General features: G+C 35.6%; 5 protein-coding genes and 1 long non-coding RNA gene across 7 annotated transcripts in view; 3 read left to right on the top strand and 3 right to left on the bottom strand.

The window, feature by feature from the left end:
- The window catches only part of LOC107829922 (uncharacterized), a 4,278-nt gene extending 1,017 nt beyond the window's left edge, over positions 1-3,261 (top strand). Inside the window, exon 2 of the long non-coding RNA XR_012694490.1 lies at positions 2,880-3,261. This is a non-coding gene — a long non-coding RNA (uncharacterized LOC107829922). The remainder of the gene's footprint in view (positions 1-2,879) is intronic.
- Positions 3,262-27,329: 24,068 nt separating this feature from the next.
- On the bottom strand, positions 27,330-29,029 carry LOC107766073 (uncharacterized). Its single transcript, XM_016584786.1, has 5 exons — positions 28,954-29,029; positions 28,669-28,836; positions 28,286-28,470; positions 27,869-28,225; positions 27,330-27,554 (listed from the first exon to the last, which is right to left on the bottom strand). Exons 1-5 carry the CDS (start codon positions 29,027-29,029, stop codon positions 27,330-27,332), a joined length of 1,011 nt encoding a protein of 336 aa, XP_016440272.1.
- Positions 29,030-29,424: 395 nt separating this feature from the next.
- On the bottom strand, positions 29,425-30,408 carry LOC142162967 (uncharacterized). The gene is made up of 2 exons (XM_075220198.1): positions 29,700-30,408; positions 29,425-29,561 (listed from the first exon to the last, which is right to left on the bottom strand). Exons 1-2 carry the CDS (start codon positions 30,406-30,408, stop codon positions 29,425-29,427), a joined length of 846 nt encoding a protein of 281 aa, XP_075076299.1.
- An 11,569-nt stretch (positions 30,409-41,977) lies between these two features.
- LOC107766075 (uncharacterized) lies at positions 41,978-42,621 on the top strand. The gene is made up of 2 exons (XM_016584788.2): positions 41,978-42,058; positions 42,187-42,621. Exons 1-2 carry the CDS (start codon positions 41,978-41,980, stop codon positions 42,619-42,621), a joined length of 516 nt encoding a protein of 171 aa, XP_016440274.1.
- A 317-nt stretch (positions 42,622-42,938) lies between these two features.
- LOC142162966 (uncharacterized) lies at positions 42,939-47,014 on the bottom strand. The gene is made up of 12 exons (XM_075220197.1): positions 46,760-47,014; positions 45,948-46,413; positions 45,749-45,855; positions 45,305-45,625; positions 45,095-45,196; positions 44,875-45,007; positions 44,634-44,776; positions 44,434-44,489; positions 44,216-44,342; positions 43,475-44,004; positions 43,301-43,396; positions 42,939-42,993 (listed from the first exon to the last, which is right to left on the bottom strand). The coding sequence occupies exons 1-12, from the start codon at positions 47,012-47,014 to the stop codon at positions 42,939-42,941; spliced, it is 2,391 nt and encodes a 796-aa protein (XP_075076298.1).
- Positions 47,015-53,376: 6,362 nt separating this feature from the next.
- On the top strand, positions 53,377-65,282 carry LOC107766072 (4-coumarate--CoA ligase 2-like). Of its 2 annotated transcripts, NM_001324897.1 has the most exon segments (8): positions 53,447-54,003; positions 54,228-54,695; positions 55,439-55,637; positions 62,510-62,696; positions 62,698-62,702; positions 62,705-62,723; positions 63,307-63,409; positions 64,934-65,281. In NM_001324897.1, coding segments are annotated over 8 exon segments (1,626 nt in total). In that variant the 5' UTR covers positions 53,447-53,478; the 3' UTR covers positions 65,054-65,281.
- The last annotated feature ends 6,807 nt before the right edge of the window (positions 65,283-72,089 follow it).

Raw genomic sequence — 72,089 nt, 5'->3', positions numbered from 1 at the left:
GAAAAAAAACTACAAGCCATCCTGCCTTTTTCTTGCATGTTGGTTTTAAAATCTTACTAAATCCATCTATTTTTATCACGAGAAGGCACAAAACTATGAGGGGCAAAATTCACAAATAGACACAATTTAGTAATTGTAATTGAAAAATAATCATTGTCCTGGAGTTTTAAATTTCATAAGTGAAACTCTACGCCATTATTCAAGAGTTTCACTTGTCGAATTTGAAACTCCAAGATAGTGGCTACTTTTCAAAGACAGTGCCGAAAAGTGACCAATGAGTGTTATTTCTAAAAAAGGATCTTTACACAAATAGTCAGTCATATTCAGTGTTCAAATTTTCTAACCATATATATAGATTATACGTTAATTATATACAATTATATACATATAATACATAAATTATATATATGTTATACCTTCACTAGTTATTTTTAGTTTAAGCAGTTGGGCGGGTGGCTATTTGGGATAATTCTTTCATATGGGGCCTAGCGGTAATGGGCCATTCTGAAAACAGGAAATGACCATTTCGATTTGAAGTAATAATGACATCGAGTTAACATTGAAAAAATTGGAGGATATAATTGGCATTTCAGACTAAGAAGCATTACTCAAGAAAGAATTTGGACCAACTGCCTAGCCAATATCCCTTCTAATGGGAAATATTCTTGACTTGAAGGTGATTTTTTGATAATCTAAGCTGAAGTCTGAGTCAATTTGATTGATATATTTTGAAGCAGTGAGAATCTAAATCAAGAAGCTAATCTAACAAATATTTTTTTTTTTTTTGGGCAATATCACATATACAAGTCTTCAAATAAGTGATAATGCGAGTGAGATTTCACGATGTAATGTGAAACCAAAAATATTCTGTCCAACCCCATCAAACTCAATCTTGATGCAAACATGTCACTCTCTTTTTAGTTTGAAAAAAATGGCAATAGAATTTAATTGCCCTTTCACTCACTCTCTAGATCTGACTTGCTTCTTATCTTTAATTATCTAACTCTATGATTGCTAAAGTTTAATATGTAGCACCTTCTCTAGAATTTAAAGCAATTAATGTTTCACTCACAACATTACACTTTTGCCATAGAAAGAAAAGATACACTGAAATGATCAGTTACTATCTTTAGAGGAAAAAACCAACACATACACAAAAATTTAGATGTGGCAATCTAAGCCAAATCCATTCAACCCATCTATGGTTGCGTTGTTCATTGACCCGCCCATTGTTGAACTCAATCATCTTGACCTAGTCCATCTCAGTCCATCTAAAGTTAGGCTAATTTTTAGCCCAAATTAGTATATGAGCAACTTAGATTAAATATCTTTTTAAAAAAACTTGCTTGATTATTATATATGACCATTAAAAAAATCCTATTTGGTAATTAAATAATTCATAAGAAAACAACATATATTAATTAAAGTTTGGTAAGAGTTGGGCGGGTTGAGCTATAAATTATTTTAGAGATTTTACATGCCTAATCCTTTATTTAATATTATTTTCATTAATAATATTATTCTTCATTTATTCCATAAATGGCAATTTCTTTTACAATTCTAGCACATTTTAAAAATAAGCTGACCCTTAGATTAAGGAGTTAGTTTTATTCTAATAATATTGATTTCATTTCTCTCTCATCATTATAGTAAAACTTTTCTTTTTTCACTCTTTTGTAACAGCACTCCCCCCTCTTTCTTTATTGTTGCTACCTTCTATCTCCATTCTTGCATATAAAAATCAAATTTAAATATTTTTACTTATTTTTATACAATATATATATATATATATATATATATATAATTTAAATTGTTCATAATGTATATACGACAAATATACCTTATATATTTTTAACTAAACATGCATACATTTTTTTGCTTATATTTTGTATATTAATAATGTGATTAGCTGGAAGGTATGTATAAGATATAACATAATTTATACTAGAAATATACTATAAATATGAAAATCTTCAAGGAAAAACCTATGCATATACTAGTATATTTGTAGAATTTTTATTGTATAAAACTTAATTACTCTAAATATACACTATATATATTTAACATATTTGTAAAATATTTACAATGTCAATTAATATACATTTTATATATCATTAAGATTTAAATCTACAAACATGAAAGAATCAAAAATCAAATAATATAAAATTAGTCAAATTATTGTTCAACGTTAATTTAGGAAGTTAAGGAAAAGAATCGGAACTGCTTTGGATTTCTTTTTTTTGGAATTGAATGGTTTAGATTTTTTAAATCGTGATTCTGGGTCCATATTTATAGCTTCATACTAAAAATATAATTATTTAGGTGCCTTTTTTGTAGAATACCTACTACTGCTAGGTAACTGAAATATCTTCTTAAATATGGCCTACTTATGTTTTTTCAGCTAAATTTTAGTTCATCTTAATCCAGTCCGTTTCAGCCTAAGTAACTTTTGGATGGGTGATTGACTCATCCATTTATTGACTCGACTCATTTTGACCCTTCCAAAATTAGTCCAACCCACATATTTGACACCCCTATACATCATTAATAATGCCTTAAATTAAGAACGCTTTTAACGATACAGGTTATGGAATTAGCTTGGAATTATAATTATAGCATCTAGCAAGGGTGCCATAATCCCACTATATAATCGACCGACAAAGCGATAAGGGGATTTAAGTGTAATGAGAATACAAAAAACACCAGGCATATGAGATATTTGAATCAAATAATGCTTCAACAATTTCCTTTATCAACAGGAAAATGAAGATAATCAGCAAATCAAGTTACTGAATTACAGTATTATTTTGAAGTTCACTACATATAACAATCTTTAAACATAAAAATGAATAACACCATTCTTTCTGTATTGTACACAGGCCAATCCTGCGCAAAGCCTATCACAGAAAAAGTACTTCCCCAGACATGATTAGTGATACAGTTAAACTTAATGCTGAGGAAGTGAAGAGCAAAGGTACAGTCATGAAAAATCATAGTAATAATGATGATAATTGGTGGGTTCCTGATGATCGGACTGGAATATTTTACCCAAAGGGACAAGAGAAAGTGATAGAAGATGTTCCCTCTGCTGCAGGAAAGGCTACTTATGGAGACATTAATTGGTTTTCTAACCATGAAGATTGTCTATAATTATTCCTATTGATAATGTAAACTAATTTGGTTGTTTAAAATGTCATTCTCGAATATGTATCCACCCATTGTTGAAGTTGCTTTGTTTTATAAAGAATTGTCTTTTTTTTTTTTTTTACCCCACTTCATAGTCTCACCTCAAGAAATTAGAAAGCAAGATTATATAATAATGAAGCTATTTTATTGAACTAAGTTGCAATTAAAAGTTGAAACGAATCCCGAATTTAGAATTAGTTAGTTCGAGTACGATCTTATTATACGTATATTTTTTTTTGTAAAAGAAGAATTAATTCAAATAAACGCCCACCTAATCTCTTAAACCAAAAATAACCAACAAATGTATAATATATATATATATATATAATACCCTTATTGCAACACTTAGAAGCAAGCTACCTTAACTATCTTCCGAAGTTCTAAATAATTTACTGATCAAAGGCGGTAAGGGCGGAATGCTCTACAGTCAGCTGGAATTCAAACTTAGGGCTGAACGACGCCTTCACCAAAGAACTTAAAAATAAATATTGAATCTGACTGGCTATTTTCGTAAATAATCCTTTTTTAATTCATGCATATAATTTGAGTTGAAAGTAATAGATTCAATTAAATCCATAAAATTCCTTCCAAATCCATCTCAGATTAGAGATTCAAGACGTCCAAATTCTACAAGATCGCTAGTGGTGGTATATTTGAGGAATTATATCGTCTCCTAGAGATGAGGCTTAGCTGTACGCCTGCTACTCTATCAAACATATGGTGGGTAGTGGAACAGGGTCGGAGCCAAAGTGTGGGATGCGAGTTTAATCGAACTCAGTAGCTTTATTGAAAAAATATTTTTGTCTTAAAAAATTCATTAAATATATATAAATTATTAATTTAGAACCCAATAACTTTAAAAAATTTCAAATCCTAACCTCTGATCAGTAGAGCTGCAACATTCTTTTGATTACCTTAGCTAAGATAGAAGACCCAAGTATAGTGAAGTGAGCCCAATTTTCTTCACTGTTTGAAGTGGTCAACAGCCTTTGTATTAAACAAACTCATCTAAAATCTAGGTCCACTGTATTTGACACACGTTTTCGCCTTATCTCAATGCATATGTACAATTTAGGTCCGCCGCTGTTTTTGACACACATTTTGGTTTTCTTTCCGCATGTACAATCTGTCAATGAAAGGAATTAATGGGAATAACCTTATTGCAAGATCAAACAAAGAAATTTAAACCTAAGCCTAAATCCATAATCAATTTTTTATCCTTCTCGGGACAATCAATATCGATTCAGATGAGCACTTTATATAAGCATGGGGAAAGTCCACAGTTGAAAGTGCGTATAGTGTGGATTGAGGAGTCATTATCCAATTCCTGTAAGGTGGGTTTCTGATGTGGTTCAAAACAGAGGATTGTCTTTTGGCTAACATGTCGTTGGAGGGTCATCTAGATTGGATTAATGCTGTATTTTGTGGGCCTAAAGGGCCGGGCCTCGCGGTCTCGGGCTTCGTGGGCCTAATGGGTGGAACCGGCCCGTGACGGGCCTAAGCCCACATGGTCCTGTGCTTAACGGGCCGGGCTCGTGGCTTCGCAGGCCTAGCGGGTTTTTTTTTAGACAATTTCTTGTAGTATTATGGCTATATTAAAAATATATATGTAGTATATATGTATATCTAATTATTAAAGTGCTTGACGAAAAAGAAAATAACAAAACAATAGTTAAACACTAAATTGCCATGCATAAATATCACTTCTTGAAGTATATTATATTGTATCTTATGTATATATATTCTCTTATATATTTTCTTTTAGTATATGTATTGTATCTTATGTATATATATTCGCATAATAATATATTTTCTTGTAGTATATATATTGTATCTTATGTATATATGTTCGCATAATATATTTTCTTGTAGTATATATATTGTATATTATGTATATATTGTAGCATAATATATTTTCTTTTAGTATATTATATTGTATCTTATGTATATATATTCTCTTATATATTTTCTTATAGTATATATATTGTATCTTATGTATATATATTCACATAATATATTTTCTTGTAGTATATATATTGTATATTATGTATATATTGTAGCATAATATATTTTTTTGTAGTATATTATATTGTATCTTATGTATATATATTCTCTTATATATTTTCTTGTAGTATATATATTGTATCTTATGTATATATATTCTCTTATATATTTTCTTGTAGTATATATATTGTATCTTATGTATATATATTCGCATAATATATTTAAGAGCTTGGTATATATATTGTATATTATGTATATATATTCGCATAATATATTGTCTTGTAGTATATATATTGTATATTATGTATATATTTTCGCATAATATATTTTCTTGTAGTATATTATATTGTATCTTATGTATATATATTCTCTTATATATTTTCTTGTAGTATATATATTGTATATTATGTATATATTGTAGCTTATAAATAATTCTAAGTATAGACAAAGAAATATTGCGAAAAGAAGCTCATGGGTAGAAGCAATAAATTTACCTGTGTGACGCAAATTAATTATTCTATATGCAATTATGCGTTTTTGCATTATCCATTCCTCATCTATCCAATGACTTGTAACAGTTAGGTAATCACAATCATTACCACTTCTACCAATATCAGTAGTAATAGAAATCCGATTAGGTATATGAGTAAATAAATAACGCAAATATTGTTCATATTCATGTTTGAATTTATAAATATCACTCTTAACTGTTGTGCGAGGCCAACCTTTATAAGTAGGATTAAACACTCTTCTAATATAATGAACCCAATTAGGATTAGAAGCAAAAGTATAAGGTAAGCACATAACAGTAATCATCTTTGCTAATTCTTCACGATCTCTATTTGGATCGTAATATAAAATACCTCCAGTGACAGTGTTAATTCCTGGTTGAACTAGATTTGAACCTGTACTAGGGTTAATCGCAGAATCTACACTTGTCCCCTCTAGATGCGCTTTCATTTGAAAAAATCTAGCCTTATCTCTAGGGTGTGTTTTTATGTGCCTAGTCAAACTACCTGTGCCGCTACGGTCTCCTACATATTTATGCGACATTAATTTCCCACAAGTTTTACACTTAGCCTTATTTTTTTCTCTTACTTGAATAAAAAAATTCCAAACTAATGATGTTTCTAAGCGTTTAGCAAGTTCTCTATTAAAAGTAGGAGTTTCTACAGGTGGGTCGACCGGTGCATCACTTGGGTTATTAAGAGGACTAGTAGGTGTATCATCTAAATCTGGTGCTTGAGTTTCATCATCATCCTCATTTTCCTCATTATTTTCTAAGATGGTTTCATTAGGATAAAGAGCATTCATAATTTCATCATCTAATCTATCACCTGGTGCAACATTATGATAAAATTCACTATCGGTAAATTGAAAACAAGGGTGATCACTATCAAGAATTACGGAAGGAGGAGGACGTCTAGGTTGGCGACTACTTTCAACTTGCTTATCTTTTCTAGGTCGGGGAGCCGGGGGAAGGGTAGTTGGTTGGCCACTACTTTCACCGGTTTTATCTTTTCCTTTACCAAACATTTTTTTCAATCGTTGAACACTTGAAAACTTCAATTCAACAACTTCACAATTTTTCACGAAATTTCAACAATAAATTAAGTAATTGTAGTAGAGAGATTGAGAGAGATTGAGAGATATTGAGAGATATTGAGAGATATTGATGAATTGGTGAATAAAAATGAAAGAATGAGGGGGTATTTATAGTTGAGAAATGGGGAAAAGTGTAATTATATAAAGTTTGGGGTTAAAATAAAGTTTGGGGGCCAAATGGCCATTTTTTTAACTTAAAAAACGGTCATATTTTCAGCCCAAACGGCTAGATTTTAAATATGGCCGTTGGAGATTTTTTTTTTTTTTTTTGAAAAATAGCCGTTGGGCCCGCCAGGCCCGCCTGCCGGTCCCGGGCTAAACGGTCCCGGGCTCGTGGGCTCAACCATGGAGACCAGCCCGTGACGGGCTCAGGAGGCCCACCAAGACCGGCCCACCCAGGACCGGCCCACCAGGCCCGTTAGGACCGCGGGCCCGGTCCGGTCCGGTTCAGGCCCGGCCCACCGAGCAGCCCTAGATTGGATAAACAATAAGAGATGGGACATAATTCCATAGGCGCAAGTGCGCATTATTCAAATTTCGGAATTTTTCGAAAATTTGAAAAATTTCAAAATACTATTTTTCAAATTTTTCACTTTAAATCACTTACAAAAATTTAAAAATAACCCAAAATTGTATTTATGTCAAAAAATAAGTCTAACTTTCAAATACCATTTTCACTTAGAATTTTTTTTCCTTCACCTTTTATGAAATTTTACAATTCTTATGTTCAAACGCCCACCTAATATTAACAACAAATTTTCTAAATCAAATTTCATGGGATACATGTTAAGTAACTTGATAGTATGAAAATAAATTATTAATGCATAAAAGTTAAAAAATTTTGCTTATCTTTTAGAACTAATCATAAGTACCGTTCACGCTTCGCTAGCAGCTTCGACAACATGGAATTACATTCTTCTTCGGTGTCTCGTCAATTTGAATAAGTGAACGTATAGCCTAGCTTATTTTTGGCCAAAAATGTTTTTTTGTCAAAAGCACTTTTTACTAAAAATTGAGGTGTTGGCCTAGCTTCTGAAAGGAAAAAAAGTACTTGTGAGGAGAAGCAGTTTTGGAGAACCAGAAACTAATTAGCCAAACACAAACTGTTTTTCACCAAAAATATTTTTAAAAAAAGAACTTTTGAAAAAAATATTTCTCAAAATAAGCTGATTTTTGCAACTTACTATTAATTACATCGGTCCTCTTCTGAACGAAGACTTTTGAACAATAAGACTTTGACAAATAAACTTTTGACACTTGAAAAAATGAAATTCAATATTTGGTGGCCCCAAAGTGATTAACTTTCGGCCAGCTAGCTTGCTAGACTGCTATAGGAATAATTGTAGAGAGAATCACTGTAAATTAATTTGAAATTTAGTTTATAGTTACATTAAAAATGATAAACATCTATACATTGGAAAATAGATTTACGCATGGTATGAGGTCAAATTATGGCTCTGAATCGTTCAAAATTTAGGAAATGCAATTGAGATCACGTAATGGTTTGACACCCAAGAATAATTGCTGCAGACAAAATTAATATAAATAGAAAAATGCTACAAATGATAGGAAAAGAACATTTATGATTTGGTCCACAGTAAGTGATCTTTTAGAAGTTTTCACAAATATTAAGAAATTTACCATTTAACATTAATTAACAATGAAATTGACCATGTTAATATTTTTATCTCTTCACATAAATACTCCTAACACATATTCCAATGCTATTTATTGCAAGGGCAATATAGAAAAAAATAATTAATTAATTCTTAAAATTAAGAAAAATCAAATATTTTGGACCACGAAAAAAAAAACCAAAAATTCACTTATTATAGACTAAAGAGAGTAATATATAAAAACTTTATACTCAACCCCTTGGCAACATTGAGGATACGGTGGACAAGTTATTTTTTTATTTTATTTTTATTTTTTATAATTGGAAATCCCTAGTATAAATCTCTCTGACTCCTACTAAAATCAAAGTCATTCACGGTCGCTCATTTTATGAATTTTAATCTTATTTGTTGTGACACTTGTTAATTACTTCCTCCGATCATTTTTACTTGTCCACGGTTGACTTTGCACAGCTCTTAAGAAATAATAAATGAAGTGCATAATTTACCATATACTCATATTAATTGATGTATGGTCTTAATGAATTTTAAAAATGATTTGGAATAAGTAATTAATGTGTAGGCACATAAATTTTATTAAATTAAATCCATGCAATAATTTGGACTATATTTTAAATTCAAGATATATTGGTCCAAACAAATATATGGGCTAATATAATTGGATTAATTATATAAGTCCAATATATATGGATTAAATAAATAAGTCTTAATCCATTGGGCTAACTCATTTAATTGAGCTAAAGTGATGAGCTCACTTAATTAAGCCCAAGATGTTATCTTCCTAGAAGCCCAGTTTGGTGGCACATGTCAAATGACGTAGCGCGCCAAGTCAAACGAAAGAGCCAATAGGATCATGCCATGTGTTAAAATGACAAGGCATGCCCAGACACACTAAAAGGCCAATGAAATCGCGCCACGTGTGCAAGTGACATGTTCTGGCCAATCAAATGTGGTCATGTCACACTTCAATTTGATTGGTCGGAAAAGGGTTTGTTCTTATCACAACTCTTCTCTTCCACAACTATAAATAGAGGTCTTCATAACTCAGAAAAGATACCAGAAGTTATAACAAGAAGCAAGAAAGAGCTCGTGGATCAAACCCTGCAAATTCCTCCACAAGTTTCAAGCTTCAAGTTCAAGTTCAAGAAATCAAGTTCAAGCTCAAGAACGAAGAAGAAATCAAGTTCAAGTTCAAGAACGAAGAACAAATCAAGGTCAAGTTCAAGCAATCAAGCTCAAGCTCAAGAACATCGTTCTGAGGCAACAAATATATATTCAAGATCAAGCTCAAAAGCCCTTGAATTTATTTACTGCTGAAAAGAAGAATCAGAGAATTCATAGAGATTGTACACTCAAATATTAGAAATAAAATACTATGCTTGTTGCGATATTTTCGGTCTTGATTTTATTTTCTTGACGCAAATTTATTGTCTACAAATTCTGGCACGCCCAGTGAGATAGTCTCTACCTCTCATCTCAACTTTTCATTCACCAAATACCAAGAACAGAGAAATAGCTTCAAAGAAAATCAACTCTGGTTTAACTTCCACCAAGGCTGCTAACTCTAGGTTCTATGCTGATGTGGAAAGCATCCTCGATGTTACCTTTGGAAGCTTCGGACCAGTTATGAGGAGCAAAGCAACATATTTAGGACAACAAGCACCCCAAGTGTCGTCCGCGTCAACCCCTGTTTTCGGATCTTCATCCTCAAAAGGAGCAAGATCTTCCACAAACGCATCTGAAGGAGGAAGCGATGAAGCTGAAAAGATCAAGAAAACTCTTACTCTACTTGACCTCTCCGGATCCAAGCACTCTGCTATGAAGGAAGATGATGATGCTTCAAGTGATGGATCCTCCCCACTTACACCACATAACGTAAGCCGATCAAGGATCAATCTATGTAAAAATCCATGCTACTCTTCGTCGTCCACGACAATCATGCAAGCTATGGTGACAAATAATTCATCCGTAGAGGAGCAGTTGACAAACTTGACGGAAGCAATCGCTGGCTTGACCAAATGCATGCAAAATCAAGAGGCTAGAATTGATAAGCTAATAAACAGGGTTGGAATCTTAATGGAAGAAGAATCCACCCATGCACCCGGCAAGCTCCCAGAAGTTTTAGAGAGTGACTCTCCTCCAAGACAAGCAGTATCCACTAAGGCTATCCCTGTCTCATTTGAAGGGATGATTTCAATCGATCAACTGAAGGAGTTCATCGAAGGAACCATTAAGAACAAATATGAAGTTGCTACCAAATCTTCCCTTACATATGCAAAGCCGTACACTGCAAGGGTCGATATGTTGAAGATGTCTGCTGGCTATCAACCTCCGAAGTTTCAATAGTTTGATGGTAAAGGTAACCCAAAACAACATATTGCGCACTTCGTGGAGACGTGCAACAATGCTGGGACTTATGGAGCTTACCTCATCAAGAAGTTTGTCCGCTCGCTAAAAGGAAATGCTTTTGACTGGTACACGGACCTCGAGGCTGGATCTATCGACAGCTGGGATCAACTAGAGCAAGAGTTCCTCAATTGCTTTTATAGTACGAGACGTACTGTGAGTATGATCGAACTTACAAATACTCATCAACGAAAGGGGGAACCAGTTATCGACTTTATCAATCGATAGAGGAATTCAAGCCTCAACTGCAAAGAAAGGCTTAGTGAAGCTTCGGTCATAGAGATGTGCATCCAAGGCATTCATTGGGGATTGCGCTACATCTTGCAAGGTATCAAGCCTGGCACGTTTGAAGAACTTGCAACTTGTGCCCATGACATGGAATTGAGCATGGCCTCTGCTGGAAATGAAAGGTTGCCCATCTATGAACCTCGCAAAGAGAATGACAAGCAAGAAGTCAGGAAGTGGGGCAAGTTCGTACCCAAGTCTGAAAGCAAAGAGGCTATGAATGTCAATACGTCACTTGTGAAGTTCACGACGAAGGAGAGCAAGAAGCAGAGTATGAAATCCACTTCGTTTCAAGATAAGCCAAGTGGGAAGCTGACTCTAAAAGAAATGCAAGAGAAAGAGTACCCATTCCTGGATTCTGATGTGCCAGCCATTTTTGAAGAACTCCTCGAGTTAAATCTCATCGAGCTTCCGGAGATGAAGCGACTAAATGAAGCTGGGAAAACAAATGACCCAAACTACTGCAAATATCGCTGACTTGTAAGCCACCCTCTAGAGAAGTACTTTGTTTTCAAGGATAAAGTCATAGACTTGGCTCGCGAAAAGAAGACCGTGCTTGAAGATGAGAAAGCAAGCGCAAACCAAGTCTCTATCACCTTTGGCTCATTCAGTCCGGATGAATTATATGATTTTAAAGAAGGTAAAAATGAAGAATTACTGGAGAGCGACAAAGCTGAAGTCAACCAACCTGATGATGATGAAGGTTGGACATTGGTGACTCGTCGTAGGCACCACAAAAGGAGCCCACAAAAAGAATCAGTGGAACAACCAACAAGGAAGATGATGGTAAAAATACCAATAAAAAAGAATCCAGTTAGGCATTTGAAGAAAGAAAAAGTGGAGATGCACCACCCTCAAAAGCCACGAAATCCAGTGACCTTGGAGGAGTTTTTACCAAATTGGTTCCGCACGAAGATTTCCCATGAGGGCATTGATGCCTCTTGTTGCCATGCTGACAAAGGAGAAGAAAAGAGTGATGACCTACCGTTGGCACCATCTTCGGAAAAGCCCATTGAGTCCACTCCTCAAGAAGTTAATGCTTGTGACGAAAAGGTCACGTTCACAAATGACGATCTTTTGCTAGGTGACACTCCTCATAACCGCCCATTGTACCTGGTTGGCTATATGCGCGATGAAAGGGTAAATCGGATTTTGGTTGATGGAGGATCCTCAGTGAACATTTTGCCAATTCATACTGTGAAAGAACTTGGTATTCCCATGAACGAACTCTCAGAAAGTCGTATGATGATCCAAGGATTCAATCAAGGGGGGCAAAGAGCCATAGGCGCGATCAGGCTAGGAATCACTATTGAAGATATGCAATCAAGTGCATGGCAACATATGATCAATACAAAGACTTCATACAATGTTTTGCTTGGGAGGCCTTAGATACATGAGAATAAAGTTGTTCCATCTACCTACCATCAATGTTTAAAATACTACGAGGGTGAAGTCGAGAATACTGTAGTTGCTAATGATGAGCCATTCACTAAGGCTGAGTCACACTTTGCCTATGCAAAGTTATACTTGAAGAACCGCATTGTGAAGGAGATGAAAGTTGATGATGGTACGAAAAGCAAGAATGACGAACCCATAACTAAAAGAGCTGATGTGACTATTGGTAAAGCCAAAACTGTTACTGAGGAGGTAACTGCCAACGTGAGTAAATCTCATAAAGTGGGTATTGCGTCTTATGGAAAGAAAGTAAGTCCCGCGCTCCAATATGTCCCTAAAAGGAAGAAAGACGAGGGTGGATCACATAATCTCCAAACCAAGACGCTAAGGGAGTTAACTCTTCCGGTAAAACGAATTGAGGCAGTAAAGTTGTCCTCAAAGCCGCTTGCAGGGTTTGTAGCCCAAAATCGTTTGCAGAATGTGGCACTCCCTACAAAGTGAACAGATGAAGGTTTTGATCTTAATGCTTACAAGCTATTTGCAAAAGCTGGATACAATCCCAATGAGCCGTCAAAGTTAGGGAAGCTCCCATTAGAAGCTGCAACGAGGCAACCACGTGAAGGTCTGGGATACAAGCAATCGTCACCAGTGCGTATCTCAATAAGAAAGGCGAGTAGCAATTATATCAGTGTAGAAGACGAATATGTCGCTTCTAACAGGCCTTCTGTCTTTGATCGGCTTGGAAAATCAACTGTGAGAACTTCTGTATTTGAAAGTTTGGGTCCATTAAAGAAGGGGAATAAGTTCCAGAGAAATCATCGAAATACAAGAACACCCGCTTCACCTAAAATTCAGGAGATCTCTAAGGATTTCCAAAGTTTGGTTCCTTCCAGAATGAGGCGACAAACAAAACTGGTGGTTTTATGTGAAGAAGTACTGAAGGTAAAGCCATATATTGTGGTCTACACTAAGGAACGTGATGAAGATGAAGAAAGTGTAGGTTCTTCGTATCATGTCACTATACAAGGCGAGAATGGTATTTCGTTTTCGATGGAAGATAATGCGGAATTGGAGGATGTTTCGCCGTGTTATCACATATCCTTCAATGATGGGGACCCTCAAGAAGATGAAGATGCGAAAGATGTTCCACCTGAACTTGAAGAAGGAGTGAAGATGACAGTTGATGCCTTAAAAGAAGTTAACCTTGGCACCGATGAGGAACCAAGACCCACCTACCTAAGTGCTTTACTAGAAGCTGATGAAGAGAGCACTTATATTGAGTTACTCAAAGAATTCAGGGATGTCTTTGCTTGGAGTTACAAAGAGATGCCTGGCTTGGACCCGAAAGTGGTAGTCCATCACCTTGCAGTCAGAAATGGTGCTCGCCCTGTTAAACAAGCTCAAAGGTGTTTTAGGCCAGGACTTGGTTCCCCTGATTGAAACTGAAGTTAACAAACTCATTGAAGATGGATTTATTCGGGAAGTTAAATACCCAACATGGGTTTCAAGTATTGTCCCTGTAAGGAAGAAGAATGGCCAGATTCGAGTATGTGTTGACTTTAGGGACCTCAATAATGCATGTCCCAAAGATGAATTCCCGCTTCCTGTTCAAGAGCTGATGATCGATGCTACTACTGGTTACGAAGCAATGTTTTTCATGGACGGTTCGTCGGGCTATAACCAAATTCACATGGCACCAAAAGATGAAGAGCTTACTGCGTTTCGCACCCCCATGGGTATTTATTGTTATAAGGTAATGCCTTTTGGCTTGAAGAATGCTGGTGCTACTTACCAAAGGGCTATGCAGAATATTTACAATGATCTTCTCCACAAGAATGTCGAATGCTATGTTGACGACTTGATGGTGAAATCAAAAGAGAAGGGCGACCACATGAAAGACTTGAGGATGGTATTTAAATTGCTCCGGAGGTACCAACTTAGGATGAGTCTGTTGAAATGTGCCTTTGGAGTTACTTCTGGAAAGTTCCTTGGTTTCATTGTCCGCCATCGAGGGATCGAAATTTATCAAGCCAAAGTGGATGCCATTTTGAAAATGCCTGAGCCTCGAGATATCCATGAATTGAAAAGTCTGCAAGGAAAGCTAGCATACCTTAGAAGATTTATATCAAACCTGGCTAGGAGGTGCCAACCATTTAGTCACCTCATGAAGAAAGGCGTTCCTTTCAAGTGGGATCAAGCTTGTAGCAATGCCTTCGAAAGTATCAAAACCTACTTGATGAAACCTCCAGTTTTAGCAGCTTCTATACCAGGAAAGCCATTGATACTATACATTGCGGCACAGGAAAGGTCTGTTGGAGCACTGTTGGCCCAAAAAAATAGTAAGGGGAAAGAAAACTCTCTTTACTACTTGAGCAGGATGATGACACCTAACGAGTTGAACTATTCGGCAATTGAAAAGTTGTGTTTGGTGCTAGTCTTCTCAATTCAAAAGTTAAAGCACTACTTTCAAGCTCATGTTGTATGTCTTGTGTCTAAAGCAAATCCCATTAAGTTAGTGATGTCAAAACCTGTTCTTAGTGATCGACTAGCGAGATGGTACCTCCAATTTCAACAATTCAAGATTTTGTACATCCCTCAAAAGGCTGTAAAAGGACAAGCATTGGCAGACTTCTTGGCAGATCATCTAATACCTGATGACTGGAGCTAACTGATGAACTACCTGATGAGGACGCAATGGTCGTTGAAGTTAACCTCCATGGAAGATGTATTTTGATGGTGCTGCGCATCGTGGGGGAGCCGGGGCTGGCGTAGTATTTGTTACTCCTCAAGGTGAAGTCTTGCCCTACTCTTTTACCTTGACACAACTCTGTTCCAACAATGTTGCTGAATATCAAGCATTAATACTTGGGCTTGAAATGGCCGTTGATATGAAGCAATTGCAAGTCTTTGGTGACTCCCAGTTAGTGGTCAATCAACTCTTGGGTAGTTACGAGGTCAAGAAGCATGAACTACGCCCATATCATGATTACGCAAATAAGTTGATGGAGTAGCTCAGCGATGTGACTATTCACTTTGTACCAAGGAAAGGAAATAAGAAGGATGTTTTAGCTGCTCTAGCTTCATCATTAGCCCTTCCTGACCAAGCGCAAGTTACCATCTGCCAAAAATGGGTAATATCGCCGCCAAATGAGGTCGAAGGTGAAGAAAACGAACTCAAGCATCTTGTTGCTATTTCTGAAGTTGAGAAAGAAGAATGGCGGCAACCCATTATCGACTACTTATGCTATGGGATACTTCCAAAAATCCAAGGAGAAGGACTAAAATCCGTCGTCGTGCACCTCGCTTCCTTTACTATAAGGATACTTTATACAGAAGGTCGTTCGAGGGAGTACTCTTGCGATGCCTAGGAGAAGAAGAAGCTCTCCAAGCTTTGCAAGCGACACATTCTGGGGTATGTGGGTCACACCAGTCCGGACCAAAGCTCCACTTCCATATAAAAATGATGGGATATTATTGGCCAACGATGGTAATAGATTGCTTGGACTATGTTCGAAGATGCAAGGCTTGTCAATTCCATGCGAATTTTATTCATCAACCTCCTGAAATATTGCACCCGACTGTTGCATCCTGGCCATTTGGCGCTTGGGGATTGGATGTTGTTGGACCACTGCCAAAGTCCTCTGGTGGGCACCTATACATCTTGGCTACAACTGACTACTTCTCAAAATAGGCTGAAGTTGTTGCTCTTAAGAAAGTAAAAAAGGAAAATGTTGCAAGTTTCATCCGAGTAAACATTATTTATCGCTTTGGCATTCCTCGCTACATAAAAATGGATAATGGAAATCCATTCGATAATAGGTTGATGAACAAGATTTGTGATCTCTTTGGCTTCAAGCAACATAACTCTTCAATGTACAATGCTGCCACCAATGGTCTAACTGAGGCATTCAACAAAACTCTATGCAACTTGCTAAAAAAAGTCGTGTCCAAATCCAAACGAGATTGGAATGACCGTATGGAAGAAGCTCTATGGGCATATAGGACGACTCGCCGCACGCCAACATAAGCGACTCCTTATTCACTGGTTATGGAGTCAAAGTCGTCTTGACACTTGAGCGTCAAATACCTTCATTACGACTGGCTATTCAAGAAGGGACCACTGATGAAGAAAATGCTCGACTTCGATTAGTAGGTTGGAAGCTCTTGATGAAAAGAGATTGGAAGCTCAACAGAGTCTTGAATTTTATCAAGCTCGATTGTCTCACGCCTTCAATAAAAGAGTTTGTCCGAGATCCTTTCAAGTAGGAGATCAAGTCCTTGTTGTACGAAGACCCATAATTACTTCCCATAAACCTGTAGGGAAGTTCAGTTCAAAATGGGATGGGCCATATGTCGTACAAGAAGCTTATTCAAATGGGTCTTACAAGCTGGTTGATGCAGATGGTATGAGAATCGGCCCTATCAACGGCAAGTTTTTGAAGAAGTATTATCCATGAAGTTGCAAGTCATAATGCTCTTCGACGTACGAGCCTAAACTGCAAGTCATGACGCTCTTCGACGTACGAGCCTAAACTGCAAGTCATGACACTCCTTGACGCACGAGCCTAAACTGCATGTTGCTACTGTCACACCTCCTTTTTCACCCGCACTGCCTTAAAGGGCGTGGAAGAGAGTTTTTCCAATTAAAGGACAATCGAAATGGGATTTGTTTATTTATTTCAGAGTCGCCACTTGGGAGATTTATGGTGTCCCAGGTCACCGGTTGAATCCCGAATCAGGGAAAATAATGACTCTTAACAGTTTGCGCACCAGAAATTCGGATAAGGAATTCTGTTAACCCGGGAGAAGGTGTTAGGCATTCCCGAGTTCCGTGTTTCTAGCACGGTCGCTCAACTGTCATATTCAGCTTAATTATCTGATTTTATACAAATACGAACTTATGTGCAAATTTCAAACTCTTTAACGCTTTCATTATTATTATTATGGAGAATTGCAACGTTGTGAAAATGTATCTAGAACCATGTCACAATCAATGTACCCATGGTCGTCGATACATTTTGACTCCGTTGAGATTTGGATTTGGATTACGTCAATGTACACCCATGTTTAAGAAAGTAAATTATTTAAGGCGCACCTAAGCGACTAGCGCATTATTATTTTTAGATGGTCGTGAAATCTTGCTAATATGGCCCATCCGAAGTCTAATTTATTATTAACCATTTATTGCTCTGCAGCTTACGTTTTATTTAGCGAGGCTCTTTCATTTTTATTTTAAAGGGCAATCCTAAAGTGACTACATTCTTATTAAGTTTTGCCTCTAAAAGAAACGAGAAAAGTCTTTATTAATTACATGCTTTGACAAGAAGTTATTGGATTACAGTTGATGATAACGGTAATTTATACTCGAATTCGTAAAAAAATGTTTCATGCCTTTATTCTATAAGTGAACTTTTAAAACTGAAATTACGAAATGCATATAAAATTGTCAAGATATTCGAAACTAACCATTCTCCAAATTGATTTAAACTAACATTCCTAAAATTGGTTTAAACTATTTGAATTAACGGATAAGAAACGTTATCAACATGGATTCGAATATTGGCCTATATGCTGCCTAACGGAATCAAATACTGCTTATTCAAATTTTTCCTCAAATACCCAAGAAAGTTAGAGATGAAATATGACAACTAATCCCTACTTATTTGTTCATTCTACAAAGTACATGTTTTACTACATGGAATCTGTAGCTGACAACTACAAACTATAATTTGAAAACCAAACAGTTTCAGTTAAATGCAAGACTATGTCATGCATTCCATTTGGGCTATAAAACTAAACTATATAAATACATATATCTTATTACACTATAGATACAACATTAATTCATCAAAAACACCCTAGCATTTCATTTTTTACTTTTATATCTCACAGCCACATCATTATTGATCCGAAAGTGTACCTGGTATTGAAATAAAAGAAGAAGAAGAAGAAGATGAGAGATCAGCAGGGTAGTAACAGTGTAGCAACAACAACAACAGCAGGTTCAGCAACACAGCAAAACCAGTAATAACAATAGCAGAAATCCCAGGATCAGATTGAAAACAAGAGAATGACCCAGCAACTCAATAGAATAGGGCTTTAAAAAAACAGAAATCCCCAGGAAAATCCAAATTCAAACCAAACAATACCCTAAAGCAGTTACAGTCAAAACAGAAGAGGGACAAATGCAAGAAACTGTGGCTTTCTGATCATGAACCCTCAAAGAAGAAAACAAACTGAAGCTCTTCGATGTAAAGCTTAACCTTAAACAATTTACTCTATTCCTCACTTAGTAAGATAACATAGCCTATATGCCCTCTATTTTCTCCAGATTTTTTCTCTTTTTTCCTTCTCCCCTTTAACTTCCATCCTTTACCCCTTTTATACAAGTCTGCTCCCCTTTCAAAACATACTGCCCGACCCCTTTTGCTTATTCAAACCAGAATTTTCCACTAAAAAACTAATTTTTTCACTCTAAATCCCACTAAGGAAGCTTTTCCTTATTTTCAGCCCCCTCATTCCCTTTTGTTCCCCATTAGTGTATTAATTAATACCCCACTAACAAAGCACTAACATTAAAATGTAATCCTAACTATTTCATTCCTAAATCAACCCTGAAAACCCCTGGATATTACTGACTTCCTAATACAACTATTCAACTGTTTTACACTTTAATTCTGAAATCTGTTCCAGCTTAACAAAGGTTTGGAAATTAAACTTGACTAACAGCTATAACCAAACTTAATTCTGATAACTGAATGACTGAGGCTAGAATTTAATTGAAACAAAATGAACTGAAATTTAAATCAAGTCCAGACCTAACACCATATAGAAATCAATAGAATTCTTAAAATTGAAACTGAATAATAAAATCAGAATCAACATGAATGCAGGATCATTGTCAGCCTATTGACAATGCCCTGAAACTACTAAAGGTCCATAGATCAGCACACACAACAACAATTTGACGAACTTATTGATCTACAAACAAGAACGAATTAATCGACGAAAACTAATTAACCAATTGCTTACAACATTTGACAGCAATCACTCAGAAGTAGACAATCAGGTAATTCAAATAGTATTGACAAGAACAAGGATTTACTGGAAACTCATTAATCGACACAACTTATTAATCGATTACACAAATTATAATACATAATAATTATAGCAAACATAAACAAATGACAGAATTGGACCAAATAAAAAGTCCACTGAAGATGAACAGAATTAATTGACAAAAGATGGAAAATTAATAAAACTAAACTAAACAGATACATAGATAGAAAAACATGAATACAAAATGAAGGAAAATAAAAACAAAATACCTCAGAATCTCAGAACTATACGGATCCAGGCTCGAACTCAGACTTAGGCACTTTGAGGTCGAACAGACTTTAATCGAAGTGTTCTCAACTGAGAACACCTCGATTAAGGTCTATTAGACCCCAACCCTTCATTTAATTTGGATAGACCCCAAGGTTCCAGTGATTCTAGGGTTCATACAGTCGATTTGGGGTTCGGACCAGTGGTTGTTCAGGGTTGAGGGAGGTCTGGTGGATATCTGGTATAAGTTTGGGGTAGGTTGGGGTAGGTTGGGGTTTTGCTCGAATATTCGATTGAATATTCGAGAGGCTGTGGGGTGATTCGAACTAAAAGGTCAACAGATCCATGACGAGGGTGGTCAGGGGATGCTGTGGTGTTAATTTGGTGGTCATCGGAATAGGTGAAGTTTCAGATGAACTCTTTGATTGAAGATTTGAGCAGATTGGTGATGATTCGAAGGAAACTAATACCAGATCTGGAAAGGGGATGTCGTGGGGAAGCTATGGTGTAATTTTGGGGTCGCTTGGACAATCGGAACCGCCGTGAGGCGATTTTCGGTGGGTGGTCAACGGTGGTAAGAGGCGGAGGGTCATCTGGTCTCTAAAGCATAGAGACGATGAAGAGATGGGGTGTATTGGCTTGGGGTGGGGTAAAGAATTGGCCTTTATATACGGAGGGATTGTTTCGATCTTGGCCATTGGATCAATCATGATCCACGCCCTGGATCAATTCACTTAAAGGAGACGACACCGTTTGGTCTTATTTAGAAACTGGGTCAACTCGGGTCAAAATGGACCGGGTTGTGAGGGAAGCTTGGGACCGTTGGATTAATGGAGATGGATGGTTTAGATTGACATGCCTGAAACGGCGCCGTTTTAACTATGCATGAGCTGAACTGGGTCATTCGATCCAGTTTGATCAACGGCTCAGATTTGAGGTGCCAATACGGCGTCGTTTGGGGTTATCTGAGATTAAATGGAGTGGGCACCATCAAAACGATGTAGCTTTTTCCCTATACTACGTCGTTTGATGGTCTTTCGGGTTGATAGACCTGGGTCGGGTGGGCGTGTGACTTTTGGGCCTGAGCTCTCTTTTAAAAACTGGCCCAGTCCGAATCTTCTTCATTTTTTTGAACTCTTTTCCTTTTCCTTCTTTAAAAACAATTTCTAATTAAATTGTAAAATCAAAAATAAAACTACACAAATATTAATTAATACTTACAACAATTAACACATAAATTAAAATCTTAAAATAAAATCACACAATGACAACAAATAGAATAAAACGCATATTTTTGTGATTTTTCTTTTAGAGTCAAATGATGGTTTAATTAATTCCTAAATGCATGATTAAATCCTAAATATGCATGCAACATGTATATATTTTTTTTCAATTAACTACAACAAGGTAAACATTTACGGACAAAACACAAATAATTATAAAAAATGCCACGCAAATCTTAAAAATTGTACACCAAGAGAATTTTGTTTTATTTTTGATTTCTTTTGGAGTAGTTTTCATGAAGCAAAAATCACGTGCTCACAGCTACACTCCTGCCCCGCAAGAGTATAAACTGTGTATGGTCCAAAAAAAAAGTCCGCTATGTTAAAAATCTCGAAAGAGGCGGCCTAGGCAAAAGTTAGGACATAAAAACAAAATCTACCCAGTCTGAAATACGGTATGACTTGATCCTCTTCACCGAGGTACGTAGGCAACCTAGAGTTTCATTCTAAGTTCAGTCGCATAAGTTCAAAATATACATATTGCCCCAATTGTTGTTCGAGTGAAGTATGGAAGAATGCAAAATCAAGCTGAAATGTCATTCTCCTGTTGAACTCTTATCTCATTTGATTTAAAAGGGGCAACCCCCCTTAGTAAATTGATATCTTCAATGGACCGATTTAGAAGGATGTCAAGTATTTGCATTGAAGTCCAGGGATTCTCTATGTCTTCAGGTTCACCAAACCTTCTAGTTTGTTGGTCTCCAAGTTCGCCCTCTGCCTAAAAAAAAGGGGAAGAGAAGCGAGGCGTCAAAAGAAAACACAAGTATAAGGAAATGATTGATCAGCGCAACGTTTCAAATTCAGTGAGATTTTAACCCCAAGATATTTGTGAGAATATGGCTCTTAAATTTCGATTTATGGCAAGTAAGACATCTTCCGATCTCAAGAATTCCATATCAAGATACAAAATATTTGGTAAATTCGCGCAAATATGAAATTGTCGGTGTATTAGAATGTAATGTTGAGTTCGAAATATTATCTGAATGTATCCTTAAGGCATTAAATCTTGAATTTTGGATATGTTATATATTTGGAAGTTAAGTTTCCATTAGATCAAACGGTTCATGATTTCGACGTTTCTACTTCAAGATACAAAACGTTTGGCGACGTCGCACAAATCTGAAATTTTCAACATAGTGGAACCTAAAGTTGATTTCAAAATATTATCTGGGACGATTCTGAAGTTATTTGATTAAGAATTTTGAATATTTTCTAGATTTTGAAGTCTAGTTTTCAAGAAATCAAACGGTTCATAATAACAACGTTCCTACACTAAGATATGATTTTTTTAGTAAGACTGCGCAAATCTGAAATTTTCAACATGGCGGGATCTAAAGTTAGTTCCAAAATATTATCTGGGGCGATTCTGAATGTTTTTGATTCTAAGTATTGGATATATTTTAGATATTGAAGTCATCAAATGGTTCATTATTTGGACTCTCCCACGACAAGATATGAATCTTTTGTTACAAGCGCGTAAAACTGAAAATTATGCGACTAAGATAAAAGTCAGACAATGTAAAGCAAAAGAGAAGCTTAAATATTTTAAGCCCTCTAAGTCTCCAAGTTGAAGTCTTCAAGTCCGTCGGTATTCAAGTTGAAGTCCCCAGGTTGAAATCTTCAACTCCGTCGGTCTTCAAGCTGAAGTCTTCAAATTCGCCGATCTTCAAGTTGAAATATTTAGGCCATCCAAGTCTCAAAGTTGAAGTCTTCAAGTTCGTCGGTCTTCAAGTTGAAGTCTTCAAATTCGCCGATCTTCAAGTTGAAATATTTAGGCCCTCCAAGTCTCAAAATTGAAGTTTTCAAGTTCGTCGGTCTTCAAGTTTCAGTCTTCAAATTCGCCGATCTTAAAGTTGAATTATTTAAGCCCTCCAAATCTTTGAGTTGAAGTCTGCAAAGTCCGTCAAATCTTCAAAGTTCTCCAAGTGTTCAAGTCGATGTCATCTTCAAGTTGAAGCTTTATAACTTTCCAATCTTAAGGTGGACATATAAGTCCCTTTGCACCTTAAGTTGGCCTCTTCGTGGGTTTGTCCTTAAGAGGAACTATAACTTTTCAATCTTAAGATGGACATATGAGCCCCTTTTCACCTTAAGTTGACCTCTTCATGGGTTTGTCCTTAAAAAGAACTATAACTTTTCAATCTTAAGGTGGACATATGAGTCCCTTTTCATCTTAAGTAGGCCTCACCAATAGTCGGGTCGTTTTGAGAGTAATCTCTCCGATAGTCGGGTCATTTCGAGAGTAATTTCTCCGATAGTCGGGCCATTTTAAGAGTAATCTCTCCAAGAATTGGGCCATTTTGAGAGTCATCTCTCCAAAAATTAGGCCACATTGAGAGTAATCTCTCCAAGAATTGGGCCATTTTGAGAGTCATCTCTCCAAGAATTGGGCAACATTGAGAATAATCTCTCCAAGAATCGGGCCATTTTGAGAGTAATCTCTCCAAGAATTGGGCCACATTGAGAGTAATCTCTCCATGAATCAGGCCATTTTGAGAGTAATCTCTCCGGTAGTCGGGCGATGAGAGTAATCTCTCCGATATTCGGGCAAGGATGAGTACTCATCCCCTCACACCCCAAGATCTTCTTCTTCATGCATGGATCATCTCGTTAAATAAGAACATATCCTTCTTGTTTGACCTACAAAAAAAAGAAAAAAGGACAACAAAGGAAGAAAAGCACAAGAAAGAAGAAGAAATTACCTTCGTGTTGATGCTCCCGAGACCACAAAACTAGACTCAATTGTCTTGAAGATTCTGTGAATCGATGATCAATGAACCTACGATCATGAGTTTATATAGCTATCAAAATTTGGTATTAAATATTTTTTTGGCGATGTGGGATCAATTGTTTAGGCGGCTCCAAAGTTTTGGTTCCCGACACGAACTAGTATATGGTAGCTTGACCCAAGTAGAAATCTAATTAAGCAGGTGAAGGGAGCTTGATTTCAAAAGAGACACGTACATTACACTACACTATTATCTGGAAAAATATCAAGACCCACGTAACTTAGTCTTGGATTTGCCATGCAAATTCTTATCTAAACATAAGTCCATACAAGTCAAGGCCTATTCTTACGTGGAGATTTACTAAGGGAAACTACCTGGCACTTGTGTATTGAAAAAAAAATACATCCTACAATATTATAACCTGGATTCAAGATTGTCTCTCTTAATCATGAAAGGTGCATATTGAAAATGAGAAGAAAACATGATTTTCCTTGAAAAGGGGGCGATTGGGTATTAGTCTCATAATACTTCAATCCTTGTCTTTCAAGTTCGAGATATTTACTCGACAAGTCTTGAAGTAGAGGGCATTTGTAGGCATATAAATTATATTAAATTAAATTCATGTAATAATTTGGACTATATTTTAAATTCAAGATATATTGGTCCAAACAAATATATGGGCTAATATAATTGGATTAATTATATAAGTCCAATATATATGGATTAAATAAATAAGTCTTAATCCATTGGGCTAACTCATTTAATTGAGCTAAAGTGATGAGCCCACTTAATTAAGCCCAAGATGTTATCTTCCTAGAGGCCCAGTTTGGTGGCACATGTCAAATGACGTGGCGCGCCAAGTCAAACGAAAGAGCCAATAAGATCATGCCATGTGTTAAAATGACAAGGCATGCCTAGTAACACTAAAAGGCCAATGAAATCGTGCCACGTGTGCAAGTGACATGTTCTGGCCAATCAAATGTGGTCATGTCATACTTCAATTTGATTGGTCGGAAAAGAGTTTGTTCTTATCACAACTCTTCCCTTCCACAACTATAAATAGGGGTCTTCATAACTCAGAAAAGACACCAGAAGTTATAACAAGAAGCAAGAAAGAGCTCGTGGATCAAACACTGCAAATTCCTCCACAAGTTTCAAGCTTCAAGTTCAAGTTCAAGCTGAAGAACGAAGAAGAAATCAAGTTCAAGTTCAAGAACGAAGAACAAATCAAGGTCAAGTTCAAGCAATCAAGCTCAAGCTCAAGAACAAGATCATCGTTCTGAGGCAACAAATACATATTCAAGATCAAGCTCAAAAGCCCTTGAATTTATTTACTGCTGAAAAGAAGAATTAGAGGATTCATAGAGATTGTACACTCAAATATTAGAAATAAAATACTATGCCTGTTGCGATATTTTCGGTCTTGCTTTTATTTTCTTGACGCAAATTATTGTCTACATAATGATAAGGGAAAAACAAGAATGATAAATTATTTTTCTCTTGATAACTTAAAAGTGACAATTAAAAGCGAAAATTTATTTTTAGAATACTGGACAAATAAAAATGAACTAAGGGAGTACTAAAGGCAACCAATAAATTGAATTATTTTTTTTGGTTTCCCATGCGGTGTCCGATATCTGCATTGGAGCCCGACTATATTTAGATTCTCGCTGTGTAGGACCCCATTCGAAAAAAGCGCTCCAACCAATTAATTTATCATTAGCCCAAGGAGGAAATATTTAATATTTTAGAAGTTCTAGGATTTCGATAAGCTGGAGATTTAGCGGTAAGTTTTCTTATTATTTTCTCCGTCGAAAGAAACACCAATAATTAATTAGGTTGACGGAATCTAATGGAATACGTGCTTCGTAATTTGATGTGAAGAAAGTCATCTCCCATTGAACGTTTTCTGAAGAAAGGTTTTGCTCAACAAGAAGCTCACATCATAATTTATCACTGGAGTTAAGTTATACACCCTCCGTCTCATATTATCAGTTGTGGTTATTAAAAATAATTATTTCAAATTATTTTTTATTTTAGAAGTTCAAGATAAAATTTTCCTTTTATACCCTTTAGTAATAATTGTTTTTGAAGATGGAAAAAACACATAAATAAAATAAATATTCAATGAAGAGAGATTTTATCTTAAAACATAAATAAGAGTCAAATTGTCTAATATCTTTTCTAATTAATGTTTCTTAAGGGACGTGTAAAAGAGAAACACGACAGATAATTTGAGACATAAAGAGTAATAAGTATCCACTAAAAGTAGTATAAACTTTATTAGAATTTAACTTTTGCACACTAGCAATGTAGTATTTATTTTAGAGTTTAACTAATATAAAAAAATTACACTCTCATGTCATCTTTACTGTCAATTTACAGGATTCTAGCTATGAAGATTGGTAATTGACAGCGAATTATAGAGAGAAAGCTAGAGAGAAGGAGGAGAGAAAATGAAGACGTTCATTATTATCGATATCATTGTTGGATCAATAACTGATCCGTTTTAACAAACTAACTTCCTAACTTTTCTTCATTACAATTTTGTATTCTAACTTTCTCCATTTACACTTTAGTCCCTAACTCTTAAGTAGTATCAAATATCACAAAACTCCCTCTCAAGATGGAGGGTGGAAAACATCCAACACTCCCAACTTGGACATAAGAATCTGGTGTTGTGGAATGCCTAATGCTTTAGTCATCATATCTGCAACTTGCTCCTTTGTTGATATGTGTTCTGGTGCAATCAGTCCACCTTTGATTTTTTTTCCTCACAAAATAGCAGTCTATCTCTATGTGTTTAGTCCTTTCATGATAGATAGGATTGACAACAATCTGTAGAATCGCTTTGCTATCACAAAATAGCCTCACATGTATTTGAACCTCAATCCCAAGCTCTTTCGTCAACCCTGTGAGCCAAACTACTTCAGATACCATAACTGACATGCTTCTATACTCAGCTTCTGCTCACAGTCTGTTGCTTTTTGACTTCCATGAGATCATGGAATCACCCATCTTCACCATATACCCTGTGACAGATCTTCTTGTGTTTGGGCAAGCTGCCCAATCTGAGTCATAATAGGCTGTGACTTATTCTACAGGTTCCCTTTTCAGCAGTACTCCTCTTCCTGGACATCCCTTGATATATCTTACAACTCTCAATGCTGCCTCTAGGTGTGACTGTTTTGGATGTTGCATAAACTGACTCAGCATTTGAACAGCAAAACATATGTCATATATCAGCTTTCCTATAAGCTTTTGATATCCACCTATATCCTGTAATTCTTCATCTCTTGTTGCCCCTACATGCTTGTCATAGTCTACTGTAGTTAGCTTTTGATTTTGTTCAAGTGGGGAACTTGCAGGTTTTGCCCCACTCAATCCAACTTCATAGATCATACTAAGGGCATATTTCCTTTGATTGAGAAGGATTCTCTTTGGTGATCTCATGATCTCTATACCTAGGAAGTATTTCAACTCCGCAGATCCTTTACTTTAGAATTCAAATGCAATGTTTCCTTTCCTGCTTGTATCATAGCTTCACAACTGCTTGTAATCAATAGGTCATCAACATAGACCACTATAATCACTGTATCTGCACCACTTTTCTTGGTGAAGAGTGAATGGTCATAGGCAATTTGCAGAAAACCAGCTTTTTTCAAGGCATCAGTTAGCTTAATATTCCATTGTCTAGATGCCTATTTAAGGCCATAAAGTGACTTGGACAATTTGCAAACTTTGGACTCCCCTGCCTATGAAAACCTTGGGGCAGATACATGTAAACCTCCTCATAAAGGTCTCCCTACAAAAAGGCATTATTGATATCCATTTGAAAAAAATGCCAATTCTTTGAAGTTGCCAAGCTAATCACTATTCTGACTGTCACCATCTTTGCAACTGGTGAGAAAGTTTCATGGTAGTCTAGGCCCTCTTGCTATGTGTATCCCTTTGCCACAAGTCTTGCTTTGAACCTTTCTACTTCTCTATTTGCCTTGTATTTGATTTTGTATACCCATTTAGACCCAATTGCCCTTTTTCCACAAGGCAAGTCCACTACTTCCCAAGTGTTGTTATCTTTTAGGGCCTTGATCTCATTTTGCATAGTTTCAACCCACCTAACATCTTGTGAAGCTTCTAAGAAAGACCCTGGTTCTACTTCTGTTGAGATGGTTGTTAGATAGGCTTGGTAAGGAGTTGAAAGATGGTCATACGACACATATTGAGAGATAGGGTAGGAACTATGATTGGAGGAGTTCCCAAGAGTATAGTAATATTTCAGCCAAATAGAAGGTTTGACCCTTCTAGCTGATCTTCTAAATGCAATTGATGGTACAGGTTGAAACATAAGAGGATCTGCAGTAGGTGCAGTCTGAGGCAATTAATCATTGGGCTGAATGACTGAGACATTTGTAATAGGTTCTAGTAGTACATGATGCATTTGATCATGTGGCTCTTCTTGTGTCATTTCTTCTGATGCAAGTATTGAAGTCTCAGGTGCTGGAATGACATCTTGTTCTTGAGAGGATTCAACTTGGTCAACTTGATCAGCATTGTGATCACTAGCATGATCGAGTGGCATATCCCTGCTATTTCTTTCAACAGCTTCAGTTGTGTCTGTAGTATTAAGAACGAATAGATCCTAATGTTCCATGTGATTGTGATTAGTCTTGAAGGGAAACACATTATCTCAGAAGTTGACATCTCTGGTAACTAGGAAGGTGTTATTGTCTAAATCAAGCAACTTGTAGCCCTTTTGAGTCTCTGAATACCCTAAGAAGACTGTTCTTCTTGCTCTTGATGCAAACTTGTCACCTTTAGGATATGTGCTTGCATAGCACAAACAACCAAACACTCTTAAATGATCCACCTTTGGTGGCTTCTTATGTAGCAATTCAAAAGGAGACTTCTCTTTCAAGACATCTGAAGGCAGCTTGTTGGTCAAGTACATAGTTGTCTTCACACAGTCTCCCCAGAACTTCACTGGTATAGCACTTTGAAATGTTAAAGCCCTTGCTACCTCTAGAATGTGTCTATGCTTTCTCTACACAACTCCATTTTGTTGTAGAGTATATGGATAGCTTCTTTGATGCATAATACCTAGAGATGCATACAGATCATTGCACTGAGTATTAAAAAACTTTGTGCCATTATCTGATCTTATAGTCTTAACCATTGTGTTAAATTGGTTTTTGACCAAGGCAAAAAAGTCTTTTAACACTACTATTACTTCACTCTTTGAATGCAACAAACAAATTCAAGTATATCGACTGAAGTCATCAACTATTGTCACAAAATAATGCTTCCTGTCATAAGTTGGGATCTTATATAGACCTCACACATCAGCATGCACAAGTTGAAATATACTATCAGACTTACTACTACTATTTAGAAACTTGAGTCTGCTTTGTTTAGCTAGTGGACAGACTTCATATAGCTTGTGCTAACCTGTGTCAAATTTATTCTTCAGTTCCTCTAGTTGTTGTAAAGTACTTGATGATGCATGTCCTAATCTTTGATGCCATAATTCAGTATTTGATGTCTCCTCTTAGAAATCTTAGCTTCTACCACTCATTCCCTTCTAAGTATGTAGAGTCCACTATCTTCTCTACCAATCCCCAGCACATAGTCATTGTAGAGCCCCTGAAACATGCAGAAATCAAGGTAGAAGGCAGCCAAGTAGAACAACTCTTTAGTTAACTTGGATACTGAAAGTAGATTGAATTTAAAATCTGGCACATGTAACACATTTGTTATCCTTTGTTTTCCCAAGATAAGAGCATCTCCTGAGTGTGTGATTTTTGACTTATCTCATGTACGTATGTCTACTCCATAATTGTTCTCACCTTCAATTTCTTTAAGACTTTCTAATACTTCTTTGCAGAATGCTATGTGATGTGATGCACATATATCCATTATCCAATCATATACCCTGTTATTGGATATACTAGATAGCAGTGACATTGTACCTGCCATGTTTGATGAACTTGTTGCAGCAACAGATCCTTCCCCAATAGAAGATTTGGTTAGCAAATTGACTAAGTATTTGTAGTGCTCCTCTGTCATGAAACTTCCTAAGATCTGCACTTTGACATTTGCTTCTCCTTCTGCATTCACATTGTTAGCACAAGGTTTGTATCCACCTGGTTGCCCTTTCTTTTTGCTTTTAAAATCAGCTGGATACCCTATTATTTTATAGCAATTATCCTTTAGATGGCCTTTATACCCACAATGTTCATAGATTAGCCCAGGTTTTTTCCCTTTGAACATCTGTCCTCTACCTGCTAACATAGTCAAGGGATCCTTATTTGTCTCAACTTCTCCTAATGCTCTTCGACTTTCCTCCTGTACTGCAGCTGAATATGCTTGATTTACAGCGAGTACTGGCCTCCTCTGAAGAATGTTGCTTCTTATTTTGCTATAGCTCTCATTCAGTCCCATAAGGAACTGCAATAACCTCTGTCTCACCAAGTTATCGACATATGGCCTTGATTTTTCATAATCACATGAAGGCAAGGGTGCCAATATGTCCAATTCATCCCACAAATCTTTCATCTTTGAAAAATAAGAGGTAATTAAATCTGTACCTTGTCTAAGTGTCGCAATTTCTGCCCAGAGTTGATAAATCCTAGTCAGATTGTCTTTGTCAAACCTCTCCTTGAATTCATCCCAAACCTTCCTTGCACTCGTAGAGTACATAATACTCGGTACCAATTCGCTTGATATTGTGCTACTTAGCCATGAAAGTACCACCGCATTACACATGTCCCATTGTGCAGCTAACTCACCTCTATATGAGCTCTTAAGGCAGCTTCCATCCTCAAACTGGAGAGAGAAAGCTAGAGAGAAGGAGGAGAGAAAATGAAGTTCTTCATTATTATCGTTATCACTGTTGGATCAATAACTGATCCCTTTTAACAAAACAAACTTCCTAACTTTTCTTCATTACAATTTTGTATTCTAACTTTCTCTATTTACATTTTAGTCCCTAATTCTTAAGTAGTATCAAATATCACAAAATTTACATATTGTAGTGAGTGACTTGATTAGTTCATAAGATTACAAATCCTATTTTTTACGAAGAAATATCTGTAAATGTCTTTTGAATGAAATTGATAATTATTGTAAAAGTTTTCTTCACATCGTCGGTGCATATAAATTAAACTCATTTTGTAAAGCATGCTGATAATATATGTGAGCACGTGATTTTTGTTTCGCGCGACAATCGCTCCAAAAGAAATAAAAAGTAATAACAATTGATCCTGTTGAACAATTTTTGGATTTTTACATGGCACTTTGTTAATTATTTATGATTTTTTGCCCATTTTTACTTTATTAAAACAAAATACAAAAAATGTACGTGTCATGCGTAATCTGAACCGTAACACGGTTGTTAAATAGAAAATCATAAATAGGCATCTTTGTCCGTGATTTTGTTCTTGCTTGATTTTACCTGTTTTAAAATATTTTAATGTGTGTGCAATTAATTGTATTAAGTGTTTATTTAATCTTAGTTTGATTTTACTTAGGTTTTGTTTTTTTTTTAAAACAGAAAAAAATAATAAAAAATAAAGAAGAAAATAAAGTAATAATAAAAGCCCTTCCTTTTTCGGACTTGGGCCAATTTGTTAAAATTGGCCCAAACAAACAATGCCCAAAACCAGGCCTGCCCGGTCCAGTCCAAGCTGACACCAAGGACGTCCAAACGACGTCGTAATGGTTGTATCTGATCTGAGCCGTTGATCTCCGAATGATCAACGGCCAAGATCACCTCCCCATAACCCACTAATGAACCCGACCCGAACCAACCTTGACCCCTACTAAGCCAAACGACGTCGTTCCACTTAAGTCCTCAGATCCAGACCGTAGATCTGGATTGATCTAACGGTTGAGATCAAGCCATCCACCCCGTATATAAACCCTTCCCCCTTCACCCCGCGCCCTAATCCAAACCCCCCTGCCTTAGTTCGTCTTCACCAGACCCCAACCCTCCAAACCCTAGCCGCCCCTGCATACCTTCGCCATGAAAGCCAGCGGCATGGACGCCGATGATCCTACCCTTAACACCATAGATGCTCCTCACCGTCCTGAACCCAAATCCACCAACCACACACCTCGAATCCCATCCCACCTTCTCGAATCTTCATTTGAAGATTCGAGTCAAAACTGGATCTACCCCGATCTGCCCTAAATTCATACCAGACACTCCCCAGACCCCCCTCGTGACCAAACCATGCTTGGTTTGGTCCGAATCTGATTAGGGAAGCATGAATCCCAGATCTGATTTTTGGAACTTTGTGGTTCTTCGTCACTGGTCCATATCCGTTCAAACCGAAGAGATTAAGGTCTAATGGACCTTAATCGAAGTGTTTCTCATCTGAGAAACACTTCGATTAAAGTCCGTTCAGCCTTAAGAAAGGTCTGTTCGAATCCAAGTAAGATTTTGATTTTTCAAGGTTTAAGGTGAGTTCTTTCTTTTCTTTATTTGTTTGGTCCATCTGATTGTGGTAAAGGTCTGTTCATGTTTTGTTTGTGTCCCCGAATTTTATCAACTATGCCCTGTCCACTTTGCCTGAACCTCTGTTGTTTGATTGAGTCTTTCTATTTGTTCTGATATTGTGTATGCAAGTGTTGTGCAATTAGCTGATTTTCAAATTTGAACTGACTAATTGATTCCTCGAATGCCACTTTGTTTAATCAGTATAATTCAAATCATGTGTCGATACTGTTAAATGTCTGATTTTTGGCTACGATTGTGCATGTTATGATTAATATAGTCGAGTCGACATGTGTCGTCAATTAGTTTTAACTATATGAACAATAACAAATCGACCTGCTGCAGTTAAACATTGCTTGAATCAATTAAGAACTGAGTCTAGTGCTTATAATTGTTATTTTGAATCAGAAATGTAAAATCAATGTTTTGTTTAGTTACAGTTTTGAAATTGGAGGGCATGTGCACTTGTGCACAACATGTGCATTTGTGAACAGCCTGTGCCCTGCCTAAGGGCTTTTTGAATTAAATAGTTTGACAGCATATGCTGTCAGACTACATCCTGCTGCCCACACCCTACTTTAGTTTCAGAAATAATAAACATTACTAAAGGTAAGCCTGCCAAGGGAATGTCATGGGGTTTTGTTAATACTTAAATGACTAACTGGAACTGAAAAGAGGGCAGCACATGGGAGGGTGTTCGAATGGTCTAAACAGGCTGTTAAAGGGATGATTTGAGGCTTAATAAAGGGGGCACTTCCATCAGTTCTTGAGGAGGGAATTTTTGAAAAGGGAGGGGATACACATTAAGAGATATACACACACAGACACATATAGGGAACTCAGACTGGACTGGGGGGCTGGGATTTTCAGAATAGATAGAAGAATTGAAAAGACAGAGAGATTTCTGGACTGAAAATTTAAGACTGGTTTTTCTTTGGATTATTCAAAAGATATACATAGAGGGATAAAGAGATCACAAAATAGGAGATACAGATACAGATACAAGAGAGAAAAGATATAGAAAAATCAGGAGCTGTTTCTTCACTTTGTTGTCTGGATTTCATTTGTTCTTCTATTTGTTCAATTGATTCTGATCCTTCCAAGTTAAAACTGAGTTCACTGGTTGTGATTTGCATTGGTTTATTTCCTGAAGTTTGGTCTATCTGGGGTTTCTATTTCCACTGCCTTGTTTGTTACCTGCTGTTACTGCTGCTGTTTGGTGTTGCTCCTGTTGTTACTCTGCTGACTTCTCTTCTTCTTCTTCAACTGTAAACACTTCCAGGTACACACTTCTGAAACTATTTGTTGTGGAAAGTTTGAAGCTTTGAAGCAGAAATAAAAGAAATGAATGTTGATTCCTTCACAATACCCATGTTCAAAACATGGCCATAGGTTGAATGGTAGTCGGCCTGCATTCGTTTAAGTTCGTTCCAACTGCAACTGCTCTGTATAAATTAACATACATTCTGTTTGAGATGAACTATTAGATAGCATTGTTTATTAGATCAGGTGTGTTTTAATGTATATAATCATTGGGTCTTGATTTAGTTATGACAGTATAACATAGAATCATGGCAAGCATCTGTATGTATTTTGTCTAGACCACTGAATTGTCAAATCTGTTGTATTTGGTCCAGGATAAATGTATCCCAAACAAACCCTCATGCGGTTACGTTAAAAGTTTGGCCATGTACGCCAACTCTCTTGTCAGATTACTTGTCCCGATATAGGTTCGATATGGGCTTCGGTATAGATTCACTGTTTCGAAATAATGCGATTACTTTTTTGAGTTCAATTAACAGTGTTTTTTTTTCTAATAAACAACTGATTTCATTTATCAAGCCCAAATGAGCTAGTTTTGCAATTCAAACTGGAAGGTCGTTTTTTAATGCAAATTTAGTGTACGTTATTAGTTTGCTTGCAATCCCCTTAGCAAATTAACGAAACTTATTCACTCCTTAAAGACGAGGCATGAGATAATTCTCACCTCATAAACAACCAATTAGGCAATCAAGCAAAAATTCGGATTCGTCATATATAGTAGAGATTTAGTATGTTAGTTGCTTAAACAAGTAAGTTTAGTATTTTTCTCTTTTATTTTTTAGAGACAAATGTATTAGAAATGTAGCCACTTTAGGATATCCTTTTCAAAAATAGAGGCGAGCCTCGCCAAATAAAAAATACAAAACTGCGGGGCCCTCAATAAATAACCACAATAATTACTTAGAATTCAGGATGAGCCATTTAGCGAATTTCATGGCCTTCTACAAAATAATAACGCGTTAGACTCTTTAGGCACGGTTTAATTAAATTACATTCTTAAACTCGAGTGCACATTGATGTGACCCGAATCCAAATCTCAACGGAGTCGAAATGTGTTTAACAACTACGGGTGCATTGATTGTGACGTGGTTCGAGATGCATTTTCACGACGTTGCAATTCTATAAAAATAAATGATAATAATAAAAGCGGTTTAAACTTAATAAAAGCAAGCAAGTCATAACTTGTATTTAAATCAGATATTTAGCCATTATAACAATTTAAGCGACCGTGCTAGAACCACGGGATTCGAGGGTGCCTAACACCTTCCCTCGGGTCAACAGAATTCCTTACTTAGAATTTCTGGTTCGCAGACTTCATTTGGAAAAGTCGAAAATCTCCTCGATTTGGGATTTAAGATAAAACCGGTGACTTGGGACACCAAAAGCCAAACCTTTCCCAAGTGGCGACTCTGAATTAAATAAATAATCTCATTTCGAATATTGTCACTTAAATTGGAAAAACTCCCCTTGCGCATTTAACCCTTCGGGGTCGGGCGCGCAAAAAGGAGGTGTGACAATATACCCTACAATAACATAATTATTTATAATAAGTTTAATTAGGTAACCTAGAAAATAAAGTAAATAACCTACTATAATAAATAAAAGGAAAAATTTTATATTAAAACAATTGGGTTGCTTCCTTTTCGACTTTATAGCCAATATTTCAATTTACAATTGAGTAGCCCAAAAATAAGTGGCCCATATCCGAAAAAGGGGGTGTTATTTTCGTTTTTTGGGAGTCAGAAATGGGATTTTGTATCTTTCAACGGGATTTTCTCTCATTCTTTCCCAAATCTACAAAAACGAGATCTTGTGATCAATGCAGCTCCAAAACCCCTAGAAATTCTTCTTCATCTCGAATTAACAACAAATCAAACACGAAAAGTGAATTTTTTTGCTGCGAATCAACGCAATTTTCATTTTTGCTGCAATTTTGATTTCAACTTTTTGTTCGATGGAACTTTTTCCAGTTTACATTCTTTATAGTGGTGAATGGGAAGAAAACAAGTTTATCAATTTCGTCAGCGATTGTGTAATAATCGAGTCGACATTCAGCTACAACAATTTAGTTGCGGCTATTTCGGAACAGATTAGGATCGATAGTGAGTTAAACGCAATAGAGATTAACTTTCTCCCAAATGATGGTTTGCCACCGATTCTGATTTACAACGACACAAGTGTTAAGGTGTATATCGAATTAAAGAAGAAAAACTTGAATTTCACTGAATACCCCTTATTTGTAACAGTGAAAGAGATTTATGATAATCGTTTGGTTGCTACAAGTTCCAGTTGTTTGGTTGTTACAAGTTCCAGTCGTTTGGTTGCTACAAGTTCCAGTTGTTTGGTTGCTACAAGTTCTAGTAGTTTGGTTGCTACAAGTTCCAATTCTATAGATGTATCCACAATTGATAGCACTGAGATTATGACTGATATCGAATTGATTGAAAACACGAAACTTAGTGAAAACACGGGTATAATAGATATTATGTTGAACGAATTTTTTGAGGAGGATCAAGTTTATAAAGATAAAGAGACAGTTATGAATGTGATGAAGAACTTGGTTGTACGCGAGAGGTTCCAATTCAAGGTGAAGAGATCAAGCGCAACAAGGCATGTCAATAATTGTATATTCTATTATATATATGTATAAATATGTATAAAGTAGTATATATTTGTATATAATGTATTAAAATTAGTATATATCTAGTTATATTTTTGTATACAAGTGTATTTAGAAGTTGAATGATCTTTAATCCTAGGTATCACCTTATGTGTGTGGATGACAATTGTGCTTGGAGTTTCAAATCTTCTGCCGTTTTCAAGGCAAACATATTCAAAGTGAGATGTTACAATAATAATCACACATGCGGCTATGGTGAAAGATACTTAACACAACGACAAGCTACTTCGAGTGTAATTGCTAGTATAGTCAAGGACAAGTATGTTAATCCAAAAAACGTTTACACAGCAAATGATATAATAGAGGACATACAAAAGCAACACGAGATTGAAGTGAGCTATATGAAAGTATGGAGAGCTAAAGAGATAGCAATGGCAATGATAAGAGGGAGTCCGAGTGATTCATATAAGGAGTTACCGAAGTATTTTTATATGTTGGAGCATACAAATCCAGGAACGGTTACAAAGTTGCACAAATCAGAAGATGGATGCTTTCTTTATGCATATGTTTCGCTTTATGCACCTATCAAGGGCTGGGAGCATTGCAGACCGATAATGGTTGTGAGCACGTGATTTTTGCTTCACGAAAACTACTCCAAAAGAAATCAAAAATAAAACAAAATTCTCTTGGTGTACAATTTTTAAGATTTGCGTGGTATTTTTGATAATTATTTGTGTTTTGTCCGTAAATATTTACCTTGTTGTAGTTAATTGAAAAAAGAAATAAACATGTTGCAGGCATATTTAGGATTTAATCATGCATTTAGGAATTAATTAAACCATCATTTGGCTCCAAAAGGAAAATCACAAAAATATGTGTTTTATTCTATTTGTTGTCATTGTGTGATTTTATTTTAAGATTTTAATTTGTGTGTTAATTGTTGTAAGTGTTAATTAATATTTGTGTAGTTTTATTTTTTGATTGTACAATTTAATTAGGAATTGTTTTTTTTAAATTAAATTAAAGAAAGAAAAGGAAAAGAGTTAAAAAATGAAGAAAATTCGGACTTGGCCAGTTTTTAAAAGAGAGCTCAGGCCCAAAAGTCACACGCCCACCCGGTCCATGTCTGTCAACCCAAAAGACCATCAAACGACGTAGTATAAGGCAAGAGCTACGTCGTTTTAATGGTGCCCAGTCCAGTTAATCTCAGATAACCCCAAACGACGCCGTATTGGCACCTCAAATCTGAGTCGTTGATCAAACTGGATCGAACGACCCAGTTCAACCCATGCATAGTTAAAACGGCGCCGTTTCAGGCATGTCAATCTAAACCGTCCATCTCCATTGATCCAACGGTCCCAAGCTTCCATCACAACCCGGTCCATTTCGACCCGGGTTGACCCAGTCTCTGAATAAGACCAAACGGTGTCGTCCCCTTTAAGTGAATTGATCCAGGCCGTGGATCGTGATTGATCCAATGGCCAAGATCGAAACAACCCCTCCGTATATAAAGGCCAATTCTTTACCCCAACCCCCCCCCCAAGCCAAAACACCACATCTCTTCATCGTCTCTATGCTTTAGAGACCAGATAACCCTCCGCCTCTTACCACCGTTGACCACCCACCGGAAATCGCCTCACGACGATTCCGGTTGTCCAAACGACCCCAAAATTACACCATAGCTTCCCCACGACATCCTCTTTCCATATATGGTATTAGTTTCCTTCGAATCATCACCAATCTGCTCGAATCTTCAATCAAAGAGTTCGTCTGAAACTTCACCTATTCCGATGACCACCAAATTAACACCACAACATCCCCTGACCACCCTCGTCATGGATCTACTGACCTTTTACCTCGAATCACCCCACAGCCTCTCGAATCTTCATTGAAGATTCGAGCAAAACCCCAACCTACCCCAAACTCATACCAGATATCCACCAGACCTCCCTCACCCCTGAACAATTACTGGTTCCCTTCGAATTACGATGGAACCATTCGAACCCCAAATCGACTGTATGAACCCTAGAATCACTGGAACCTTGGGGTCTGTCCAAATTAAATGAAGGGTTGGGGTCTAATAGACCTTAATCGAGGTGTTCTCAGTTGAGAACACTTCGATTAAAGTCTATTCGACCTCAAAGTGCCTAAGTCTGAGTTCGAACCTGGATTCGTATAGTTCTAAGGTTCTGAGGTATTTTGTTTTTCTTTTTTCGTCATTCTGTATTCATGATTTTCTATATATGTATCTGTTTAGTTTAGTTTTATTAATTTTCCATACTTTTTCAATTCATCTGTTCATCTTCAGTAGACCTTTTTATTTGGTCCAATTCTATCATTTGTTTATGTTTACTATAATTGTTATGTATTATTATTTGTATAATCGATTAATAAGTTGTGTCGGTTAATTAATTTACAGTAAATCCTTGTTCTTGTCAATATTACTTGAATTGCATGATTGTTTATTTTCTAAGTGATTGCTGTCAATTGTTGTAAGCAATTGGTTAATTAGTTTTCATCGACTAACTCGTTCTTGTTTGTAGATCAATAATTTCGTCAAAAAGTTGTTGTGTATGCTGATCTGTGGACATTTAGTTAGGGCATTGTCAATAGGCTAACAATGATCTTGCATTCATGTTGATTCTGATTTTATTATTCAGTTCCAACTTTAAGAATTTTATTGAGTTCTATATTGTGTTAAGTCTGGACTTGATTTAAATTTCAGTTCATTTTGTTTCAATTGAATTCTAACCTTAGTCATTCAGTTATCAGAATTAAGTTTGGTTATAGCTGTTAGTCAAGTTTAATTTTCAAACCTTTGTTAAGCTGGAACAGATTTCAGAATTAAAGTGTAAAACAGTTAATAGTTGTATTAGGAAGTCAGTAATATCCAGGGGTTTTCAGGGTTGATTTAGGAATGAAATAGTTAGGATTATATTTTAATGTTAGTGCTTTGTTAGTGGGATATTAATTAACAAACTAATGGGAAACAAAAGGGAATGGGGGGCTGAAAATAAGGAAAAAGCTTCCTTAGTGGGATTTAGAGTGAAAAATTAGATTTTTAGTGGAAAATTCTGATTTGAATAAGAAAAAGGGGTCGGGCAGTATGTTTGAAAGGGGAGCAGACTTGTATAAAAGAGTGTAGAGGATGGAAGTTAAAAGAGAGGTAATCAGAAAGAGAAAAAAAAAATCTGGAGAAATAGAGGACATATAGGCTATGTTATCTTACTAAGTGAGGAATAGAGTAAATTGTTTAAGGTTAAGCTTTACATCAAAGAGCTTCAGTTTGTTTTCTTCTTTGAGGGTTCATGATCAGAAAGCCACAGTTTTCTTGCATTTGTCCCTCTTCTGTTTTGACTGTAACTGCTTTGGGGTATTGTTTGGTTTGAATTTGGATTTTCCTGGGATTTCTGTTTTTTTAAGCCCTGTTCTATTGAGCTGCTGGGTCATTCTCTTGTTTTCAATCTGATCCTGGGATTTATGTTACTGTTATTACTGGTTTTGCTGTATTGCTGAACCTGCTGTTGTTGTTGTTGATGCACTGTTACTACCCTGCTGATCTCTCATCTTCTTCTTCTTTTATTTCAATACCAGGTACACTTTCAGATCAATACTGATGCGGCTGTGAGATATAAAAGTAAAAAATGAAATGCTAGGTTGTTTTTGATGAATTAGTGTTGTATCTATAGTGTAATAAGTCATATGTATTTATATAGTTTAGTTTTATAGCCCAAATGGAATGCATGACGTAGTCTTGCATTTAACTGAAACTGTTTGGTTTTCAAATTATAGTTTGTAGTTGTCAGCTACAGATTCCATGTAGTAAAACATGTACTTTGTAAAATGAACAAATAAGTTAGTATTAGTTGCCTTATTTCATCTCTAACTTTCTTGGGTATTTGGGGAAAAGTTTGAATAAGCAGTATTTGATTCCGTTAGGCAGCATATAGGCCAATATTCGAATCCATGTTGATAACGTTTCTTATCCGTTAATTCAAATAGTTTAAATCAATTTTAGGAATGTTAGTTTAAATCAATTTTATATGCATTTCTTAATTTTAGCTTTAAAAGTTCACTTATAGAATAAAAACATTTTTTTACGAATTTGAGTATAAATTACCGTTATCATCAACTGTAATCCAATAACTTCTTGTCAAAGCATGTAATTAATAAAGACTTTTCTCGTTTCTTTTAGAGTCAAACTTAATAAGAATGTAGTCACTTTAGGATTGCCCTTTAAAATAAAAATGAAAGAGCCTCGCTAAATAAAACGTAAGCTGCAAGGCTCTCAATAAATGGTTAATAATAAATTAGACTTCGGATGGGCCATTTTAGCAAGATTTCACGGCTTTCTCAAAAATAATAATGCGCTAGTCGCTTTAGGTGCGCCTTTAATAATTTACTTTCTTAAACACGGGTGTACATTGATGTAACCCAAATCCAAATCTCAACGGAGTCAAAATGTATCGAAGACCATGGGTACATTGATTGTGACATGGTTCGAGATACATTTTTACAACGTTGCAATTCTCCATAATAATAATAATGAAAGCGGTAAAGAGTTTGAAATTTGTACATAAGTTCGTATTTGTATAAAATCAGATAATTAAGCCGAATATGACAGTTGAGCGACCGTGGTAGAAACACGGAACTCGGGAATGCATAACACCTTCTCCCGGGTTAACAGAATTCCTTATCCGGATTTCTGGTGCACAGACTGTTAAACAGAGTCATTCTTTTTCTCGATTCGGGATTCAATCGGTGACCTGGGACACCATAAATCTCCCAAGTGGCGACTTTGAAATAAATAAACAAATCCCGTTTCGATTGTCCTTTAATTGGAAAAACTCCCTTCCGCGCCCTTTAAGGCGGTGCGGGTGAAAAAGGAGGTGTGACAATGGTGTTGACGAAAGTTTCCTTAAAGCAACAAATAAGGGTACCATATTGACTACTTGCACACATGATGGAGGTAGTGAGTTGACTGCATCTACCTTGTTTCTGCAGTTTGTATAATGTTGCAGTTTCATGTATAAAAGTGTATAGGATTTCACAGCTACTGTTTTTATAAAATTTGCAGTTTGTATAATTGTGTATAACTGTGTATAAGATTTGTATAATTGTCTGAATCCTAATATATATTTTGTATAAATAGGAAAAATCCTTCCACTTGTATATGCAATTGTAGATTCATAGAATAACAAATCTTGGGAGTGGTTCTTTGTCCAGATAAAAGGTACTTTTGGTGTTAGGGAAGGGATGTGTATAGTTTCAGATAGAAATAAAAGCATCTTCAATGCCACAAAAGCTGTGTACCCAGAAGTACCACATTGTATTTGCATGTTTCTCTTGTGGCAGAATGTAAAGCGCACATTCAAGAAACATCACAAACAATTGAAGGATATCTTCTTTGCTTTGGCTAGAGCTTACACGACAGAGAAATTTGAGTACCATATGACAGAGATGTGTAAATTGATCCGAGGGTGCAGCCTTACTTATTTGAAATTGGCTACGAAAGGTGGTCTAGGGCATATTACAAAGTGAAAAGGTCGATGGTAATGACTTCCAATATTGCAGAGTCAATTAATGCAGCAAACAAGGATGCTAGAGAGTTACCAGTAATGCGATTGCTGGAGTACATGACAAATTTGCGACAATAGTGGAACAACAATAATAGAAAAAGTGCAATGGAGACATCTACAGAGCTTGGTGAAAAGTACAACAAATTCCTTCGGGAAAATTTGATTGCAAAATCAAAGCAAATGACGGTAAAATGAATAAAATATAATGATGTTTGGCATGTTGACTTGCATTTTACTGCTTGTATAAGGATGTGTAACTCTGTATAATAATGTATAATATTCTTTAACTTTTTTTTAAAAAAAAACTTTTGCAGGTGAGACCTGTTACGGAGCAGTTATATACTGTGTTTGAAGGGGTAAGGCGAAACATAGTGTGCCTTGAAAAGGGAACATGCAGTTGCGAAAAATTTCAAATGGATGAACTTCCATGTCCTCATGCTTGGGCGGTTTTGAAGAACCAGCAGCTAAAACCTGACCAGTATTGCTCTTTTTACTACAAAAAGGATAAACTCCTTAGAATTTATGAATTTCCAGTGAATCCGATGCCAAATGAGAGTTTATGGGTAATCCTAACAGAGGTGCTGGAAGATGTGGTCCTACCACCTAAAGGGAGAAGGAATGGAGGAAGGCCAAGAAAGGAAAGATCAAACCTGCTTCAGAGAAAGAGTCTAAGAGGGCGTTTTCATGTTCTGTGTGTGGACAAGGTGGTCACAATAGAAAAACATGTAAAAATCGACCAAAATAAATAGTTGGAAACATAACACTTCCTATTACATTTTTATCATGTTAAGTAGCTAAGATTCACAAACAATAGAGTTACAAATGTTGAGTAGTTCAGTTTCACAAGCAATTGAGATGTTTCATTATACATGTTTTGATTATCCAATAATAGTGTCTTGTTGTTTTTAATGGTGCTAAATATATTGATAGATTGTACAAATACAAAACAGAACTGCAAACAATCAATGGTATTATATGTATACATATGTATAAATGAGAGTGTAAGTTTGTATAAGTTTGTATAACTATGTATGTTATTGTATACATATGTATAAACCCTGCTACATTAACAAAACTGCAACCATAATGCAAATACATACTTTGTTAAAGGACAAAAGCAACTGAAATATTCATTAAAATGTAATTCATTCACAGCCACAATGTGTAATGACTACCACAAATTACACAAAAATAAAACATCTATAATATCCTTTAAGGTTATCTCACAAGTAGCAGAATAGTACTTAGACAAAACTAGGCAACAACTCCTGATACATAGAAAAACTACAGTAAAATGGAAAAAAACAAAACTACTTTCTCGGCCGTCCCCTCTTCCTCTTCCTGAAAAGTCTCCATGTGATTTCATCACCACTAATTGCACCGGACTATTGTTTTTTCCTTCCATAATCCCACAACAGAGATTCCCACCTGGTGCGAAGTGTCTCAATGTCAAAATTATCTTTTCGAATTTCCTTACCAAGGATGAAATACTCAGTAAATCTAGCAACAAAAGCACCACAATCACTGTAATTAAAAAGAAACAAATTAGATTCAAATAGGTACACTAATAGTAAAATAGTAAAACAATTGAGATTAACCTACCATTTGAACTGTTGGGCCACATTATTAACCAGATTAATCTGCAAAGCATCAGAATGGGATTTATTGGTATATGCACCATTGCTCCAATCAATGCCCTTCTTCTCGACATAAAAATCAGAACTCTTCAAGAAGTAAGGTATCAGAATTGCATAAGGTAATGTAGCATCCAAAGCAAGTCTATCATTAATAGCTTCACGGTTAGAGTCACAGATGTGGATGCACCTATCTATGAACGTAAACAACCCCAAAACCCAATGGCCTAATTTTGCTCTTCCGCGCTTCACATAGATAGGGAATAAGACGTAGTCAACAGTGTGCCACGATACATTTGCATCGCAATAATATCCTCTAATGTACTCTTCTATATCATGCCCTTCAGGAATCACTGAAGCATCTTGATTCACTTTGAAATCTTTATACAGGGAGTTGATTTTGTTACCAAAGGCAAAGTCGGTTGTAGTAAACCACATGGCAACACTCGGCCCATATTTTTCCCTCTTCCTCAAATAATAAAAGAGGACATTCAAGTGCTAAGACAAGAAATAAAACAGAACAACCATTACTACGAGATTTTTTAAATATAGAAATTTATACACTATTATACAGAGGTATACATATTTATACAAGGTTATACAAACTTATACTGTGATTATACAAATCTATGTATACACTATGGGGTCTCAAACAATAAAGATATGCAACAAATAAAAAAAGGCATTAGAACAGAAAGTTATTAAATACCGTGTCAATCAAAGGTCGACCACAATACGCAAGTGAGTGGAACCAATCCTTCGTGGTCACATGACACGAGCCAAAAGTAAAAGCTTCTGCAAGCTTATTTACTTCATCGGTATATATATTTTTTGCACTTCAAATCACAAAAAATAAAAAGTAATCAGAACTACCTTCATTGACAAGTATAAAATCAGAACATGAAATATTAAAGAAAGTGAAGATACCTTCGCCTCGTATCCATCCCATTATCAACAAATGCGCAAAACTCTTTAGCCAATGGCTACAATAGATCAAAATCATCAATTTCGATCATGAAAGGATGCTTGATATAAAAAATGATCTTGTGTGTCGATCCTGATGCCCCCCGAATCAAAACTGGCAAATATGGAGATTTGGCATATTTTGCTGGTATTTTCTATCTAACTGACTGTTTAGGAGAAATGTAATCATCTTCTACATCTATGATGGATGGTTTGTGAAGCACAATTTGGGACATCTGTAGCGCAGCTAAATCTTTATCGCCAATGTCATCCCAAAATATGTCACCCTTGACATCACCTGCTGCCCCTTAGACAGAGAAAACCAATAATAAAAACTTTCAAAATGAAGAAATGAAAAATCAGACAAAAAAAGATAAAATGCAGAACGAATAACATGATCAACACCATCAATAACTCCCTCATCAGCTAGCACGTTATCTTGATTCACTTGATCGACAAAGTCGGGAACAATATCATATTGATAGCCATCAAATTCGCCGAGACCATATGTATTGTCATCAGACACGTGCTGACGAATCTAATAAAAAATAATAGAAAGAGAAGGAATATTGAGTGATGAATCAGAGAAGACATAACTGCTGAGTGATTTGGTTTTATCAGTAACATCCTCTTTCGTTTTCTTGGTTTCCTTCATATTCAGAAAACTGAATACTTTTTCAAAGGAAGAAACTACATAATCGGTGAGTGTCGTAATTGTATCAGTCAACTACAACAAAAAAAATAACAAAAGTAAATCAACAACCATGTTTATAACCAAAAAACATGTATATACAAAAAGTATCGATAAACTACAGAAAAGCTAAAGCTCCAGTACCTTTCCAACAGCAGTTCTCAACTTCTCAACTTCAACATTCAACAGATCAATACGCACTAAAGAATCATAATTCGGGTTAGGCTGTCGATCCATATTCTGAGGAAAATGTCGTTTAGACTGTTGCTCCATATTCTGAGGATAAGGTCGTTTAGACTGTTGCTCCATATTCTGAGGACAAGGTGGAGATGCAGCGACAGAATCATTAGTGTGAAAAGCAGGCACCTCCCCTGATGCAACATTATCGGCATTAACTTCAAAAAGCGTGTCGATGTTCAGAGTTGACATCTCTTCACGAGTAGGGGAAATGTTCCTATAGTTCAACTACAAGAAGAAAAACTGGATTACAATAGTAGAAAAAGGAAATTGTGACATATTCATAAATATACATACTTAAAGAAAAACTGAAATCATATATGAAGAAGTATTATGGTACAAAATGTTTACCTTGTCAATACCACACATGATCACCCTGCCAGTCAAATCTGCATATGTTGGAGTTTCAGTGACTTTCCAATTAAGAATGTGTGGCACATTTGTGCCAACGCGAACAGCTAGATGTTTGTCAACCATAAAGCAACACTCAAAAAACCATATTTGTAATGCAAGTGGCAAACTCCAAGCCTATACATTGTCAAATAGTCACACTGTCTGTCCCTCATTGTTTTTAAAATATCTTCAAATAACTTTTTTTCCCAAGCATACGTCTGATATTGACCACTTTCAATGATATCAAAATCATCTTTGTTGATACCATGATTATTGGCATCTGAGAATATGAAATGATAGACAAATATCATCAAGGCCATTTTGAACGCATCTTCGTCCGACTTCCAGTCCTTTTTCTTGAAGCGATCAAGAAGTTGCCCCCTTGTTATAGCCTTTTTTCCATCTCCTGGAAAATACTCTTTTAGCAACCTATTAACATCTGGTTTGTCATAGAAAGTGGCATCGTCTTCTACACACTTCAAACCAGTGATAACAACAAACTCTCCAATGCCAAAACGCAGCAAACAACCATTAATTTTCACCCACAACTCCCTTTCCCATTCTGGGACGACTTCCCTCAATAGTATACAATGAATAAGTTTGAATTTTAAATTGAGGGAGGTCTAAGAAGTACCCAAAACAACTAGCAAAGATACATGTTGCATGCATTAACAATAAGTTTGAATGTTGCGTGTCAGTCAAACATTGGTTCAAAATGCTAACAATATCAGTCTCGGTATGGGAACTAATCATGTTGTGGAAATAATCAACTGGTTGTATTTAGAAGTCTCCAACCTTGCATATGAAAAAATAACAAGAAATAGATCAGGAACAAAAACTATACTAAAACATTGTATAAACATGTATAAATCAGTGTAGCAGTACTTGTATAAAGATATATAAACCGATGTATAACTTTGTATGAAATTGTATAAGCATGTATAAAATTAATAGCAACACAGGGAATACATTCAGCTTAGTTTTTCTCTCATTCAATTCGCAGCGAATAGCAAACCTTTGTTCTTTCGATATGCAATCAAGACCACTGTCACCATCGTCCTTGATCTTTCTCCTTTTCGGTTTAACACTGGGGCCTACATCATCTTCATTAACCAAATCAACTTTCAGCTTTTCTTTTGATTTTTCAGGTCTCCCACATTTCTTACTCCTTATTCTAACGATGTTAACCTGAGTAGGAGTATTACTCGTTTGCGAACGAGTCATTCGACTGCTCTCTTGTTGCAACTTTTTTGTAGGAGCAGGATGTGAGCACGTGATTTTTGCTTCACGAAAACTACTCCAAAAGAAATCAAAAAAATAATAAATAAAACAAGTTACCCTCGGGTACAATCTTGAGAATTTGCGTGACATTTTGACAATTGTTCTGTCCGTAAATGCTCGCCTTGCTATAGTTAAAAATACAAAGATACATGTTGCATGCATTTAGGAATAAATGGTACATTTAGGAATTAATTAACCATAATTTGGTTTTAAAAGCGAAAATCACAAAAATATGTATTTTTATTCTATTTGTTGTCATGGTAATTTTATTAAATGTTTTAATTCGTGTGATAATTGTTGTTAGGTATTAATTAATATTTGTGTAGTTTAATTTTGGTTTTTAGGAATTTTTGTTTAATTATAAGGAAAGAAAATACCGGATTTGGGCCAAAATATTCAATTGAAAATCAGGCCCAATCCATTGCATTGATCCAGTCCAATCGCCTGACCCTTCAGATGCACCAAACGATGCCGTTTTGGCGCCTCAATCTGAGCCGTTGATTCGTTCCAATCAAACGGTCCAATGCAGCCCCTGCTAAGTCGAAATGACGCCGTTTTAGGCGAGTTGATCTGAGCCATTCATCTACATTGATCCAACGGTCTTTGGCTTCCCTCATGACCCGACCCACTCCCGTCTTAAACCGACCCCCTGCTTAACCAAACGACACCATATTGTTAAGCTCCCCTAATCCTGGCCATCGATCTTGATTGATACAGCAGCCAGGATTAAACCACCCACCCCATATATAAGGCCAATCTGTCACCCCACGCCTCAAACCAAACCCCCCCTTCGCCCACTGTTCACCTTCGTCCCCAGAACCCCCCCCCCTCAAACCCTAGCCGCCTTAGGATTCCCCCACCATAAACCCGGCCACCTGGACTCCGATGGCTACCATAACAACACCCCTGATGCACCCAACCACCCTGAACACGAATCCACTAATCGTTTACCTCGAATCACCCTGCAGCTTCTCGAATCTTCAACGAAGATTCGAGCAAAAACTAGATCTACACCCACCGACCCCAAACTCATACCACAACACCTCCTGACCTTCCTCACCCATGAATGACCTTGGTTCCGTTCGAATCTAACCAGAAAAGCTCGAGCCCTAATTCGAGCCCCAAGAACCCTAAAAAAGACCAAAAGTGGAGGTCTGTCCGAATTAAAAGACGACATGGGGTCTAATTGACCTTAGTCGAAGTGTTCTCAGTTGAGAACACTCGATTAAGGTCCATTCGACCCCAAAAATGGTCGATCCCAAGTCCGAGCCTGGGTCAGTTTTAATTTCAAATCCCTGGGGTAATTTTCCCTTTTCTTTTGTTCTCCTATAGATTCTATCTGTCTTTCTTGTTTGGTTTGGTTTGTTTCTGATTTTTTTGTCAATTTTGTGAACCCTGAGATAGTGTTTAGTTTGTTTTGTTGTTTTATTTGATTGCCTGCTGTATATTATAGCTTGTATAGTCGTTTAAATAAGTGTCATCAATTAATTTGTTTGAAAATTAGAGAAAAACATGACAGTAGCTCATTAACCATGTATGTTTGCCAGGACAGTAGCTCATCTAAATCTGTATGCTAGCATATAATGAATCTTTGGAATATGTTCAGTTTGTCTGTGAATTAGACTACTCATTCAGGCAGTAACCTCATGATTTTCATAGAAGCCTGTTCATTATTCATCACTGCTTCGAGCTTAGCCTGTGGGCTGTTGTTTTTGCATTGTTTGGCTCTGAGTTGGTCAGGATTGGATCCCAATATGACCAACTCCTGCCATTTGATTAGCACCCCTGTTTGTGATCTGATTTTGAGTTGAGCTTAGTTTAGGAACTGAATATAGCTATAGAAATCTGACAGACCAACCTAAAATCAGTATTGAGTTTAAGTTGATTAGTTACTAGTTAGTGGTTAGCTAAATCCAGAGGGGCTTATATACTGACTGTTAAGGGTTAGGGTAATACAGTAATATGCAAGGGTTAAGGGATAATTTTGGGAGTTTAGTAACATGTTAACAAGCTGTTAAAGCTGGGGTCTGCCTAGGGGACATTGATTAAACTTATTTTAATGACAATGGGGAACAAAACAACAAGCATGAGAATTAAGTGAATATTATAATACACTCATGACTCTTGGTTAAAACAAATAGGACAAGAATGGGGAACAATATAGTGGGGAACAATATAGTGGGGATCAATAAAAGACACTTAGGCATGGGATTAAAGGGTATGGGCAGACCTAGAGGCTGTGAAGTTCTAAGCAGACCTTAGGGGGTCTTTTTCAGGTTATAAATAGAGTTATTATTGGCTAAGAAAAGGGTTGGACATCAGAAATTAGGGCTGGACAGTTAAATTTATAGGTTGGACATCAGAAATTGAGGGAGTTTTTGGCTTGAGAGTTAAGTTTAAGGGCTGGATAGTTAAGTGGAGAGCTGGACAGCTTTGAGTGTTGAGAGATAAAAAGAAAAGCAAAAACATGGCTGGGCTTTCAAGCCTTTAATAGGCTAGCCTAATTTCAGTTTAATAGAGAGTTAAGAGAGGGCTGGATTTCTGAACACATCAATCAGAAGTCTGCTTTTCTGCATCTGTTTCCCTTCTTTGCTTAGCCTGTATTTGTTGGGGACACTGCTGGGTTCTCAGCTTACTTTTCCTTGGTTTCCCTGCTGGTACGACATTGTTTCAGCTGGTATTTTGGGTTTTTTCTGAAAGTTCACTGGATTTCTGCTTGGTTTAAATCTGTTGTTGTTTCCTCCTACTTGTTATTATTGGATTTTCTTACTGGGTCTGCTGTTAATCACCAAAATCTGACTGTTGGGTTGTTGCTGCTGATTGATGTCTTTGTGTTGCTGTTTTTCTGTTGTTGCTGTTGCTGTGTGTGCACTACTGCTCTCCACTGATCATTCCCCTTCTTCTTTTGCTTTTCTATACCAGGTACACGACTGATACACTGTCAATGTAAGCTGAAATTTGAAGCATGAATACAAAGAAAATTGGAAGGGTTGAAGTTATTTCGAATTAGTTTTTAAAAATGTATTGAAAATAGGTTGTTTGCATGATAATTTACTTTCCCTAATAGAACTATGTAGTTAGCTGTGATGTAACTGAACTTTTATATATATCATTTAGTTGGAAATCTCTATGTGTTGCTTATAATTAAAAAAGATTAATGTTGTAGTAGCCATACTCTATTAGTTCATTATTGTGTTGTCAAGAAGCATGTTAGGTACCCAATAGTTCATTCTTTAAACAAATGGCCTGTTTTAAGTTGGTAGGAATATGGATTGATTAAGGCAAGCAGTACATCACATTTCAGCCCTTCCCCCCTTTTTTATATGTCAAACATATATCAAATAAGTTGAATAGGCCCAATTGGAATAAGGGTGGCCCAGGCCGAGTTTAAACGTTATGCACATTGGGCCTGGGCCCGTAATGTCTAAACGACTGCCCATATACGGGTTCAAATTCGGATTTTGCAAATCATATTCGAAACCCGACTATAACTAACTTGTAAGCATGTAAATAAAGTTGAACCGTTCTTCTTCTTTCATTATTAGAGACAAACTCAATAGAAAACATAGTCACTATAGGATGACATTCTAAATAAAATGAGACGAGCCTCGCCAAATAAAACACATAGATTGCGGGGCCCTCACAAAATGTATGTGCCGATTCCTTAGAACTCGGGATAGGCCGCTTAGTGAACTCCACGACCTTACCCAAAATAACAACACGCTAGTTCTTTAGGACGCGTCTTAATTAATCTTACTCTCTTAAATTCGGGTGCACATTTATGTGACCCAAATCCAAATCTCAGCGGAATCGAAATGTGTCTCTAATCACGGGTGCATTGATTGTGACGTGGTTTGAGATATGTGTCCATGACGTTGCAAATTCCTTTAAAAAATAAGAATGAGATGAGCCTCGTCGAATAAAAAATACAAAATTGCGGGGCCCTCAGTAAATATTTGTTTTAAAATTGCTTAGACTTCGGGATGGACCGTTTAGTAAAATTTCACGGCCCTACCCACAGTAAATGATACGCTAGTCGCTCTAGGCACGCCTTTAATAATTTAATTTTCTTAAACTCGGGTGCACATTTATGTGACCCAAATCCAAATCTTAACAGAGTCAAAGTGTGTCGACGACCACGAGTACATTGATTGTGACGCGGTTCGAGATACATTTCCACAACGTTTCAATTCCCTGTAAAATAATAATAAATAATAATAATGAAAGCGATAAAGAGTAAAATCTGCACATAAGTTCGTATTTGTATAAAAATCAGATCATCAAGCCGAACATGACAGTTGAGCGACCGTGCTAGAACCACGGAATTCGGGAATGCCTAACACCTTCTCCCGGGTTAACAGAATTCCTTATCCGGATTTCTGGTTCGCGGACTGCAATACAGAGTCATTCTTTTCTCGATTCGGGATTAAATTGGTGACTTGGGACACCCTAAATCTCCCAAGTGACGACTCTGAAATAAACAAATAAATCCCGTTTCGATTGTCCTTTAATTGGAAAAACTCCTTCACCCCTCGCGGGGGCGGAAAAAGGAGGTGTGACACAGGAGACTCAAAATCATCATCATCGGGAGCCTGGACATGCGTATTCACTTCAGAAGCAGGGGTTGAGGGCAAGTCCCTCGATGATTTAACTAGAGTGGGAATATTCCTCGTTTGCGAACGAGTCATTTGACTGCTCTCTTGTTGCGAGTTTTTAGGAGGAGCAGGAGACTCAAAATCATCATCATCTGGGGCCTGGACATGCACATTAGCTTTAGAATCAGGGTTTGAGGGCAAGTCCCTCAATCTTTTCGCATAATCGAACTTAACGCCTTTTCCAGCAACCTTCATTTTGCTTTTAGAAACAGGTATTTTTGAACGCATTTTCTACACTAAAACAAATAACCAAAGCTTTAACAAAAGTGAAGACAAGTGAAAGAAAACACAAAAATCAAACCAAAAATAAAGGCCATGAACACAAAGCAGATGCCAATTTTTCCAAATTGTAACAAAAATCAAAAAATAAAAAATTCTACCCTAAAAGTCGAAATAACAAAGCATGCAAACTGAAACCTCAACTTTAAGCCCAGAACGAAAATATATAGAAGGAACACAAAATCAAACGAAAAATACAACAACATTGTAAAGAAAATAGGCATAATCAGAAAAGAAAAAAAATTAAAAATAAAACAAAATTCAAAACCAAAACTGTGGTAAAAGCATAAAATGAAACGAAAATTACCTGAAAATAAGAGTGAAAGCTCGAAAAAGTACTTGAACCCAACAATGGAGGTCAGTTACCTTCGTCTCTGAGAAAAGCGTGAGGAAGAGAGAGAAAAAGAAACAGAAAAATTGAAATTTAAAATATTAAAACCGTTGTTTTAAGTTGTGGGCTACCGGATGAAAATTAAATTTCATAACATATATAACCTGGGCTAAACCAAGCATATATACTAAGTCCAACTTCGTTACACTCATAAAGGATTTAATTAAATTATGTGCGCTGACTTATTGCTCCCTAAATTTTACTTGTGGATTTGCACTAGGTAATTGGTAGCATTAACCCATTGCTGGAAAGGCTCCGCATTTACACTATTAGTGCAATTTAGCCGGTAATGTTCTACTACCAAATAAGTATACCAATTAACAAAACACCTGAAACTCCATTATAAATCAGTACCTAAGACATTTTTAGGTTATTAATCAAATTTTGGTGTCCGTAGGTTATTGGAAATCGCTTTTCTATTTCTATGAGTTAAAGGTAAAATGTGCGTATACATTACCCTCCTCGTACCCCATTTATTGGATAAAACTGAATTTGTTGTTATTATTATAATCATCATGTTTTGGTGCGTGTCCGTAGGTTATTAATCATGTTTTAGTGTAACAAATAATATACAAGGAGCTATATAAAACTAAACGCATTTATCACATTACTAAAGTTATATATGCAAATCAGTAGGTGAAAGTGTCGCCGTCCGGCCGTCCAGAGGCCGTCAACAACCCCATTCCGGCATATTGCGGTAGGTGAAAATCATTACGTGGAAAAAGTCTACATTTTCAAAGGTCAACTTTGAGTACCCCCCTCCCCCAACCCTTTCCCCACCACCTAATTATGGGACCCCATTCCCCTTCAGGAAAACCACTTTCACCAACCAAACCTCTTCATATTCTCACATTTCTGATATCCCAAAGATAATAGAATTTTTTTTTTCCATATTGCCCCTAAACAACTTTAAATTCCAATCAAGTCCTTCTCACCAACTCCCTCATTTGGCTTGACGTCTTCAACAACAACAGATACTCGTATTTATATTCAACCTTTGAACATTCATCTTCAGGACACCTAAAAGTCTAAACACTTTTATTTGCTCTTAGCGTGTCCATTTTTTCAAACTACTTTTACCGATGGAGAAAGATACAAAACATGGCGATATAATTTTCAGATCAAAACTCCCTGATATTTACATCCCTAATCATCTTCCTTTACACTCTTACTGCTTTGAAAACATTTCAGAGTTCAGTTCTCGACCTTGTTTAATCAATGGAGCCAACAAACAAATTTATACGTATGCTGATGTTGAACTCAGTTCAAGAAAAGTTGCTGCTGGTCTTCACAAACAAGGGATCCAACAAAAGGATACAATCATGATCCTATTGCCTAACTCCCCAGAATTTGTGTTTGCTTTCATTGGTGCATCGTACCTTGGAGCTATTTCTACAATGGCCAATCCTTTGTTTACGGCCGCTGAGGTTGTGAAGCAAGTCAAGGCTTCTGGTGCTAAGATCATTGTCACACAAGCGTGTCATGTTAACAAAGTGAAAGATTATGCTTTGGAGAATGATGTTAAGATCATATGCATCGACTCGGCACCGGAGGGTTGTCTCCACTTCTCCGTGCTAACTCAGGCCGATGAGCACGATATTCCTGAGGTCAGTGATAAGTTTGTGATCATCTTATTTAAAAGTTTCGGATATTAGCTAGAAAAGTACATGTTTAGTTACTTAATTATATTATATTATGTCTCGCGCATGTAATTTGATTGGACCCAGAGTCTTTATTTGCTCTGCTACTATATTGAATCGTGTGATCGCATTATTGAATTCTTTTTAGAGAAAGTACGTTTTTAGTTACTTAATTATAATATGTCTCGCAGGTAGAAATCCAACCCGATGATGTGGTGGCGTTGCCCTACTCCTCTGGGACGACTGGATTACCTAAAGGAGTGATGTTGACACACAAGGGACTTGTCACAAGCGTGGCACAACAAGTCGATGGTGAAAATCCGAATTTGTATATCCATAGCGAGGACGTGTTGCTTTGTGTCTTGCCCTTGTTTCATATCTATTCCCTCAACTCCGTTTTGCTTTGTGGATTAAGGGTTGGAGCAGCGATTTTGATTATGCAGAAATTTGATATTGTTCCATTCTTGGAGTTGATACAAAATTACAAAGTGACAATAGGGCCGTTTGTACCGCCTATTGTCTTGGCCATTGCTAAGAGTCCTATGGTTGATGATTATGATCTTTCATCAGTAAGAACTGTCATGTCTGGGGCTGCACCATTAGGAAAGGAGCTTGAAGACACTGTTCGAGCCAAATTTCCTAATGCTAAACTTGGTCAGGTAAGATTCTCATATCCTAGCCAAATCAACCTAGGTTAACGTGTCGTCCAGTACACAACGCATCGTGCGTGTTTTCACGAGGGTTAGGAAAAGGGTTGCACGGGGTGTTATATAGACAGTCTACCCTAATGCAAGTATTAGTGACTGCTTCCATGGCTCGAACTCGTTACATATAAGTAATCCGGAGACAGTTTTACCGTCGGTACAAAGTTCCCTTCAAAATCGTACCTATCTTGACTGGCGTTTTTCGTCTTCATATAGTATTAGTAGTTGATTTCCATGTTACTTACTCAAAAGTCAGATCTCAATGCACATGGTTGCTTAAATACTGAATATTCTTACATTAATATAGAGATTCAGTATTTCACATGTAAGGCTTTTCGTCTCTTGTTCACTAACTAGCAGAACACATCTTATGTCTTTCTTATTTTAGAATTTTCTGATATTTCCTACACATTTCCTTGTGGTTGGTAAACGTCTAATCTCAAATTGCTGAGAAAAGGCCATCAATTAGAAAATATTGCAATAAAGCAACTGCCCTTTTCTTAGAAATGCATACTAATAGCACCTGCCACTTGGAAATGAATACTGATTGTACTTTTTTATCCATATATATAATAATTTAAGACACATAAGATAGTGATTTCTCGAGTTATATATACAAAGGCACTTGGTTAATATTAAGAAATTATCAAATACAGAAAAAATAATAGCGATTGATGTGATTCGTTTAAAATTTATAGGGTTATGGTATGACAGAAGCTGGACCAGTGTTGGCAATGTGCTTGGCATTTGCAAAAGAACCCTTTGAAATAAAATCAGGGGCATGTGGGACAGTTGTGAGAAATGCTGAGATGAAAATTGTGGATCCTGAAACTGGTAATTCTCTTCCCAGGAATCAATCTGGAGAAATTTGCATAAGAGGAGACCAAATCATGAAAGGTGCGCATTACTATATTTAAATTACTGATTTAACTTATATACATTAACAGCAAAAAATAATTTTTGTATATATGATTAAAGTTTAACATGTTATAACAAGTTGCTTGCTCTTAAGTCCATTAGAACACGAGTAATCTGTAAATTAAATCTTTTTAATAAACAACTTTTTGGATCGGCACATTTTTCTGATTAATTTAATTAAGATTGGTTTTAAATTAGGTATTTGTCACTACCTCATGTCTCTCACACACACACGTATATATATAACTTCTTTTAAGTATATACCAACGAACAAGAATTCCACTGGTAGGTGACAAAAAAAACGACATTTATGAGTAAGAGAATGTACGAACTACAGAAAAGTAGACAAATACTATGTCAGAAACCTAGTGATATTCATGTATATTTATCTGTCTTTTCTTTTTTGGTTGTCTCTTTTCTTGAAATATATGGAACTAATCTCGTCCATCAAAATTCGCGGGCAGTAGAGCTATAAACAACATAAAATAATGAAAATAAAATTACACTCCATTTAGGTTTATCGTAAATTTTGGTGGAGTTTGGAGTTTAATTGGAGGATTCAAATATTGGTCATTTTACGTGACTTGTCCCGTTTGGTAAACGGTCAATTTTATTTTGAGTTTGACACCCATTATCTACTCATTTTTCAATAGAAAATTGAAAAATAATATGTAACCTACATTCATCCACCAAAACTTTAAAAGGGTGCCAACTTCTTACATCCACACATAGTTTTATCTTCTAGTGCTCCACTCATTTCTCCTCTTTCCTTTCAAAATGGTACAATCATAGACAATGATGTAATTAAGCACAAATTTGTGTTCTAGGACTAGGGTGGTTCTAAAGCTATACCTTATATTTCAAATTAATCTTTACTTTGTATTATTTTTTAAACGATGACATATTATATGGGCAGGGGCGAAGTCACATTGTTTTAATGGGTGTACATGGACCGGGTTGATTCAGTTTTTATCAAAACCAAACCAAACCAACTATATCGGTTTGGATTGGTTCGGTTTTGTCGCATTTTTCGGGTTTTTCGTTACTTAAATATTATTTCAATCTTACTTTGTTAAATTTTTGATAAGTAAATATATGTTTAGTAAAAATATAAAAAATTGACAAATATATTATCTATTAAAATATTCTTATGAGAGAATTTTCTTAGTAACACATAATAGTTATTTTTTTTAGACGTCTGACAATAATATTTCATTGATGTACACTTTCAAGGTTAACTGAATTTAGTAATTAAACATAAAAAATCAATATGATACCTAAATAATAATAATCACTTCACATTCGAAAAAGGTATAACAATTTAGTAGATCTTAACAATTTCTTGTCAAGAATATTTCTTGGTTTTTTTGTGGCTTCTTAAATATTATATCACTTGTTCACCTTTTTGTTTTTGGGTGAAGTACGATATCTCTATATATATACTCAAGTACCAAATTATTAATTTATGTTAAGAAACACGTGAAGACCGTCGAGGATCAAAAATCAAAATTGGATTCTTATAATTTTATATTGTAAAATACAAATCCTATTCATAATAGGACAAAGTAGCCAACAAATCCTTTTGACCTTATACATAAACTACTAATCTCATTCTTTGAATTTGATAGCCGACGTGAAGATGTTGTCCAATTCTAAATTGGATTTTTCTTTCCAAAAAAAAAAATGAATGACTGCCGAAAAATTAGACTTTGCATATTCAATTCCAAATCGGATTCTAAAATCCTTGTTGGTATTTTACTATAGAAAATGACATCTCATTCTTAAAAGGATATCACGTTGCCGGCGAGTCCTTTTATGGACGTTTACTTTGCTAATCCAATTCGAAATTGGATTCAATCAAAGACTTCCATTAATATTTTATATAAATAAATATTTGGTATATATATCACATATATATTTCAACCAAGAGATATAATTTAATTTTTTATTCCAAATAGAAACTTCAATTTGTTCACAATATTAATTATATCCTCTGTGCTAGCAAAGAATATAATAATATTTCATTTGGACTAATAACTAAATCTATTTGACTAATTAAATTCCTTAATTTAATTATCAAATAATAAGTTAATTAATCCTTTAGCAAAGATCAGAACACTCGTTAGTGTGCGACCCCATAGGTTCAATACTAAATCGGTAGTAAATTGATCACATCAATATACTAATCAAGGGTGGCGTCTAGCAACACTCCTTAACGACCGAATAGTATGAAGTATACAATTTACTCTCAAGAACCAGTAGAAGAATAATGTAGTAATTCCTTCTGTCCTTATAACTTTGGATCACCCTAGGATATGGTTCAACTGTCAAATCCTAATAGGCGACCAACTATGTGTTTATGTCAAATATAATCGACAATTGAATGACCTAAGAAACTCACTTCTTCTTTCATTCAATTGCCCTGACCAAGGTTTTAATTTGGTCATTTATAATTCATGACAACATGGAGCTTAAATTCATTACCAAGAGTTGATAGATTTCATCTTGATCCATCACTAATTCTACAAGTATTTAATCGTACTCAATATCCTTTCAACTATCGTCCTATGGCCATAGGTGTCTGGTATCAAAGCACAATAAATAACTTGTCAATTACTATAGCGATCTCAGGTCAAAGGAAACTCTTACATCACATTCTTCAAGAGAATATCCTATTGACAGTTTATGGTAATTCTAACCATTAGGATTTATCCAATGAGTCGGTTCAATGATCATATCTCTATATGCATCATCTATCTATGTGATTTAGTTAATGAGATCAACTAATCTTTATCCCATAAAGACTATCACATAAATATTGATCTAACCGGATTACTAATGTCAAAGTTAATAATCCTACGATCAAGAACAAATTTAGATTAAATTATAAGAGACTTTGCTCTCATTATCATGATCTATATCACAATGACAAATCTCAAAATTTAATCAAAGACCTTATCAAATTAATCAAATAATTAATTAATAAATATGATAAAAAATATCAGGTGCCATATATATTTCATATCAAATAATGTTCACAAAATTATGTCCAAATCATCAAATATGATATTAGATCTAGGGCATATCTACTATATCCCTAACAATCTCCCACTTGCACTAGAGCCAATCGCTCTTGTACTTCATTCCGAATTTTCACTTGTGCTTGTCAAACTCCTTTGCGCCAAGAGCTTTAGTGAATGGGTCTGCATCATTTTCTTTTCCATCAACTTTTTGAATCTCGACGTCTCCACGTTCAATGATCTCTCTTATCAAGTGATACCTTCGCATAACGTGTTTGGATTTATGGTATGATCTTGGTTCTTTTGCTTGAGCAATGGCTCCAGTATTGTCACACAACAGTGGAACCGCACCTTCTATTGAAGGAACCACACCAAATTCAGTTAAGAACTTTTTCATCCATACAGCTTCCTTAGCAGCTTCACTAGCTGCTATGTATTCTGCTTCAGTTACTGAATCAGCTAATGTAGCTTGTTTGGAACTTTTCCAACTCACCGCACCACCATTTAAGGTGAATACATAACCAGAAGTAGATTTTCTATTATCTCTATCTAAAGAGAAACTTGCATCAGTGTAACCTTCAAGTTTCAACTCAGAATCTCCATAGATGAGGAATTGGTCTTTAGTCCTTCTTAAGTACTTAAGAATGGTCTTCACCACCTTCCAATGTTCCTCACCAGGATTTGCCTGATATCGGCTAGTCACTCCAAGTGCATAACCCACATCAGGACGTGTACATGTCATGGTATACATGATAGCTCCCACTGCACTAACGTATGGGATCCTACTCATGCGTTCTTTCTCTTCAGGTGTTTTAGGACAATCCTCCCTACTGAGAGTAATTCCAGTACCTATCGGTAGATAGTCTCTTTTGGAATTATCCATGTTATATCTCTTTAAGATGGTATCAATGTACAAAGACTGGGAAAGTCCAAGCAGCTTCCTAGATCTATCTCTATAGATCTTTATTCCTAATATATAAGCTGCTTCTCCCAAGTCTTTCATGGAAAACTGTTCAGATAGCCAAATCTTGGTATTTTGATTGAATCCAATTTCGAATTGGATTAACAAAGTAAACGTCCATAAAAGGACTCGCTGGCAACGTGATATCCTTTTAAGAATGGGATGTCATTTTCTATAGTAAAATATCAACAAGGATTTTAGAATCCAAATTGGAATTGAATATGCAAAGTCTAATTTTTCGACAGCCTCATTTTTTTTGGAAAGAAAAGTCCAATTTAGAATTGGACAACATCTTCACGTCGGCTATCAAATTCAAAGAATGAGATTAGTAGTTTATGTATAAGGTCAAAAGGATTTGTTGGCTACTTTGTCCTATTATGAATAGGATTTGTATTTTACAATATAAAATTATAAGAATCCAATTTTGATTTTTGATCCTCAACGGTCTTCACGTGTTTCTTAACATAAATTAATAATTTGGTGCTTGAGTATATATATATAGATATCGTACTTCACCCAAAAACAAGAAGGTGAACAAGTGATATAATTTTTAAGAAGCCACAAAAAAACCAAGAAATATTCTTGACAAGAAAACTTAGTTTGTTGTTTTTTCTATTTTATTTGAAGTTTTTGAGAAAAATTTCAACAAAATATTTCGTTTAATTTGTTCGCGGGTTTCATTGATCAAAGAATTGATAGCAATGATCGGTGTCGGTGTGGATATACATAGAGTCTTCGCACTATCGAAGAGATTTTGAAACGAGACACTCTTTACCAGGTACGTCTTAGATCCGAACTTTGGCATGTAAATAAATTTTAAACATGATAAGATCTTCCTAGGATTGTTATTGTCTTCCGCTGCGTGTTACGAACACCTATACGCAATCCTGCAGTTTAACACATTTCAGTAACACTTGATGATAAAGTAATCATACAATATATTATATAAGGTTAATAAATATGAAATACTTCATATAATATTAAATATTATATCCCGTAAGATAATCCCAAATATTTCTGGACATTTTTTTAAAGAAAATTCTACATAAAATCTTAAAAGTATATATAAAAATTATATATTTATATGTCGGTTTGGTTCGGATTTTTTTACTCAATACCAAACCAAACCAAACTAAACCTAGTCGGGTTTTTTACTCGTTTGGTTTGACTTTTCGGTTTGGTGCGGTTTTCCGGTTCGGTTTGTACACCCCTAGTTCTAAGGGTGGTCAATTGACTATCATTCGTCGAAAAATTATACTGTGTATATAGAAGCCCTTCCCCGGATCCTGCGCATAGCGGGAGTTTAAACTAGGGCTGTGCACGGATCAGATCAGATCGGATTTAGCATATTTCGGATTCGAATTTCGGATTTCGGATTCTAGAAAATGCAATCCGAATCCGATCCGAATTATATCGGATCAGATCGGATTCTAAAGTTTGGATCGGATCGGATATCGGATCGTATTATTATGCCTCAAAGTTAAACTAATATGTATATTTTCTTTGTAAAAGATGCAATACATTAAGAAAAATTCATGTTTATGCAATTATGAGAGTACTATGGTGCCAATATAGCTAAATCTAGCAATTGTAAAAGTAATAACTTGGAGGTTGATGTAAATTTAAGTGTAGTATTTATACATAGTCCTAATAATTTCGGATTTCGGATTGGATTGGATTAAAATATACCAAACATGTCCTAATAATTTCGGATTTCGGATTGGATTGGATTAAAATATACCAATCCGATCCGAAATCCAAAATTTTAATAAACATAATCCGAAATCCGATCCAATCCGAAATCCGAAATTCAAAATTGAATGGATCGGTTCGGATTTCGGATATCCGATCCGAATGAACAACCCTAGTTTAAACACTCTTACGATAACTCAACCAAGTAATAAGGGCAAAATGCTTTTTGAAAAAAAAAAACATTATTCACGTATGTATAATTATGTATTTAATTAATTTTTTTAATGGGATGACACCCTTCATTCAAGGTGTCTCCACTTGATTATAGATTTGGTGCAACTAATCCTTGTGTATGGCACGACTTACGACAATAAACTCGAGTGTTTTAGGTACTACTATTAAAGCGTCACAAGAGTTGAACTACGTGTGCCTACAGGGTTGAAACTTGAAACTACAGGGTAGTATCGTAAAGTAGGCTACCCAATAAAATAAAAAAAAGTAGACTACCATCTTTTACCTGCCGAAAATTTGTGGGCCAATAGCACAACATACTTGAGCACATGAACATGGATATATTGACCCGTTCTACTAAAAAAATTCAGTCACTCATCAAGTAGAGTGGTGGAACTGATGATTTTTGTTTTTTTCTTCTTTTGGCTCAATAGCTTTACCTACCAATTCTAATGCTCAATGAAGTCATCAAAACTATTGTCTACATTAAATAAATCATTCTTTTAATTCTTTGTAGATCTTAGATTTAATGTAATTAATGTGAAACTAAAATTATTGATTAGACAAGACATGACGATGCTTCGGCTTATCAAAAATATTACCCTTGTCAAGAGGGTCCGGAAGTCGAGAATTTAATAGATAATTGAGCGCATTTCTTTTCAGTATCGGGTAGTATTAGTGTCTTCTTGTATTTTCTTATTTGTAGAATTCTATTATTGTCTTTTTCTTTGATTTTTTACGATCGTACTGTTGTTGCTGCTTTTTCTCTTTTTTCATCTTTTCTTGAGCCGAGTGTCTGTCGGAAATAATTTTTTTACCTTCTTAATTAGGGGTAAGGTCTGCGTATATATTACCCTTCCCAGACCTCTTATGATATTATACTGGACTTGATATTGTTGTTGTTGATGTGAAATTAAAATTGTCAAACTAATTAATATTAAACGCAGGCTACCTGAATGATCCAGAGGCCACAGCAAGAACAATAGACAAAGAAGGATGGTTATATACAGGTGACATTGGCTATATTGATGATGACGACGAGCTTTTTATTGTGGATCGATTGAAGGAGCTGATTAAATACAAAGGATTTCAAGTTGCACCTGCTGAGCTCGAAGCTCTCCTTCTCAACCATCCCAACATTTCTGATGCTGCTGTTGTCCCGTAAGTCTCACTAATTTTGTGCTTCATTTTTATGTGCGCTATGTAGTAACATAAGCGGATCCAGGATTTGAGTTTATGAGTTTCAATAACGACCTTAAGTTAATATAATAAAATAATTAAATTCACGGTCAAAATACTTATAAATATTTAGTAGGCGTTTAGATATAAAGATTGTAATTTTTGAAAGAAAAAAAAGAAGTAGTATTTAAACTTAAATTGAAAATTGTTATTTGAAATTTAAAATTATTTTTGACATGCATTTCACATAAAAAAATATTACAGTTTTGTGAGTGAAGAATCAAAAATTTCTGAAAATTTTGAAAAAATGATAAAAAACACCTTTTGGTTTTTGAAAAACTCATTTTCGAAAAATTTCGAAAAAATTTACAAAATTCTATGGACAAACGTTTTTGAAAAAAAAAAATCGAAAAAAAAGAAAAAAATATTTATGGACAAACAGGTCCTTAGTAAATTCTTATTAAATATACAAGATTTGAACGAAAATTATTGAATTCAAGTGAACCTGTAATATAGCGACGACTATTTGAATTCGAATCATCTCTGAACTATTTCCATGACACAGCATGAAAGACGAACAAGCGGGAGAAGTTCCAGTGGCTTTTGTTGTTAGATCCAGTGGATCCACCATTACTGAAGATGAAGTCAAGGATTTCATCTCAAAGCAGGTTAGTTTCATTGAATTTTTTTGTTTTTATCAATTCTTTTATTTTCACATGACAAAACAATTTGGGAATATTTCCTTCCTAAAACAAATTAGCTTAGATACTATATTTTTATTTGGCCTTCAAGTATAATCACTAAGAGGCCAAGTACGTCCTGAATTTTGGTTTTTCAATTTAATTTTTTAGGACAAAAATGTTCTGAGTTGTCCTGAAGTTAAGATTTTTAGTTTAAATTTTCAGGGCAAAATAAGTACCGGCTAACCTCTAAATAGCATTCGTGAGAATGTCTATCTGTGCACTTGCCCCAAAAAACTTTTATTTAGTAGAATTTCTTTAATCTCATGTTAATAACTACTCCCTCCGTCCAAGTTTACTTATCCATTGTACTAAAAATAAATGTCTTTTTTTTAGTTAAAATAGCACGGTCTAGCTAGTTTTTGGACTGGTCTTTCAAAAATAGTCATCGTTTGCCAAGTCATTGAAAAATAGCCACTATTTTGCTGCAACAGAGTTCGGTCCAACATAATATACTGGAGGTCTGTGCACCTGTGTATGAACTTCCAGCATATTATGCTGGACCGGTATACTTTGCTGGGTCCAGTATAATATTCTGGAGACTGGAGCACCGGTGCTCCAAACTCCAGTATATTAGACTGGAGTTTCAGTACAGTATATTATGTTGGAGTATTTTTCTGGATTTTGAACAGTGTTTTCGTTTGGATTTATCTTTACATGAAAAATGGCTAAATTTCGATACCTTTGAAACTGCGGCTATTTTTGAATGATAACTTGTAAATATGACTATTTTTGAATTTATCCATTACGTTTACTTGTCCAATTTGGAGGATCAATGGATAATTTACCATCTTATACCTATTTTACACTTAGAGGTAGGGGTGTTCAAACCGAACCGGAAAACCGCACCAAACCGAAAAATCAAATCAAACCGATTAAAAAACCCGACTAGGTTTGGTATTGAGTAAAAAAATCTGAACCAAACCGACATATAAATATAAAAATTTTATTTATATTTTTAAGACTTTATAGTGAATTTTCTTTAGAAAATATAGAAATATTTGAGATCCTCTCATGTATTAACCTTGAAAGTGTAAATTAACGGAAAATTATTGTTAGACGACTAAGAAAATAACTATCATGTGTTACTAAAATAAGTTCTCCCATAAAAATATTTTAATAGATCATATGTTTGTCATTTTTTTTCCATATTTACTAAACATATATTCACTTATCAAAACTTTATCTATAATTTTAACAAAGTAAGATTGAAATAATATTCATGTAACAAAAAAACCCGACAAAACCGAACCAATCCAAACCGATATAGTTAGTTTGGTTTGATTTTGATAAAAACCGAACCAATCCGGTCCATGTACACCCTTGCTTAGAGGGGTGGTAAAAGAAAACTTGGACGGACGGAGTATTATGGTTTAATCAGGTTTATTTTACTTCTCCTCGATGAGTTAAAATAGTTCATCATTAATTTCATATTTTAAATGGTATTTCCAGGTGATATTTTATAAGAGGATAAAGCGGGTATTTTTCGTGGATGCTGTTCCTAAATCTCCATCTGGCAAAATCCTTCGAAAAGATTTGAGAGCTAAACTGGCTGCTGGGCTTCCAAATTAATACTTTCAGTTTTAGCTTTAATAGTGGCAATAACTATAACCAGTTCGCCATTGAAGACAATTTATTTTTTATTAAAATGTTACATAATATGTTCTTTTGATTGTACCTTCAACTACGTGCCTCTTCGGTCAGAATTAATTTACCGAATTGGCAAAAGGAGGAAAATGTATGTAAATTTGACTGTAAGAACTTCAATTTTTTAAATGTCTTTTTGGTATTATTTTATTCATATCATGCATTTACTGGTGGAATTTTTAAGTTTTTTCCACTATAAACCCCCTTGAATGCATGCGTGTTTATTTACTCGAGTAGTAGATTAAATAACATTGGAGTAACTTTTTCCAATAGAAATAAATATTCTCCTGCTTCTCACTGCACCAATCTCCCATGCAAGATCTAAACCCCTCGCACCTAATCCCTCCCAAACCCCGGACATTGCACCAAAAATCCAAAGCCTAGACATCACCATGCCTGGCCCGAGTTTTAAAGACAAATTAATAGCAGGCGAACATGGTACCTTAATAAATGTACTCGCTCAAACAAGTGATTACTACAAATTACAACTACAAAAAGATGGTCCAACCTATCAAGTGCCTATAGCATGTGGGGATTGTCAAGTTCAACTGTAGGATCTTCAATGTATCTATTATCCATGGGAATTCTCAGGTATCATCAAACTTCATGGGAAGAGAATACAAAATCATCTACTCAAAAAAAAAAAAAAAGATCCAAGAACTATGAAAAATTACGACAAAATTTTCATTAATTGATTTAGGGGCTGATTATTACATAACAAAATTTAGCAAAGAGGAAAGTATGTTCAAAGTTTTGCACTATGGTCCTTGGCTTATTTTCGGTCACTTCCTCTCACTTCAATGATGGGAACCAAACGTCGAAGCATCTAAAGTGAAGTTTCACTGACAGCCGTGTGCGTTCGCTAACCATAACTATCAATCGAGTTCTACGATGGTATAATCCTAGAGAAAATAGGGAATAAGATTGGTAGGTTTTTAAAAATCGTATAATCCTATAGAAAATAGGGAATAAGATGGGTAGGTTTTTAAAAATCGATGAATGCATAGAAATGCCACTTCCTCAACCCTAAGGGCACGCTATGCAAGATTATGTATAGAAATGCCAGTGGAAGAGCCAGCTGTACCCTTCGTCCTCATTGGTTATCATAAACAACAAATATTTTATGAGTGGAAAGTTTTTTATGTTAACAATACGGAAATTGGGCCATGTTTTTTCCAAATGTCTACATAAGGGAACATACCCAACTACCTCGTCTGCACAAACTGAATCTCCTACAAGCCAATCAACGGAGCGAAACACTGTCCAAGACATTAATGAAGATGTATGGCAGACGATTAATTTCTCCAAAAAAAATAATATCTAATCATAAGATCAAGGAGCCACCCAACAGTTGCGTAAAATCCACAAACCAGCTAATGGTATGCCAGGTAAAACTTCCAATCAAGCAGCAGCTCCCCTACTAACGTTAATAATAAAATTTCAAGTTTCAATGCCAATCATGGTAAATATTTACCCAAGGAATACATTGTCTCTAAAAATAAGTTTCATTTCTTGGATAATTCGCTGATAGCCATGAATATTAAAAATGAATTCACTAATCCTACAGAGGTGGTGGATTGCATGTCATTAGATGGGGCTTTGTTAAAAGATGGTAAAAATGTCGCCCCATTTAACCTATACCCAATTTTTTAATTTTTTTTAATTTCTACCCACTTTTTAAATAATTTCAGCCCCCTTTCTCCTCATCCTTCCCCTTTCTCCTCCTCCTTCTAACTTTTACCTTTTATGTAGTACGTATTTATTTTTGGTGCTAAGCACACATTGAAACAATTTATGTTTGCTTTAAATGTACATCTGTATTCTGTAATATAATACCTTTGAAGTTGTTGTTCTACTCATAATAAGAATTTATGCTGAATACGCTTGTATATTGATAGTTCTTTATCTTTATCAGGTAGGTTTAGAAGGGAACTTGTTTAAAATAAAATTTGAATTCAAGAGTATTAATAATTCAGTAAGCAAGAAATAACTGGAGTTTAAAATTACAAAACGAAAGACAAAAAAGTAGAAGCTGAAGAAGAAAGAAAAGAACTAGAACACACAAGTACTAGAAAGAAAAGAGAACTAAATAACTTCAGCTCTAGAACTGAAGTTCGACAGTTACAAAACAAAAACTTCAGCTCTAGAGTTGAATTTATTTAGTTCTCTTTTTTTTCTAGTTGATCAACCGCGAAACACCAAAAATAGTAGTGATTGCCTCAGACTTCAACTCTAGAGCTGAAGTTTCCCAGTTACAACACAAAAACTTCAGCTCTAGAGCTGAAGTTCGCCAGTTACAAAACAAAAACTTCAGCTCTAGAGCAGAACTTCAGGCCCGGCTACTAAAATGCTGAAGTTTTGCATGATTGTCTTTGCTACTTCAGCCCCGTATGCTGAAGTTATGCGAAAAAGCGGGTACGCTTGCAATTTTTTTTGCAAAGCGGACACAAGTTAAAACGTACACAAAAAGCAGGTATAGATGCAAATGCCCCTAAAAGATGTCAATGAACATGTGGCTTCTACAAACAACCCACAATTAGCTAAATGACTCTCATACTAGAAATCCGGTAAATACCGACCAAAATTTTTCGACCAACGTTGGTCTGTCAAAAAAAGCGATCAAAGTTGGACGGAAACTGGGAGAAAAATATTTTATATTTACTTTTAAAAAAATATCGATCAAAGTTGGTCGGTAATTTGGTCAACAAGTTGACCGAGCTGGTCAAACTTGGTTAGTCAAAGAAACTTTCACATTACCGACCAACACTACAAGAAAATTGCTGATTACATGGGGATTTTCCAAGGAATAAGATAAACAAATCCGCAGGTACTTTGATTTTCTGCGGAATTTCCTACCAAATTAAATTTGTTGGAAAAACCTTCGTAGGTAATTATTACCTAGGAATTAAAATATCCCCAGGTAATCTACCTAGGGATTTTAGATCCCTATGTAACTTACTTGCGGAATTATCAGCGAAACTTCTCAAAAAATTTGCAATAATATTTTGGCAAAAATTCGTAAAAAAGGGATTTTTCTAGGGAATTTTTGTAGGAAGAAATCCGCATGTAATTCCTCATGAAAATTCTTAAGTAAGTCCGTAGGAAATTTTAAGGTGAAAATTTATGGACGAAAGGGATTTTCTTGTGAATATTTCTGGAGGAAAATTCTTTGGAAAGCCCCAGGTATAATCCGCAGGAGCACATTTTCGCAAGAAAATTCCCATAAAAATATTGCATGTAAAACCCCAGCAAAGTTTCCAAGTCAGTAGGTTGTTTTCGAGAAATACGCAAAAGCAAGTAGTGGACCGTCTGCTAAAGTTCCCAAGTAATAATTCGCAGGTAAATCACCATGTAAGATTTCCAATGAAAGAGAAGAATTATTTGAAATCCCCAAGAAAATCCATAAGTGATATTTTCGTAGGAAAATTCGTATGTAGTATTGGTAAAAAATCCCTATGTAAATTTTTTATAGGGAAATTTACCGTATAAAATTGACGCATTTGAAAAGATTTTCCCATGAAAATTCGCAAGTAATCTATGCATTTTCAAGATGTTATTTTTAATTTATTCTAGCTTATATTCGTACAATTCAACTATATTATCATAATCATTCAATACATGTCTAATATAATTATAACAAAGAAAAAACATAATTCATAACGTTAATGCACTATCATATAATCCTTAATCAAAAACCAAAATGTCTCAAATGTGAAACTTAATAGTCTAATGAACATCTCAATCAAGATTATAGTCACTTTCATTCACGTTACCAGGGTTAGAACCACTTTTATTCACATTATCGGAGTCATCGTCACTTTTATTCTCAGATCCTTGACTGTCTTCTCGAGATGATAACTCATTTGAAGATGATGCATTGAAATTCACATACTTCTTCAACAAGTCTAACTCTTTCCTCATCTTTTTATTTTTGCGTCGCTCTTCTTGTAACTGAGCATATAAGCTAGCATTGGAAGCATGCACTTGAGATTTAATTATCTCATCAATTTCTCCTGATAAAGTAGATCTCGAATGCTTAACGTTTTTTACAGATCGACCCAAAGAACCAAGGCCTGCAACCCTTCCTTTTTTCATTCCACCAACAAATTGCACCCAAATATCCATTTCACTTAATTGGCTTGCTGAATTAGTGTCTCCTACCTTAATTGATGCACTTTGAGAAGCTGAAAGTTCTTGTTTCTTTTTTTTTTTTTCAAAATTATTTTGCACCAAAATAAGTTATTTGAGATATTATATAAGGGGACAAACAAAAAAAAAAAAATACCATTTTGCATTTTACTGAAGAAATCATCATAGTTTTTAATTATCACAAAGAAAGAAAATTGTGCCATTTGTCCTGTCCTTGCATATCAACCTGTTTTTTCCTTCTTATTCTGTTACTGTTGTTAGGTTATAAGGTTCTTCATCAGTTTCCTGATTGGAAAGAAAGAAAAAGCCAATAAAAAGATAGTGCATGTTTTAGGATTGAACACTTAACAATGTTTTTCTCAATTTTCCAAGTTAAAGTGCCCCCTCCCCCCTTCTATGTATTTCTCTCTCCAGTGGCTTATTCTTTCTTAAATTTCTGTATGATTATTAGATTCATTGACATTGATAGTGAAGTGAGGGAGGCTAAGTAATAGTAGGGCTTTAAATTTCCGATATTTCTCATGGCCAATTCCATGTGGTAATTGCAGAGACTCTGCTACCCAAGGCGATAGGATATGAGATTGCTCCCCTACACCAAATCAGACCCCAAAGGTCGAACTTTGCTGTAAGTTATACTCCCTCCGGTCCAAAATAAGTGACTTTTTGGCCTTTTTCTTGTGGTCCAAAATAAGTGATTTTTCCAGATTTCAAAAATTAATTAATTATTTTCTACCTATATTGTCCTTGGAGTAAATAGTGTTGGAATATGTGTTAGTGAGTATTTATGTGAGATAATAAAGGTTAATATGGTCAATTCCATTGCTAATTAATGCTAAAAGGTGGATTTCTTAATCTGTGTGAAAACATCCAAAAAATCACTTATTTTGGACCGGAGTGAGTAACAAATTTTAGACTTACTATCTAGTTTCATAACGAACGCAGTTGAGCCTTGACATATGTGCTCATACTATTGACAGTGAGGTATTGGTTCGGAAAAAAGTAATAGAAGGAACACTTACATAAGCAGTTTCAGCTTTCTCATTTACCCAACATTTTTCTTTTTTTATGAGATGAGTCTGAAAATAAAATTCCGCAATTGAAGGATCTTTCCAGTAGCTTCCTTCTGAAAATAAATGAAAATACTATGTTACCAACACTGAACATGCTATTATTTTCTTGAAGAAATAAATTTAAAAAGATCTATATATTACCATTCTATTCCAAATCACTCGATGAGGTATACAACCACCTTAATGAACTGAGGCGCCGTCATTTGAATCACGATTCATTTTGTTTTGTTCGGACTTAGACTTGAATTGAGGAGACTCCCAATACTCCTTCATCTCCTTGAATACATCATCCCCCATCCAATTTGGTTTCACGGGTAATTTTTTTCTAACATCTTGAAAAAGTTGGATCATTCTTGGCGCTGCTCTTTTCTCAAAATTATCTCGTATAGCTTGATTATAGCCAGGGAGCCATCTGAATTTTTTCTGAATGTATCAAATAAAAATTGCATTAGCCAAACAATCTCAAGCCAACAACAACAACAACAAAGTATAATCCCACAAGTGGGGTGGTTCAAACTCACAACCTTTTGGTTGGAAGTGAGGAATGCTTACCATTAGAGCAACTCACCTTGTCTGGAGGTCCATTTACTAGATATTCAAACAACAAACTCTTTCCACTTAGATACGCGACTCACATACTAATTGTGTGATTTGCTGAAGCCTTACTGCAAGAATAGAGGAGAGAACTAGTACAATTAGCCTACAGGACATTCATTTACTGCTCTATCACAAAGGAAACAAATATCGAACCAGTGAACGAAAATTTGCAGCAGCACATTTATTGAGATATTTAAAAAACTTTATATTAAATAGGAGTAAACTGAACTCTTGTAGTAACCATCAGTCCTTTTCAATAAAACTTGTTCTGTGACAGAGCTAAACAACATTTACCTTAACCGTGCATGTGGAATTGACAGCTAAGAAGGATTCAAGAAGATGGACTATAAGATTCTAGGGACTTAATGAGGATATTATAATCCAGATATGCCTATTATTGGCTAATTCAGATTTCACTAAGTCTGACTAAACCAGGTGAAAGTAGCATGGGATCTGGCACTCCTACACTTAAAGATAAAGAAGTAGATTAATGTAACTGGGCTAAATAGGGTTGAAGAAGTTGCCCGCCAAAGGGCACGGGAGAAAATGCATTGAAATGGTAAAAGCATCAATCACATCATTGTACGCCTCATCCTTGGCACATTGTGTTATATTAAATTACAAACCATTGCATGCTCTGATGAATCTTTAGCCGTGTGACATCACTTTTCTCTAATTATTGCTCTATTATGTTTGCATCTTATATTTTGGAACACCTGTTTTCCAGTTCTACAGTAATAATTTTCACTAGTTTCAATACAATATAACCTCTATTACTCCAGATACAGAAGTCAAAAATTGAACCCACCATTGCCCCCTCCAACAGCAAATAACTCAATTAACACATTCAGTTCTTCTCTTGAATCTTGATAGGCATGCTGATCAAACTAGCACATATGTTATGGAGAGAGTATCTGTCTAGAGGTTGAAAGTTCAATGTTTTGATGAACATGTATTTTTTTTTAGGATGATGAAATTTATGCTTTGATGTTTACAGTCGTCCACTATGATCTTTTTGAGATAAGTTCATTGTGCGAGAACCAAGAATGTAACCAAGGATGCAAGAATTGTGTGGCTATTCTTTCATTGACTTGCTTGAATGGGTTCTTGCCACTGTAAAAGCTAAAACTCCAGGAAGAATAATT

Source organism: Nicotiana tabacum, chromosome 8 (genome assembly GCF_000715075.1).
Source record: "Nicotiana tabacum cultivar K326 chromosome 8, ASM71507v2, whole genome shotgun sequence".
NCBI classification, from domain to species: Eukaryota; Viridiplantae; Streptophyta; class Magnoliopsida; order Solanales; family Solanaceae; genus Nicotiana; species Nicotiana tabacum.
The sequence above is the reverse complement of the archived record's forward strand: the minus strand, read 5'-3'. Positions and strand labels throughout refer to the sequence as shown.

Coding starts and splice junctions, on each gene's coding strand:
- LOC107766073 (XM_016584786.1), bottom strand. CDS start 29,029: ATGGTTAAGACTATAAGATCAGATAATGGCACAAAGTTTTTTAATACT. Junction 28,837..28,953: donor TGATCTGTATGCATCTCTAG/GTATTATGCATC, acceptor GTGCTATACCAG/TGAAGTTCTGGGGAGACTGT. Junction 28,471..28,668: donor TGCAAGCACATATCCTAAAG/GTGACAAGTTTG, acceptor TTAATACTACAG/ACACAACTGAAGCTGTTGAA.
- LOC142162967 (XM_075220198.1), bottom strand. CDS start 30,408: ATGAAAGATTTGTGGGATGAATTGGACATATTGGCACCCTTGCCTTCA. Junction 29,562..29,699: donor AAGTCTTAAAGAAATTGAAG/GTGAGAACAATT, acceptor ATCTACTTTCAG/TATCCAAGTTAACTAAAGAG.
- LOC107766075 (XM_016584788.2), top strand. CDS start 41,978: ATGGAGACATCTACAGAGCTTGGTGAAAAGTACAACAAATTCCTTCGG. Junction 42,059..42,186: donor CAAAATCAAAGCAAATGACG/GTAAAATGAATA, acceptor AAACTTTTGCAG/GTGAGACCTGTTACGGAGCA.
- LOC142162966 (XM_075220197.1), bottom strand. CDS start 47,014: ATGACTCGTTCGCAAACGAGTAATACTCCTACTCAGGTTAACATCGTT. Junction 45,197..45,304: donor TGAGAACTGCTGTTGGAAAG/GTACTGGAGCTT, acceptor TTTTTGTTGTAG/TTGACTGATACAATTACGAC. Junction 43,397..43,474: donor GTGGCCCAACAGTTCAAATG/GTAGGTTAATCT, acceptor TTTTAATTACAG/TGATTGTGGTGCTTTTGTTG.
- LOC107766072 (XM_075218837.1), top strand. CDS start 53,479: ATGGAGAAAGATACAAAACATGGCGATATAATTTTCAGATCAAAACTC. Junction 54,696..55,438: donor CTAATGCTAAACTTGGTCAG/GTAAGATTCTCA, acceptor TAAAATTTATAG/GGTTATGGTATGACAGAAGC. Junction 62,724..63,306: donor TCTGATGCTGCTGTTGTCCC/GTAAGTCTCACT, acceptor TCCATGACACAG/CATGAAAGACGAACAAGCGG.